Here is a 71300-nt window from a genome sequence, read left to right on the forward strand (position 1 = left end):
AGGAGAGCAGTTTGGACGACATTTCTGAGGGAAACATCTCACAGCGCTCTTTGGTGGACCAAGAAGTGGACCTTGCAGTGAGTGTCCTGGGGAGGAGAGGAGCAGCATCTCCTGTTACGAAGGGGAGCTACTCATTTATTAGCCCTCTACGGAGTGGGAATCGACCTGAGGAGGCGACGCTTAGCATTGATCCAGAGGTAGTCCATGTGCTCAGAGCTCTGGCACTCAGGCCGAAGCGGTGGCCAGGCCACCCCTGCCCTCTGCACCAATGCCTGGCCAAGGTCTCTACGGTTTCCCCGTGTTTCTTCCATAGGGAATTCCACACAACGTTTCTGTTCTTTCTCCTGGTGAACGTCCCTAGGTGCCTAGAGCAAAAAACCATCCCTAGGAGAAGGGCACGAAGCTCATCGCCTGCGAACGCCTGGCTTTTTTTCCAAGCCACCCAGTAGACAATGAACGATGGGGCATAGTTGTGTAAAAGACCCTCATTCCCCAGAACGGGCTCTGTGTCTTTGTCTTTACATAAAACTGTGCCCTTTGGCCAAACGCGCCTGTAATGAGCTTGTAAAACAAACCAGAAATCTCAGCTCTTCCTCAAGTCCACAAGTGAGCCGTTTCATTCCCAAATCTTGCAAATATGTTGGGAGTGTTAGAAGTGGGACTAAAAGACCCCCTGGCAGAGATGGTTACCTGCTGTGACCGTCGCTGCCACAGTCCCCTTCACCAGACATATTAAATCCCTTGCCCAAAGAAAACAGGCACTTGTCACAATTGAAGCCTGACCTACAGAGGCGGCGGGATGTAACCATTTAGGGGACTTCACATTTTCCCCTGAAGCCCTTCTGAGCAGAGGTCCTTCGCACGCTTCCACTAGAGGCCTGCAGGGTCCAAGCTGCCCCAATCTGAACATTCCCGAGGTCCTTTTCCAGAGATGTCTGCCCTCCTGAGATGTCCACCTCGCTGTCCTCCCTGCGCAGCCACATCACCTCATCCCTTGCCTTGCAATCTTCTCTTTGCGGAGGATCCGACAGAGGGGCAGGTGAATCCCTCCCAAAAGACCTTTGTGACGCCACCCCCCAGCCCGTCCCGTCGGTCCCCCCTAGACAGAAGGTGCCAGGCCGAGCCCTCGGCAGCGGGGAGCGGTGCCTCCAGCCGGCCCCCGCCCTCCGAGAGCACGCTGCCATTCTTTCCCAGCTCCGAAGTATGCGTTTTATTATAGATTATTTAATTTGATGAGCAACATTCCCACCGCCCTGAGCACAGGCTAAGTGAAAAAAGGTTTACTTGGCATTGCAAACCAATTTCAGCTAAAAAAAAAAAAAAAAAAAAAAAGCCAACACGCACACGAGCAAAGAAGCTCTCCACATATCGCCTGAGGGCTAAGCAAGCTTCCAAGGACCTGAGTCGTAAGGTTCCCCACCCAAAGCTGCCCTCGGCTCTTTTCTAGCAGGGAGTCAGCAAGAAGGGGTGTCCGCTGTCAGCCAGCATCTGGACAGCCCCCCTGCCCTCCCAGCTCCCCCCGCCCGCTGCTTGCCAGCATCTTGGCTAACGACCGGCGATTGCTGAGCACTGGAGAAATGTCCCACGTAGCTGAAGTTCAATATCTGTCAGGCGACTGAAGGACGGAAAGATTCATTTTTAGGGCGTGAATGATTTCTTAGCCCGCTCGCGGCTTTGTAACTTCCAACGAAAAGGCAGAAAAAAGGCAGGAGCGGCCGCAGGCGCGATTCGGAGGAGCCCACCGATCGCTCAGTCATAAAAGTGTACAATAGAGGGACTTCATTGTCCCTCGTTAAGCGGTTCATAAGTGACCCCGTTTATTTCTGAATAGCCGTGTTTTGATGACTTATAGTATATGCAAAAACAAACTTTCCCGCGGTGTTTTTTTTTTTTTTTTCTCCGTCATGCTTTTCTTTTCAAACAGCCAGATGATTTTAAAAAGAAAAACACCCAGAAATGATAAATCGCGTCGCATAGCTAATGGCTGGAGGGCGCGTTTACCAATTCATAATCATTTATTCTTGGTGATGTATGACCCTTACTCTTAAATCTCAAAAGCTTCTATTTGAAGGTGTAAATAGCTTTTTCCCCCCTTGCAGTAAACCTTACTGCATTAGCAGTGATTGATCTCCTGTACAATTCGTCCCAGAGTGCTATTTTAGAGGGGGAACACTGGCTTTTGGAGATTAACTGGGGAGTCTGTTACATATTAATGAACCTAGGAGATATACTAACGTTTTGGTAATTTAGTTATTTGTGTCTATAGCTTTCGCCGTTATTTTCTCTTAGACCCCCGCGGTTGTTATACATCGAATTAAAAATGGTCCTTCAGTATCATTTTTTCAGTAGCAACTAAACGCCATTTAACGTGAAAAACAAATGTTGACTTGTCTGTTGAAGGAAGTGTGTTTCTTGGCAAGACATCAAAGTGTTTTAAACTGTATTAGAAGGGTTTGTTAGTTTTCTTACCCGGAGCCTACGGTAATGTCAGAAAATAGGCTCCCGGTGGAGGCGGCCGTCGGAGGGGGGAGCGGGCGCTGCGCGGCTCCGCGTAAAGGTGCGCGCTCGGGAGGAGGTTTGAGCCGCAGCACAAACGCACGGGCACCTCTTCGCCGGGATTACAGCCTTGATTAGCGTGCTAATGAATGGGGATGTTTAAGAGCCGCCCGGAAACCCGTCTGTGAGAAGGAGGAGTGAGAAACTCCTAGGTTGGGCTTAGCCCACCGAGAGACCAACTTCACTGAAATGCCATTAACCTACTGCTCCTTAGCAGACAGTGGGGCAGAACGCCTCGGAAATGCTTCCGACGGGGCCGGGGAGGCGGCGGGAGATGGGAGCCCCACCGGGCTCTGCCCGCGCTCCGGAGTGGGGCAGCTGCTGCCAGGCTCCGGTCTGCAGAACCGGGTCGGGAAACGGGGGGGCCGAGAATAGGGGGTCGAGGGGAGCCCGGCGGCGTCAGTAGGAACGATGCGGGTCTGCTCCCCATTGACTCGGGCGTCTTGCGCGCGTTTCTAAATTAGAGTTCATTATCCTCGGAGGTCGCTAATATAGGCAGCCCCGCTAAGGATGAACGCGTGCAGCCGGCTCGCTACAGCTGGCTTCGTCCCGCTCTGCCTGGTGGGCTCGGGAAGAGGGCGGAGGCTGCGGCCGTCCAGCGGGCAGGGACAGGCGGCCGTCTTTCCGCCCTCCGCCGCGCCATGTGTTGCTGCCGACCGAAAGGCTGAAGAGCGGCCGACCACCAGGCTGGGGACAGCAGCGAGCGCATCCCAGAGCCAAATGGCTCCGTCCCCACTGCTGGAGAGAACGAACACGGTTCTCCCCCCTCGTCCCGTCCCGGAGTTAAACGTTTGTTTAGGACAAACTAGAGAAGCAACAGCCTTTGCTAGAACCTTGTTGTCCCCTTCTTCTCCTCGTGAATAACAAAGTGATCATAGGCTACTCGGCCAGTTGGCGAGGAAAGAACTTTTGTTTTCTGGGGCGATTTATGTTCTTTATAAATATGTGGTTTGGAAAATAAAAAGAGACTTGAAAACGTTGTTACAATGAAAAAGGACAAATTAGAAGACATTTTCTGTGATCAAAGGAGGAAGAGAAAGCGAGTAGGGGTATTCAAAAAGCTTGACTTATTCACACAACTCCTTTGGAGCCCAGGGGCAACAAGCGTGTCTTACATTGAAAAGGCGGCTCTATTCAGAGTGCAGGTGCGAAGTGGTGTGGCACATTCTGCCACATTATGTAAAGGTTGTTGGAGATTAGTGTTCAGACTTAATAACTAAAGCGCTTGATTTACATTGGAAAAAAGCCTCCTCATCCGTGAAAGCAAAATAATTTAACGCGTGATCATTTCGAGTGCTGCTGATATCCTAATACTTGCATTGTTCTCGGCCAAGTACTAGAGGAGCGCGGATTGATGCTTTTGGGAACCTATCATTTACAGCCACTGAACTCTGCTCAGAACTGGAGGTCCGGAGGGAAGATAAAAGAGGGGCACAAGATAAAAGTTTCTCATTGGAAAAAAAAGAAAACAATATAAATGGGACAGATCCCCTCCTCCCTGCACGCAGCCCCGTCCCGGTGCCAGGCTGCGCCCAGCTCTGAAGAGCCCAAAATTGGGCTGAGGGCTCAGGCGCTCTCCCGCTCCGCCTTCCCCCGTCGGAGCAGAATTACTTACCTTACTAATTATTCATATTTATGTAAATGTCATTAGTTAATGTAACTTTCTATAAAAAGATAATCAGGCGAGAACGGAGCATAGGTATTACCTTAAGTGCATTGGCTCTGCTCGTTTCATTCATATGTTAATACACGTGATGCAGTAGTGCCAGGCGTGAGGAGGGGGGAGAGGAGGGGTGAGGAGGAAAGCGAGGGAAAGAAATTAAATAATAATAACAAAGACCACAAAGGCTTGAAGTTTGCATTGCGGGATCAAGGAGCACGATGCCTTGTGATGCGCTGAACAAAGGGGGACCGGCGCCGGCCCCGCCGATCCGGCTGCCCGGGCATCCCGGCAACTTCCAGCGGCGCTGGGTTGCTGTGCTCCCCATCAAACCACCTCGGTCCGCCCAAATTCCCCTGCCGGACGGAGACCCTCCGCTTCAGAACGACCCACAAAGAAAGTATCTTTACTCGGGACGCGCACCAATTAAAATTGCAATACCTTTCTGCATCCCTCTTTAGTGTAAGCATTTGGGGGCCATTTCCATAAATTCTCTCCGAGAATAAAGGCTATAATGGGAACAAGGTGAGAAAGCTGTTAACCATTGTTTCAGCAAGAAAAGGTCGTAAGTCAGGCAATTGGTGTCTGACCTGTCAGGATAAGGTATAAAGGCTTTATTCATGCAGTCGCTCACGATTTTCTCAGCTCTCACAAAAGTGTTTTTATGATTCTGTTTTCTTACCTCGTTCCTTAATTAAAAAGCTGAATGATTAGAATAGCACCTGCATAATGTCTGGACGACGCCTGCATACTAATTCGCAAGTCTTTACATCTAGTAATTATAACATAAAATCAGAGATTGAATAAAACAGAAGGATTTTGCCCCTAAAGCCCTGCTAATCCCCTTTTAAAAGAGTCTGCTGAAATAATTCAGAACAGTTTCCGGAAGTTGGATTACCGACTCTTTTTTTGGCTATTTACAATGAAATGATATTTCACACTTAAAGGAGTCTCTGTATTTCTACAACAGGTTTTTAAAGGTGGCCCGCTTTCCAGACAATAACAATCCAGTGACTCCTTCCTTCTTTTCCTACCGATTTTTCCCCGTTCTCCCAGCAAGATCTTCATCTTTATCAGCTATATGCGAGGATTAATCAGTCTTCAGGTAGAGAGAACAAAACCTCCCCCTCGAGCCCTCCCTCTGAGTTCCCTTCCAGGACTTCCAGCCCCACCACCCCCGGCCCTGGAGGAGCAGCAGGGCAGCGGCAGAGCAGCCCGAGTTCAGCTGCACCCCGTTTCCCCGCCGCCCGCAGGAGCTCCCATTGCTACACTGTCACCCCCCATGATATAGGATAATTTAAGCCAGCAGAGGCTAGTCAAAAGTTGGAGAATACTTTTTTTTTTTTTTTTTTTTTTTGTCTTCCAAAACTGCTGGGTAAGGCGGAAGGGATGGGGGAAAGGGGGAGATGTGCGCTTTTGTTTGGCTTCAGGAAGGGCTCTAGCAGGTATCCCGAGGGGCAGCAGAGTGGCGACAGGGACCGCTGGCAGAGCAGTGCCGTCGGGAAACGCTCTCCGTACCCTCACCCAACCCCGTGCAAGCCGGGGTGGCTCCCCACGTCCGCTCATCACCGCCACAGCGACCCTGAGAAGGTTTGGCAGCAGTGAGGAGCCGATCTTCTGGGTGGCATTGACCTGAGAAGGGAACGATTAAATAGCCGATTTTATTGGGCGTCCTGTTTATTTTAGTGAAAATCAAATCAAAAGAAAATAAAATAAAAGGTATTTCATCGTTGCCCAACGTGCTCCCAGCCGCGGCTGAGGAAGGAGCCCGATGCCCGGAGCCGCGGGTCCCAATCCTCTCCCATTCCTCGGACCGCTCAGAACACGATGAGGAACTGTGGAGGGTTTTGTATGCTGTTGCCATCATTAGGAACACCTTGATCTCTCGTGATATATTTTTTTTCTTTTTCTTATGTGAAAGAGTTGTTTTTGCGGTGACTTTTGTCGTCGTCCCCCACCCTCCCCCTCCCCGCCTTCTTCTTCTTCCCCAGAGTAATTGTAAAAAACTCTAAATCATCCACAAGAAAAATGGAGTCATTCTGTCAGTCAGCATTAAAAATCTGAGAGTTTTAACTAAAAGCTTTAATTGCTATTCTGGCCCTTTTATAACCATGGGAACGCCGTGCTCTGTTGGGATCTGTGCGATGTTACACATCCCTTTAGCAGGCACTCCCTTGTTTGTTCACTCTTGCTTACTTTCATTTGTATCCCAGGAATATCCTTGCACCAGGCGACACGGGAAAAGACAAAGGGTATAAATAAACTAACATATGGCCCAGAGGTTTTAGCGGAGCTGGAGCCGCTTAGCAGTCATGTGGGCGATGCTGGGGAGCCGGCTTCTCTCCTTCCCCCGCGTAACCTCCGCGCTCCTCTTCCACCTTATCGCGATAAGGCACGCGCCTGTCGCAGCCGGCCTGGCCGGACCAGCTGGGTTTCCCTTTGGGCTGTAAAAATCGAGACAGCGAAGGGATGGGAAAGGATGAATAAGCGTGTGTGCGTGTCTGTGCCCGTAAGTGTGTGTGCATGGAGACAGCTGGAAAATCCCATTTGGGGTGATGGTCCCAGGGCAGGGGCTCAGCCCCGGGTCACTGCGGGTCCGACCCCTCGGAAAGGAGAGGGGAGGGCAGGGCAGAACGCTGCACGTTCAGACATCGACAACGGGTTCTTGGCAATGTAAACCAGTTCAGGGCTTCTGTCCCAAACTGCTCAGTCCTACTCGGCGTGTCTGACAGCCCCTCCCGCCCCTCCGTTTCTCCCGATATCGTGGAGGAAATGGGCTTTGGTTACTGATTCATATTTCTAATCTTCCTTTCCTGAACATACAATGTGCTTTTGTTAAATGAATGGTCTTTAATTAATGCACTTGCACAATGCAGGGGCTTGCACGGGGATCGATGATAGGAAGCAACAGGGGATGGTTCCCTCCAAAATGGTTTGTCAGCATTGAGAAAGAAAAGGCAATGTCTTTAAAGGGCCACTAATAATGCCCACACGTCTCTCACCATGCTGTCTGAGGGGACATTCCTTCCCTTGTTGACAGTCAAGTGCAATAAGTACATGTCTTCGCTCAATCATTAGAGACCATAGAATTGTATTCTTTAATTAGCATGTACTGTTAGCCCTCCTTGCCTTTTTGTGCCTTTTTTTTTTTTGTCTTCTACACATCGGCAAAAATGTTTTCCTCTCTTTTTCTTTCATTCCTTTCTTCCTGTAATTCTTTACTTTCTTTCATTCTCTCCCTTTCTGTAGTCAAACGCATTCTTAGTGACAATATTCGCGCCACCCAAAGCCAACTTTTTGTCATCTCTGTGTGTTAGTCAACTTCTTTCAAGTTTTCCATTAGGAAAAAAAAAAAAAAAAAGGTAAAGGCAGCGCGCATGCGCACTACACCGGCAGGGGTTGGGGCTGCTGTGCCCAGGGCTGCATTCACCCAAATGGCAAAGCTGGGCTCTGAGCAGCCCTGCCAAGGGGATTCTGAGCGAGCTGGGAGCTGCAAGGCGTCAAAATCAGTCGGTGCAATTCATAGGGCCCGGAAGGGTTATCTTCGTGCTACTTCACCTGATGAATTCATTTCCTCTCTTAGATATATACATATAAATACTCATCAAATGAAATAAGTGGCACTGTGTCAGGGCTCATTTTAGGGGGATATTTCCTCAAACAATGTTATCCCACGCCTTCCTGCCAAGAGAACACACACCATGGGACAGAGGCAGGAGCAGCGGAGCTGGGGGGGCTCTGCCAGGAGCCCCGCGCCCATCCCCGGCGGTCGGGGACCTCACGAGAGCGGAGCTGCCCGCCTGGAACCGCGGAGTGCAGGGCAGACAAGAAAGGGACGGGGCTCGTTGAGGAAAACTCGGGGCACTGGGATCTGCGTTTGCACGCTGCACTTCGGGCAATGTTTATAGAATTCATTGGAATCTCTTTCTCTGAAAAACGAAACAAAACAAAAAAAAAAGCTATCCCCGAAATGAAGCCAAAGAGGTGCTTTGGTTTGGTTTTGTTCTTTTAATGCAAATGCCAACCTAAAACGATTAACATTAGGAGAGGATAAAGACCAACAAAAAAACACGCCTTATATCGTACACCACATTGACAGTACACCGCTTCGAGAAATCTTTTTCAACGAATATAAAACCAACAGAAGGACGAATTACAGCGCTCTGGGAGCGGCTCGGCATCGTCGGTACAAACACATATTTTTAAAAGTGCACATTTGTAAAAATAACCCTAGAATTGATACGTTTATAAATATTTATTGTAAAAAAAAAAATCCAAATATTAAAAATAAATAGTATGTTCAAGCGCACAACAGAAAGTTCCTCCGTTACCAAACATGTGATGAAGGAAAAGACGGAATTTAAGAAGTCAGATACAGTATATCAACGTTGCAAATGTTTTTGCGAGCTACATTTTCAGAGGTGTTTTCTTCTCCGTACAGTTCACGAGGAGTGTGGTAGATTTCCCCATAAATATGATAAGAGCCAGAATCAATAATAACAATAATACTAATAATAATAATACCCCCTCCGCCGCAGTTTGACTCGGTCTTTGATCAGGAAAAGTCCCATTAAAATTTTGGGGTTGCTTAGAACGGCGGAATTGGGCTCAGATCACTCTGTAGCAACTAAAACAGAAGTACACCGATGAGTTACAACTTCGAGGAATCCGCTTTACAAACAGAGCTTTGAACGATCTCCGATGGGAAACTCCTAAATAAATCTTGACCGGGGAATCGGTACGCACGGTGATGTTTATCAAATGAAGATACAAAAGGGATGCGGTTGGGCTATCTTTACACTTACGGACAATAAAACATGGGAGCATATGGAAGCCATCGCTTTGAATGCGTTAACCACTTCGATACATCGCAGTATATACACGCTTAATAGGTATTCGGACTGTTGAAATGATCAAAGACTTTCACTCTGATGTCTTTGCTGTTGCTTTCATTCTAGTGAAAGAACACGTCTGTTGGTCACATACTGGTGGCAACGAGACCCAACGTTTCTGCCTTCTCTCAGGAGCTGCATTCTGCGCAGCACATGTGGAAGAATAATTTATTAGACGGAAAAGTTCAGAGGATAAAATGCCAAAATGGACATCATTTCAACTTTAGAGCAGTAAGGTCATGCAGACATCTACGGACATCTGTAGGCAGACAGTTTCACACAGACGCAGCCACGTAGATCCAGATGTATGTCTATACACAGGATTCGGTAGTTTGGTATTTTCCGCACCCTCTGGGCCCCCAAAGTTATCTTTAAAAGTTTGATTTTATCTCTTTAGAAACGGTTTAAAGCCAACGGGCAGGGTGAGTTTGACAGAGAGGAGAACAAATCGCTGACAAAGAACCTTTTACGTTTCATCAGCGTTGTTAGGACGACGAGCAGGAATTTCTCAGATAATAACTCCCACTTCAAAGATTTCTCAGCTCAATAGAAATTGGACCATCCTTTTTATTCAACCACAAGGGCTGGCACTAAAGACGACTCAACTGTTTGAATTTTTTTTTCACCGTGTTTATTTTTCCCCTATTCACCAGGGTACTTGGATAAAATAAACAACAAGACAATTACTGGAACATGGACTTCTAACTTTCCCGGGCCCATGGCCCAGCGCCCATGGCCCCGGCCGTGCGGGTGTCAAGTTCCCCGCCCCCGGGGGCTGCGGGGGGGTCCCTCGAGCCGAGCCCTGAGCGGAGCCGCGGGTCGCGGTGACATCCCCGGCGCAGCCCCTCCGTGGGGCGGTCGCCAGAGGGGTTCTTCCCCATCCTACCGAGGGGATGGGGGTGAGGGGAGCGCGGGCAGAGCCCGGAGCTGCCCCTTTTGGGGGATGAGGGGAGCGGAGCCCGCTTGGGTCGAGGGTGAAGCCCGGCGGAGCCCAGCCCCGCAGAAGGGCCTTGGGTGGAAGAAGCATGTCCGTAGCGAGGGGCAGATTGAGTGTATTAAGCTAGCATGAAACCAAAGGTCAGTGCAAATGTATCTTAATAGACTGTCTCAAATGGAGTGTGCCTCCTTTGAAGGCCGCTTGCTATTGCTCTCCTCATTACCATAGCGATCCTAACGTGGCATGCTGATGCACCATAAAACTCACACTTTCAACCCCAAAATCAGGCCCTTTGAACAACCCGAGCTTGATTAGACCTTTCTCCTTTTCTTTTCCCCCTTAAAAACCATTTCCTTGCCTTTAGAAACTCGCCCTCAAATCCCAAACGCATTCTCTGATCCCGGCAGAAAGCAGAAACAAAAGTGAGCCGAGGCGGCGGTTCAGGCGGGCCTTTTCTTCCCGACATTCTTATCCATTTTTATTATGATCTGGAACAAGTGCCCCGTTCGCGTGGGTTTTGTTTACCGGAAATTAAATGAAAATGATTTAGTTGGCGTCAAACAAAAATATATACTTGTATACACAAGAAAAAGGGCCCGTTAGACGTAAATATTATGTCCTTAATGAAAAGACTGGACGGGCTCCAGACTTCGCCTTTCACTATTTAAGTATGACTTGCCTATTGCCATAGAAATCCTAACTTACCATGAAGATTCACCGTTGTGAAGAAATACTTCTTTGTGCGAGCTTTCTTTGATGTCTAAGGCATAAGATTCAGGCTTTCAGCTGCGTCTGTCTAGATTACCTTGAGAGCAACGGGGCAGACATCTGTAACAAGCAAATGAAAAATTAAAGGTGATTAGCCTGCACATCCAACACTTCTGGAAATAGAGAAATAAAGAACTAAACAGAGCCGGGGACAGGATGGACACAGCCTTCTGCCCGCAGCAGGCTCCGGTTCTGAAGTGTGACTTTGGGGCTGCGTGACAGAAGGGAGCAGCGCCCAGCGTGGGCTCCGCACCCATTTCCCCAGGCCCAGTGGTGCATTCTCGCCCTGACACAAGGCGAGGAGCGAGGCACACAAACCCCAAAAGTTGCCAGGTTCGCGCTGCTGAAGTGGGGACGTGGTGCCTTGGGAACAGCATCGGGCTGCAGCAGGAGGGGCTGGGTTTGCCACTAACCGTCTATCTGTTTTCCTCTCGCTTTTATCTTGACATCTATAAACACACACGTGTGTATGTGCGCGTGTGTTTGCCGGACACAGCCGCAGCCACCTGGGCGGAGGGGGTGAACGGGGCACAGGGAAAGAGCTCACAGCAGCCCCTCCGCACCCAGCAAGCCGTGGGAAACCCTTCCAGCAGCCCGTGCTATTTATTTGCCTATAGTATCTGCTATTCTTAAACATCATTAAAGTAATTAAAACGGTACCATTCGGCAGTTTCAAGCTACCCCACTGGAGGCTTTTGTGTGCTTGTTTTGTTGTTGTTGTTGTTGTTATTGTTTTTGGTGTTGTTTTTTTTTTTTTTTTTTTTTTCCCTCCTCTTTCCTCCTTTATTTCGCCAAGAGGAGTGAGCCGTGTATGTTTGTGTAGGGTCTAGCTTGAAGCTCTGGGCCATGCCCCAGCCGCGCTGTGCGAGCACCGGCACCGGGAGCGCTCCGCAGGGCACAGCCGTACAGCAGCGGCCCCGGCCCCGTTCTGCCGGGGGGCACTGGGCCCCCACCCGCTGCGTGACGTCATTGGCGGCTCTGCCCTCAGCCCCCACAACCCCAACCAGACAGAGACCGCACCTGGGGGGGGAGAGGGGGATTTGGGGGAGCCAGGGCCGAAGGAACGTGCAGCCCCACACCGCCTGGGCCGCCTGTGTTAGGCACTGGGGGAAATAGATAGCTGTATGTATTGTTACGTACTGCTGCAGGGAACGGTGGGAGATTCTTTACAGAAACGTCCATCGAGAGAGTTAATTAACGAAAGAATTTAATGGATTAATTCTGTACAATTCGGTAACAAATAATTGTTTATATACTTTTTTCTTTTTAAAAAAAAAAAACAGAACAACGCTCTCACAGAAAGTAGAGGACCAGCAGAACACTTCAGCACGAGACACTGTTGACAAGAGAAAACCTGTACAGCTGCGAATCCGTTGTGAAACCACTGTGGGTGGGGAGCGGGAAAGGGAAGGGAAGGAAAAGGGATAAAGGAAAAAGGAAAGGGAAAAGAAAACGGCTGCTGCAACTCTGTGCGCTTATGGCCAGGCGGGAGCAAGGAGATCAGCGGGAGGTGCGCTCGGAGGAAGGAGGCAGCTTGGCCAGGCCGAGCGGGAGCAGCGGGGTCCGGCAGCACGGCTCTGCCTCCCCGGGGCCGAAGCCAAGGCCCGTCCCCTCCTCTCCGGCTGCCCGCGGCCGCGCTCCCGCTCCCGTCGCCCGCCGCGCTCTCTAGCAGCGGGGCCGGGGCTGGGCGGCGGGGCGCGGAGGCGGCGGGGCGGCGGGGGGCGCGGGGCGGCCCTGACACACGTACCATTCGCTCAGGTTGGCGGCGGGCGGCGCGGGCGCGGAGGACTCGGCGTGGGAACACGAGGCGGGGGGGTCCCGGCCGGAGTCCGAGGAGGGGGACACCAAGGAGGGCGTGGAGGACTCGTAGCCGGAGCTGGGAGGAGGGGATTTGCAGTGCACTTTCATGTGTTTTCTCAGGGAGCTGGGGTGGGTGTAGGACTTGTCGCAGCCTCTCACTTTGCAGTTGTAGGGTTTGTCGCTGGTGTGGACGTGCGAGTGCTTCTTCCTGTCGCTGCTGTTGGCGAAGCGTCTGTCGCAGCCCTCGAATTCACATTTGAACGGCTTCTCCCCTGCGGGTGGCAAAGAGAGAGCACAGCCGTTAGCACGGGGGCCTCCGGGCAGCCCCCGCACCCCGACCACGCTTTCATCCTCTTCGGCCCCACAAGGCTCCCCCGGGGCGGCTCCTCTCGGGCCCCGCCAGCCCCGGCCCTTCCCCGCCACGCTCCCCTCATGCCCATCCGGCTCCACAGCGGGAGCGCTCGGCCCGAGGCCGCTCTTCCCGCCCCTGCCCTCGGTGTCAACGTGGGGTTTTGTGCGCCAGACAAAGCCCCCAGATAAGGAAAACTTCGATGCGATGTGCTCGTTCCGGGTAAACAATGCGCGCTGTCCCTGAGGACCCCGGTGTCCTGCAGAAAGAGCGGGCAGTGATTTATTTCTGGGAGCGTTTTTACGTTAAATACATTTCTCACACTCCCGGAGGTGCAAGTGGAAATATTATTCGTCACCTCACCAGATCACATCTCGTGCACTCCTTTCTCGCACTGATTACGATCCCGCGGAAGAACCGCGTCCCCCCTCCCTTCCCCGCTCCCCAGTTGCTGACACAGTAGGGCAAAGCACAAAATCTTTCTAAAAGACATCGATGGTGTGGGCGAAACGAGAGGGATTCAGCAGGAGAAAGAGTAGGCCGGGACACTGCTCTGTCTGGGGCAGCATTCTCTTTTCATTTGAACCTACTCAGTCATGGAAGGAATCGCAATCGGGATTAATTTGTCTGGTAATATGATAAGTGACGTTAAGCAGAATAGAAATATAATTGTGATGCCAAAGTCACGCATAAGTTGGGATGGTGCAGACCGTGCACGGTACACGATATACAGGCAGCTTTCCAGGAAACGTGCCACGGAGAGCTTCGGGCTGAAATGACGACTGCGTTATTGTCACTGACAATGGCACACTGCAAACCCAGCTTGGCAAGGAACGTTCAGGTTCTGCAGCAGCCGGGTGGGAAAAAAAAAAAAAAAAAGAAAAGCCAACTCATCCCCTTAAGCAAAAAAGTATCTGGGCGAGGGAGACACCACGAGATGTGCAGCCGAACCCTAATCGTCAAGTACAAACAAAGCCCCTGTACTCCCATCATGGCGTGTGTGGCGGAAGGGACCCGGCACATTTGTAAAAGCTCCGGGCTTCTGGTTTTTAATTTGTTGGCGGTTTTTATCCCCTCGCGGATCGTCACGATCGAATTTCGGAGGGGCGCAGCCCACCTCGCGCTGGCTGTGAGCACGAGCACATAAAGGAAAGCATTCCAAATATTTCACATGAATGCACTTTATGCAAGGTGGGTGGGAAAAGGCTCACGGCTCCGCGCTTCGAGCGTGTCCTTTCCTCCGGAATACCCACTGACGGTCACCGCTAACATTTGCACAGAGGATTGGTAAACACCTGGCATCGGGGAGAAGGGGGAGAGGTTAAAAATAAGGTCTCGAAGAAATTAATGCGGGTCCGTAACCAAATGCTGTCGGTATACAGCGGTGCATATGCACGCACACATATAATCTAATTACAGCTCCACGTAAGGCAACAATTTGACCTTCAGCATCTACGTTGAGACAACAAATCAAGGATATTAGTGTAGTACAAGCAAGCAGTAAGTTAGGAGGCCCCAGGGAAAGCCATCCTCATAAGCGCTTCGGTTGTGCAACGTGAGTTACAATCAGGTAAAGGCGGCTGCGGCGCGTTCTGCTTCCTCCGGAGTTGCAAGACGTTAAACTTCGCTTAACCCCGTGAGAGAGGCGCCGAGCAGCCCTCGTGCAGTCAGAGAGCAGCGGGGAGAGGGCAGCGCTTCCGCAGCAGCCCGGGTTGCATTCTCGGAACGCCTCGGTAAAGAGGAGCCGGCCGAGATGTATTCCTTTCCTGAGAGAGGGTTTTCTTACGTGGGAACCCCACCCGCAGGGAAGAGGACACAGTGCGGTCCTCCCAGGGCGGCCCGGGTACAGAGGTGCGGCTATGCGGACGCTCAGAGAGTTCTCCGGGCGACGGAAAAGCGCAGGACCCAACCCGCCATGTTACCCCCCCACTTGTAGCTGCGCAAAACCGTCCTCTGCTCGGAAATTGTGGCATAATCCCCCGTCTCCGGGAGTGGATTAAGGTATTTACCAACTTCTCCGGGGGGCGGGGGGCCGGAGGCGGCGGCCTCGGGCTGCGGGCGGGGAACGGGGGCGGCGGGCAGCGCCCCACGGCCCGCAGAGGGCCCCGGGAGGCAGCGCCGGGAGCCGGCCCGGCCCCCCCACCCCCACCCCGGGCTCACGGGAACCTCGGGCCTGGGGAGCAGAGCCCCGGCAGAGAGCCCTCCCCGGCCCCGCAGAGAGCGGCGGTCATTAATATTTGAGGAGGCAATAATTTTCCTGTTGAATCTAGAACTGTCTTCATGAATAATTTGTAGCGAGTTCTATGAGGGTTTCAGAAACATTTCGCTTTTGACAACTTCTGGGTGTTTAATAGAAACGGTGGAACCATAAAGGCCCCGCAGGAGTTTTCACAATACAGCAATTAATCACCGGGAACGTTAAAGTGAAAAGTACAGACGCGCGGAATTATGTTTAATAAACGCACGGCTCCGATCGCGGCTCTGCCCTGAACCTGCCTCGCCGATGTAGGTCACTTTCCCCAAGAACTTAACCATTTTCTGCTTCAGAGACTTCAAACAGTGAGGCCGTTAAAGAGCAGTAAAAGTTTGTTTACTTAAGAAAAACGCCGTCATTAAGGGATGAGCTCCGCCGGGCGAAGGCTGTACCTGTTCCGATCCGGCCGCAAGCTGCGTGACCCGGGGCCGCTCCTTTCTTCTCGCAAAGCGGCCGAGAACGAAGAGAGGAACCCAGCTCCTCTTTGCCCCCCCACCTCCCACCCCCTCCCAGATGAGCTACTCACAGAGCGATGGAAAAATAATTAGGTGACGAGTGATGCTCGCTGTAAAACCTCCGCGCTATGTTTAGGCGATACGATACGAAATTAGGATAGATGTCATGCATATTACAGCACGTCGGGTTGTATCGTAAAAACGCTGCTCCTAGAAGGTCGGGCCGCAGCGAGCGTGGGGGGAAGGGGACTTTTAGGAACTGGAGGGCGAAAAAAATCGTTTGGCTGTAAGCAGATCTTACAATAGGATTATGGAGTTTCCCTCGCAGTGCATAAGGCAGTACAGGAGGGGGTGGGGGTGGAAAACCCGACACTGGAACAGATTAAATGTTCCAAAAAGGGCTTATTTCTTATCGTCCTTAGGAAAAAAAAAAAAAAAAGAAAAAAAGAAAAGAAAAAGAAAAAAGAAAAAAAAAAAGAGAAAAAGGAAAAAAGAGAAAAAAAAAAAAGAGGGGAAAAAAGGGCGAAAAAAATCACAACCCAACTCCACAGACTACAAACACCGGCTGCTAAACTAATTAATACAACTTCACAAGCTGCTACTGAAAGTGTGAAAACTTTCTACGTGTCATTTCATTAATTATAAATGCTTTCCTGGCCGGAAGAGTTCAAAGGCAGTTTTGAGAGATCGTCCAGCGAGTGACTTTATTTCTGTTAGCCAGAACCAACAGACGCTCCCGACACATGTCCCAATTTCGCTTCACAGATCTGCAAATGACATCTCAAGCAGTACAGGCCGAAACAATACAGGGGGTTCTTCTCTTTTTTCCCTCCCGAGATTCAGAACTTGCAGCTCCCCGTATCTGCGAGCGCACAGAGTCCGTGGATGGCAATGCTCATGAAATATGTCAGTGTTATTCAGATCAAACATATGAAACTCCCTCTGCCCAAAACAAAACTGTTGAACGAAAAGGTCGCAGCTGTGTTATTCTCACAACGTTCGACCAGCAGCATCTCAGCGACATCGCTCAAAACTGACTAGACAAGTTGTAAGTCCTATTGTTCACTTTTAATTTGGGAGCTTGCACAATGATTTCATTTTTTTCCCCAACTACATTAAACTGCCAACAGGAAAGGAAAAAAAAAAAAAAAGAAAGAAAGAAAGAAAGAAAAGAAAGAAAAGAAAGAAATCCACGCCCGTGTGAAGCAGCAGCAATAGCTCTACCACTCGGTATGGTCACAGCTCTCCCCGCACAAACCTCACAGCCACAAAACCAGAAAAAAAAAAAAAAAAAAAAAACATGGACGAGAATTCCGAGATTTGTTCTCGCTCACCTTTTTTTCCCCCCATCTTCTCCCCCTCCCTCCAAGCGGTACAGAAGCAAACAAATTCGAGAATTTATTTTCTGGAAGGACTTGGCGTGCATTCAACAACAACGCAAAGGACACATTCAAAAGAAAATAAAGCAAAACAGTACGCTGAATAATACAGAGAGAGTAAAGAGAGCTTTCCATACTGACCTGTGTGAGTTCTTTTGTGTATTTTGAGATTCTCTGATCTGGCAAACACTTTGCCACAGCCTGGGAAAGGGCAGGGGAAAGGTTTTTCACCTGTGTGGACTCGGATGTGATTTACGAGTTTGTATTTGGCCTTGAAAGGTTTCCCTTCTCGCGGGCACTCTTCCCAGAAACATATGTGATTGGACTGCTCGGGTCCTCCAACGTGCTCCACGGTGACATGAGTCACCAGCTCGTGCATCGTGCTGAAAGTTTTCGAGCATAATTTTTTGGGAGTCTGCTCCAACTCAATCCACTTACAGATGAGTTCCTGTTTGATGGGCTGCCGCATGTAGCGGAAGAAGGCCCCCGGGCCGTGGTGCGGAGCCAGGTTCACGTTCAGGTTCATGCCACCGTAGCTATGAAGCGAAGAAGCAGCAAAAGGCTCTGTCCTGGAGGCTGGCACTGGAGTGAAATGTTCAGCTTTGGCGTACATTTCTCCAGGTAACCCCAGCCTTATCTGTCCGTTTAGATGGCCACCTGGAGCTGCACGGGGCGGCTGCTCATGGAGTCCAGCGAACAGCGCGGGATTCCCGGCTTCCGAGGGGCGGTGGTGCCCGCGGTGTCCGGGGCAGCTACCTGTTGTCGAGACAAACAGTCCGTGGTGAGATCGGGCAGCGGGGTGCTGCTCGCTCAGCCCGGGCATGGCCGAGTCCCTGACCGCAGCTGTATGGGACACGGGGCAGGGGACCGTCGCCGGGCCGAACGCTTCTGTGTGACCGGAGAGCGGCTGGGCCGAGCCCGCCGGGCGCGGGCGGTGGGGCTGAGGGGCAGGGCCGAGCTTTAGGGATGCGAGGTGATGCTGAGGAGGAAGATGAGGATGGTGGCGGTGCCCCATGTGTTGGTGCGGCCAGTCGAGGCGGGACCCGGCGGCGGGGGGGTGCGCGGCGAGGCCCGGGCAGCGTGGCACGGACTGCGGGGGGTGGCGGAGATGGGGACGTAGAGATCCCCCCGGGTCAACGAGTCTCAGCGCCGCGTTCCGCCCGCAAAGAGCAGCGGGGTCCATCACTGGGATCCCCGGAGCACCCACACTCTTTAGCTGTTAACGCTAAAAAGCCATCTGACGGCGGAGGGGAGAGGGAGACGGTGGGGGACGGGGGGGAATAAAGAAAAAGCAAAGAAAAAGCGAGGGGGATGAAGGGGGAGGAAAACTTTTTTTTTTCTTTCTCCCCCCAAAAGTTTCCCGTCCCGCTTGCTCCGGTGGCGGGGCGCACGGTGTCAGCGGGTGGGCTGCGCGGGGGTGGCGGGGGCTCGCTTTTGGCGGCGGCTGAGGCCGGGGAGGTCCCCGCACGGCCCGGCCTCCGCGGGCCCCCGCAGACCCGCGCCGCGCGGCCGCGGGACGGGACCGCGCCGCCTCCGGGCTGCCGCGCACGGCCCCGCGGCCAAACAATCTCCCTGTTCTCCCATTGGCCGCCGCCGTCGTGGCGTCACCGCTGACAGGTCCCGCCGCCGAACCGAGGGTTATCGCTCGGCGCGGGCGGGGGGCTGCGGGGAGCCGCGTACTGCGCATGCGCTGCCGCCGGCTGCCCCCGGCCCGCCGCCCTCCCGCAGCCCTGCCGGGGGCCGGGGCCGTGACAGGAGCGTGCCCCCGGTCCCGCCGCCGGGCCAGGCCTCCGGTGCGGGTAAACAAAGCCCCGACGGGCAGGGAGAGCCCCGGTGGGAAAGCCCCGGTCGCTCCCCTCGGCCTCCTCCTTTGTTTGGGGCCCCGGCGCTCACTGGCGGCCGCCTCCACGCGCAGCCCTGCGAGCCTCCCCTTGGGGTTGTGCAGCGTCCTCGTGCTCGGGTTGGTACTGCGGCTCTCGGCCGCGCAAAGGGCTCTCGAAAAAGCTGCGCTCACCGCCTCGGGCGAGTTTTGGTGTTATACGGTTGTTGGTTTTCAGGCAATGGGAGAAATCGTGGTGTTTGGGGCTGAGTCTGAGTTCTTAACCCAGAAGAGGGGGTATCTCCCTTCCTGTCTCTCTCTGACACTTATAAGTAAATCCCCATCCTCGATTTGATGAGAAGCATCGCAACGCATCTGTAAAGCCTCCGTTCTGTGTTTCTCACCTGGAGGAGAGAGCACAACTGAGGGGTGCGAGCTGCCAGCTAAGAATCAGGCTCCGTGCACTGAGGCCTGACAGGTTTAGATAAGCTCAGGGTGTAGAAGGAAGCTCCCACTTCAATGTAAAATGGGGATTGTGAACTTTCCATGGAGCATGGGAGAAGACACGTGAAAGACAGTGCGTGCTTTGAGAACAAGAAACACAACTGTAAGTAGCTGCCTACAGCAGCACCAGATCTGGGGTCCTACCACAGAGGACTCTGCCAATGAACAAGAGAAAGCAGCAATTAGTTCCCTAAGCCTGGCTCCCACAGCTCGGTACCTGTCTCGCTGTCACTTCCCCATGGATGCTCTCTGTCACACCAGATGAAGCTCCCATTACAGGTTTCCACACTTCCACACAAATTTATCAGCTTTACAATAAGTGGCAAAATATGAAAATGTTCTGCACGGTCAAGGCAGCTGCTCAGAACAGAAGCTACTAGCCAACGAGTGGAAACGATAGGATGTAAACATGAGACACCCAGAATCACATAGGACATGTTCCTGGCACAGCCTACCATGCTGCCTGGCTGCAGTTTTGGATCTCGCTCTACTTCCCCCATAGCACAGAAGTGATACTATGGTCACTGGCTGTAGGAACATCCTCATGTACATCTATCTGAGTGGAGATATGATGAAAAGTGGCAAATGACGCTGTCAGCTCTCCATCCTTACAGAACATGTTTACACAGGCATTTTACAGCACACGCCATCCTCATAGTATCTTAACTCCTAACTACTGGCTCTAGGGAATGGCTTTTGCGGTCCTATTCATGAGCATCTCAATAGGAGTGCTCAGGAGACACACGTTAGGAAGTACGAATCTGTTACTTACAAATGCACTGAGAGCGTGAATTCCAAACAAAGCTGCTTTCCCTAACCTCCCGAAAACCTTCCACCTCGACATACTTGTTATCCAGTAATTCTGACACTTCTCGGGCAGGAGAGAATACATCTGGAACAGTTTATCTATTAAAGATGTTCTAACCGGATTTGCCCTGCGTTCACTTCAGTTACTGCAGTGTTTTCTGTTTGGACACCGATGGCTCTCGGCTCGCACCCCGCTCCCAGTCCAGCTTGCAACAGCGAATAAGCCCCTATCCCGCTGTCCCGGGGGGCGGGCGGGGTTCCCGGTGCCGGCAGAGAAGGGCAGCACGACGGGGGGCAGCGGGGCTGAAGCTCGGCGCTGCTCGCGGGATGCTTGGAATCCCGAGCGCCGTTAAGCGGCCCTTTGGCTGCCGCTCGAGGGGTGAGAGAGGTTTCCTGCTCTTGGCAGCTTTGCGAGCTGTGTGTGACCAGATGAGCTCGGCAAACGCTCAACTGTGTCAACATCAGCCTGTGCGTGGCCAAGGTTTTATTATTATTGTTATTGTTTCCTTTCCACCCACCTGGCTACGATATGGGCATCCCCTTCTAGACCCCCCCGGGACTGCTAAGCTGGATGAACCTGAACACTTCCAGGCAGAAGGCAGCAATGCTCAAGCAGCAAAACAGAAACATTCCGTTCAAACTGAGCCAGTCATCAGGGTAGGTCCAGTGCTAGGACAATGAGATCTTTAGGGTAGACCTTAGGATAGAATGAAGTGCAGAGGAACCTCGGTGCTCTCTTGGTGACAGATCCAGGGGCAATCAACGTGTGCTCCTGACAGCTCTGTGCTCGGTACAACTTTCCTAGCAGCTGTCCTCAAGCCTGCCTGCGTTGATGGTCTGTTCCAGAGAGCTGACAGGTTATGGAGTGATACACCCGGGTTTTTTCCTCTAAGATTACTCTGAGGCACCTTTCTCCTTTCCTTGGCCCCAGGGCTACGGCTCTCCCCTGTCCTAGGGCCCCTGTCTAAGGGCGGGTGTCTGCAACACGAAGCCCCCGGCACTGCCCGCACCGCGTCCTGCAGGACCAGCCCAGCACCGCAGAGCCCCGGGGATGGGCCGTCCTGGCTGTGCCGAGCGGTTTACAGAGCTACCATGTTTTTTGCTGTGAATTTCCCCGATGTAGTAAGTCACTTCTCCCTATGGCTACCTTTCTGTGAAGGCGACAGGCAAAGCCCCAGGAAACCGGGACTGCTCGTGTTGTGCTTTTTGAATTGGGGCCAAATACTGCTCCCCCCTAGAGCTGCGCTCGGTGTTAGGAGAGGTCCTGCCCCGGGCTCTGACCTCCGGCCCCTCGGCCGTGCCCTCCCACCCCTGAGCACAGTTCCCTGCTCGATGAGCCGGCCAGAACCCCTCCGATCCGGGCTCTGAGGGTATGCCCTTAAATCCCCACACAGCAGCTTCTAAGAGTTACCTTACAGGCTTCAACTCCTGGACTGGAGGAAAGGATTAATCTGAAAATCCTAATATTTACTCAGAGGAATAATAAATAAATAATTAAAAGAACAAACAAACAACAGCAACAATGAAGAGAAACTGAGAGTTCCGAGCTGCGTTCCCGTGCGATCCCACAGCCATCAGCTTCGTGATGGGCCGGGAGGGCGTGTGGGCAGTGGCTGAGCCGGGAGAAGGCACCGCTGCTCGGGGGGAATGGCTCGGTAGAGCCCGCCGGTACCCTCGACATCTCCTCTCCAAGAGGTGCACCGAGCAGCTCGGGATTGCACTCTCCCTTTGTTCCTATTTCCTCGCCCCATTCCCGCAGACGGGGCTTCTTTATTTCAGGGAATTCAGCCATCAGACGAGCAAGGACTTGTGCCTAGGTTTGTCTCTTACTTTTTGTGACCTAGAGCTACCCTAGGACCAGCAAATCATATGCTTATTTTAAATAGAATATTTCATTCAGCACCTCAAGATTAAGGTATTCCTGTCAGATAAGCTGTCAGTCACTAACTACTTAGACACCACATTGTAGAAGCCTAGTAGCCCTGGTAAAGATGATACATATCATGTAAACCCCATCAACAAGATCAAAGTCTTCTTCTTTAATAGGATCCAATACATGTCAAACCTCATTCCAATCAAATCGTCCGTAAATGAATTCAAGATGAATATGTCATAGAATAATGTGACAGTGCAATCACTGGGGGTCAGGGGTTGTTGTTTCAATGAGAGAGTCGTCAAATATTAATTCTAGAACCTCCAAATGAATAGGCATTCAGCAGGATTAGGCAGCTGCTGGTGGGGCGTTGTGTCGCTGATTTGTGTTTATGCAAGTATGTTAAACACTAAGCTGAAAAAAATATTCTCTCCTTTGAACTGAAAAATAGACATATTTTAACTTACTTGACTTTTCCAGGATGTTTCTGTAAAGTCGTTTTCTTTTCCTCATTACAAGGGGAGTCTTGTGCCTCATTTCCTGACTTGGTTCCTGTTAAGGAAGAGGGGTGGAAAGTTAAGAGCATAACAGTTTGTGTGTGATATGAAATGAGTACGGCTATGTATGGCTTGGGCACCGTGGATGCAAGAAGAAGGAAAGAAAAAACCGCCGAGAGAAACAAACCCCAAGAGTTAACAGCAAGGGGTGGGCGAGAGGAGCTTTCTCTGAGGGGAAACTGTAGGCTGTCTCCCCAGCAAAGCATCACATGTTTTATGGAGTCATGAAGTTTCCATGGCTGATGAAGGGGGAAAAAAATTATGAAAGGGCATCTTTTCAACTTCTCCTTTGATCTGACATTCACCTTCTGGCAGACTGTTGTGAGGCGGGTTTCTATCAACTCGGCTATATTGTTTACAGATCCTTCCTTCCCGAAATTAAATTTCGGGCTCTCCGCGAGCCTCCAACGCAAGTTGTTGTCTCAGCAAGGATTAGCATTGTAACACCCTGGCACTTCTCCCTGCCTATAATTTTCAGCTTGCTCTTTGCACTCTGCGAGGCAGAGCACTGTCACTGCTGCAGGCAGAACTTCGCGCATCTCTTTGAGCGGCAGCAGTAGTACAGATCTGGGCTTTGATGCAATGTCCGAGGCCGAATTCTTACACGTACCTTTGAAATTGTCGAGTGTTTTACAATATAGAAAAACAGAGGAGAATCCTTTTTTTTTTTCTTCTCCCCCCCCTTCGGAAAGAGATCATTATTACTATTTCTGTTGCTATTATTATTATTGAGACTCCAGGGCTGGGGAATAAAAATCTATACTAACACAAATAATTGATGATATTAATTATGAAACTTCATCAGCTTATCACAGGCATACTCCATCACGAATAATTTGATGCCTTCAACCTTTTCACTGCTGTGATGAAAATTACTGAAGAAATAGAAAGGGCCAAAGGAAAACCCTCAGGAATTATTTTACTTGTCAGTTTCCATTCACCCTCACATGTTTATAGAGCCAGTGAAGTAAGCACTGCCCTACTGGCACGAGTTCTGCAGGAGTGGTGCTGTATGGGGTAGGATGGAGGAGCTGGGAGAGCTCAGCTCCCGAGCATTCTCCGAAACTTGTTGAAACTGGACAAAATAAATAAATAAATACAAATTTGCTGCATTTAATATTTCAAATGGTTACCAGATGACAGAAGCAAAGGCAAAACAGTTGTGGAACTGAGTAAATATTGACTAAAACTCCGGGACGACCTCATAGCCTTTCTGATCACAAGGTGCCACTGTCAGAACGGGGAGCGGGATGTCCCATCATCCAGGCAGGGCAACCCTGCCCGTGATCGGCTGAACCATGGGGCTCTGCTGCGGGGTTCCAGACTGCACCGGGGCCCTCGTTGCCGCCAAAGGGCTCGACGTTCCCTCGGGCCAGCAGCCGGTGGAATCCAGCTGCTCTTCCCCAAAGCAGGGGGAGAAATGTGCAGCCGTTCATGCAGCAGTGAGAGGCCGGGAGATGCCTCTGCCTGCAGCCTCCGCAGGAGCTGCGGTGTCCGGGTTTGTTGGCACTGCCTCGGGGTGTGACAGTCCGGCCGGGTACCCTTTTCTGCCCCCGGGAATACAGAGAAGAAGTCAATGCAGAGAGAAAGTTCCTCGAGACCAGGTGGAGAAAGCCCTAGCCCAGCAGCTACTGTAGCCCTAGGCTACAGTCGGCTACACAAATGGAAACGGCGTCACAGACCGAAACCGGCCGGGTTGCCCTGGGCCGTGCCTGGCAGAGCAGCCGCGGGACACCGAGCTCCCTGTGCCCGGGGCTGGCACACGGAGCCAAGCTCGGGTCATAGGTCACCCTCAGCTGCGATGTGGGAGCCTCTCCCCTTTCCCGAGCGGCTCCAGGGATGGGGTCCCGCCCCCCCGAGGGCGCTGCGCGATGCTGGCTGCAGCACCCAGCTTCTTGGCAGCTCCCCCGGTCCTGCCCCGGGGAGTGGGATGTGGATAGGGGTGGAGGGGGCCGGCCGGGCTCCATCCCTCCTGTAGCCGCCTATAAAGAAGGACGCGCTGTGCTGAAGTGCCGGCTCCCCAGGCACGGCCCCATGGCATCAGGCGCGGCGGTGGGCGAGGCGCTGGGCGGGGAGCGCATCCTTGGGACGCCGTACCACGGGTCTCAACACTGTCGGCGCCCCTCGCCCTCTCCTCGATACCCCCGGCCACCTAGGCGACCGCGGGACCGAGCCGGTCCCGCCGTTGCCCTTCTCCAACTAGCTGCCGTCGTCCCGCCCGGAGCTACCCCCGCCCCTATCCGCAGACCCCCGTCCCGCTCCGCCCTGCGGAGTGCCGCCCAGCCCGCCCCTCAGGGTCCGGAAAGTTGACCGGGGCCGGCGGAGAGTGTCGGTGCCCCCCTCGACGGCACCCCGGGGTTTCTCTCTCCGTGCGCCCGCCCCACACGCCGAGGTGCTGCCGGGAGCCGGCCTCACGTGGGTTCGGGGCCGCCGAGGCGCTGCCTCAGGGCCCCGCGGGGCTCCGACCCTTCTTCCCAGGGGTGGCCGAGCCTCCTCCTGCGGAGACCCCCGAAGGCAGGGAGCTGTCACCCAAGTCTTGGGGAAGGCGGTGGGGGCAGCCACCCAAGGCACTCCCTCCTCCCCGGCACTTACCCCTTCGACCTGTTGAAGGTTTCCCCTCATATCTGAACTGGCAAAAATTAAGGGGGGGGTGGAGGGGGGGTGCGTAAGGGGTGTGGGGTGTGACTGGGGGGAAGGGAAAAGAAAGAAAGAAAGAAAAAGAAAACAATGCTCCCCCCTTCCCCCTCTCTCTCTTCTCCCCCCCTCCCCCCCCCCCCCCCCCCCCCGCCGTAAGAACCCACCACCTCTTTGGCGCTTCCATCGAGGCGGTCATCCTTCATTTCTTCTTTTCTTGCTTTCTGGAAGCAGTTAGGGAATGTATGATGAAGCAGAAATGAGCCGTCAGGATGATATTTTAATGGCTTATATGTCACGTTGGTGCATGTGGCTTTGAACTGGAGCAGCTTTCGTTTCCTGCAGAGAGCGTGCCGCAAATCCCACTTGATAACTTCTACAACCCACAACATTTTTTTTTCCTTACATTCACTCTTACAACGTATATTTAGATATGCTTCCTAAAAATACACTCCCGTCCGCCTTCCTGCGAGCTTTGTGCGTACCTGGCACTGTCACTGCTCCCCCTGCACTTGGAGGCATCCTCGCCCCACGTTGCCCAACTTTCAGGCTCTCCTGATGCCATCCCCTGAAGATTCCCCCATTACGCTGACAACTCTGTCCCATCGCTCCGGTTAATTTTAGAACCAAACGCAGAGATTAACGGGACGTCCGCACAGGATCACGTCCCGCAGAGGCACGCAGGGCGGGTGTACCTGTTGCTCTAAGCTACTGCAATTCCTCCGAGCGGATTTTGCAGAATGAACGCGTACGTGTAGATTCAGCCCCTCATTATTCCGAAAAGCTGCAAATCCTCCCAAGCTCCAAGAGGGAAATTACATAATACATCTGCTCTGGAAGGGACCCTCACGCACTGAGCAAAGGCAAAGTGCATCTGCAGATAAACTGCAGCGGAGGGCTCCTTGAAGGCATATCAAAGTTTATTTGTTGCTCGGTCGTTGGTTGCTTTCCTCCTTGGGCTGCATCCATTGCCACCCCTCCTGGCATCGTGCACTTCCCAGCGCTGCTGGCGGTGCCGCTGCCGCCCGCTCCGGTACCTGCGCGGCGGTGGCTGCCCGCGCCCTTCATTAGCACCGGGAGTTGAAAGTTTCTTTGTTTGCCACCACGAATTGGAGGGGCTCAGATTTAGTTGCGAATAAGCCAAGTGAAGGGCTGAACAAAGGCGAAATTGAAGGATTCCGAGTCTTAGCGAGCTTTTTGTGTTTTCGTTACTAGAAAATAATTAGACCTAATGAATATGCAGGCGACCGAGTAAATAAACAATTTGCCGGATTTCTGTGCGCGTACACACACATGTGCACGCACATAAGTGTATATACACACACGTATGCATCTATTGTAAAGTTTCGCGAGGTCTGTTTTTTTTTCAGAGCCGAAGCATCGTTTAAAATATTGTACAAATGTTGCTCGGCTTAATTGATTAAGCCACAAAGGCTTTCTGCTTTAAATATCACACTTCTACCTCTCGACAATCATTTTAATATATAGTCAATGGCTCTTTGTAGCGAGAACAAAAAAGAACTATCCGCAGATTTTCAATAGACTTTGAGCTGGGGAAAGACAGGTTAATCGAGGGTTGCATCTAGAAAACAACCAAGTGTTGTATGTTTGCACTGAATCCAAATGTCTGCATTTTTCTAACTAAATCAAAGGGAGTGTTATTTCTTTTTCTGCTCACTCATCTGAAGGTAAGTAAATTTTCCCTGGCGATCAAAAGCCTGGTCAGCAACAAAGGCACCGCCTGCTTTTTCCACCGTCCTGGTGTGGCAAGTTGAGGAATTTCAATAACTGTGACAAGGGTGACTGATTTGTGAACTAGAAAAGGTTTGGATGTCAGAAAATTTACATTGCTCCTATCGATGGTTTGAAATGAAATAAAAATAAAGATAGATGGGAAGGGAAAAAAAAAAAAAAAAAAAAAAAAAAGGACGCGGGAGTTTCATGCAGCAGAGCGAGGAACGATGTCTGCTTGGGAAATCCACAGTTTTTACCTGAATGAAAGAGACCCCGTAAAAAGAGAGAGAGAAAGGGGGGGGGAGAGAGAAAGGAGAAATGAAAAAAAACAGAAAAGAGGAGAAAGAGCAACAGCAGAAGTAGAAAGTGAAGAGTTCTCACCCACCTGCGTGTTGATGGGGGCAGAAAACAAGATTTATTTCAGAAAAGTGGTGGAGGGCAGAGGCAGCTCCCCCCAGAATCACGCCTGTTGGCTACAAATAAAGCCCAGCGCACCCAGCACCTACTCTCGGAGAGTTCCGGTATTAACCAGGCGGCAAACAGCAACTTCAAAAGCAGCGAGTCACTACAGGGCTCCTCTTTTCAGAGCCTAAAAAGTTGCTCAGTGATCTTAAAAAATCGGGATCACCACGAAACCATCATTACCGTCATTATAGGAGTGCTGGAGCGAGAGGGGCAGAGAGAGAGGGAGACAGGGGGAGAAAGGAACCCAAAGAATAATCAAAGATTTTTTGTTGTTGTTGTTGTTTCCTTAGCACACATAGACACAAAAAGATGCGTTGGAAATATTTTCGTGGAAAAAAAAAAAAAAAAAAAAAGGTTTATTATAAAAAAAAAAAAAAAAAAAGTTGCTACTCCTGGAAGCCCTGTTTGTCCAAAGGGCTGTCAGGGCGCTCACAATACCTGCGATTGATGAGGCGGAGCGGCCAATCAGCGGCGGGCGGCGGCCGTGCGCGCCCCTCGTTGGCGGGGCCGGGGGGAGTTACGCGGGGAAGGGGGAGCCGCCGGCAGCCAATCAGCGCCCACGTCCGCCCGCACGTCGCCCCGCCCCCGGCTCCCATTCATCAAGGGGGGGGCCGGTGTCGTCCTTTCAATTCATTTATCTGCAGGAATGATTGCCGCTATCAGTCTCGCGTTCACCGCCCGGCTGAGGAGGTGAAAGTTTCTCCCCAGGAAGATAAACCGCAAAAGACAATATTGTGCATGATTTGCGCCTTTTTTTGCAAAGCGAAAAAAAAAAAAAAAAAAGGCAAAAAAAAAAAAAAATAGGGGAGAGTGTGGGGAAGCTCGAAGAGGAGAGAGAAAATCTCTCGGCCACTTCGCGACATTCCTATAGCCAAAAAAATCACTGAAGGAAGTTTCTTTTTTGTTTTGTTTTTCTGCTGCCCGCGCCGAGCTCTCGCCGTTATTGTTATTTGCGGGCAGTTTCTTTTTGCGCCCACCCCAACCCCCCTCCCCACTTCAGCCTCCCAGAAAAGTCAAAGCAGAGAGACAGTGAATATTTTTTTGGGGCACCTTTTTTTATTATTATTATTTGCGTCTGCGAAGATCTCTTTCCCCCCTTTCCCACCAGCCTCTGTTGTATTTTTTTTTGTTTTTGTTTTTGTTTTTGTTTTTTTTCCTCCCCCCCTTTTTTTTCTCCCCCCCGCGCTGATGCCGAAGGGGGTGTTTTTGATGTGGTTGCTTTGGTGGTGATCGTCGCCGACTTTCCAGAGAGGGTGTTTTCGCCGCTGCCGCTGCTGCTGCTGCTTCTCTCCGCGTTGTGTGCGTGCGCGCGTGCTTTTTTTTGGGTTGCTGCATCGACGCTGGGAAGATGCTTCTGGATGCTGGACCGCAGTATCCCGCCATAGGAGTCACTACGTTCGGATCGTCTCGCCACCACTCCGCGGCCGATGTCACGGACAGAGAAGTGGGGCTGGGAATCAACCCCTTCGCCGACGGCATGGGCGCCTTCAAACTCAACCCCGGCGGCCACGAGCTGGCCTCGGCCGGGCAGACCGCCTTCACCTCGCAGGCTCCGGGCTACGCGGCGGCGCTGGGGCACCACCACCACCCGCCCCACGTCGGCTCCTACTCCAGCGCCGCGTTCAACTCCACCCGGGACTTTCTGTTCCGCAACCGCGGCTTCGGGGAGGCCGCGGCCGCCAGCGCCCAGCACAGCCTCTTCGCCTCCGCCGCCGGCGGCTTCGGCGGCCCGCACGGACACGGCGATGCCGCGGGACATATACTTTTCCCCGGGCTGCACGAGCAAGCGGCTGGCCACGCTTCGCCCAACGTGGTGAACGGGCAGATGCGCCTGGGCTTCTCCGGAGACATGTACGGCCGAGCCGAGCAGTATGGCCAGGTCACCAGCCCCCGCTCCGAGCACTACGCCTCGAGCCAGCTGCACGGCTACGGCCACATGAACATGAACATGGCAGCGCACCACGGGGCGGGGGCCTTCTTCCGCTACATGCGGCAGCCCATCAAGCAGGAACTCATCTGTAAGTGGATTGAGCCCGAGCAGTTGGCGAACCCCAAAAAGTCCTGCAACAAAACTTTCAGCACGATGCACGAGCTGGTGACTCATGTCACCGTGGAGCACGTTGGAGGACCCGAGCAGTCCAATCACATATGTTTCTGGGAAGAGTGCCCGCGAGAAGGGAAACCTTTCAAGGCCAAATACAAACTCGTAAATCACATCCGAGTCCACACAGGTGAAAAACCTTTCCCCTGCCCTTTCCCAGGCTGTGGCAAAGTGTTTGCCAGATCAGAGAATCTCAAAATACACAAAAGAACTCACACAGGTACGGTAACCTTCTCTGTAGCCTTTTTGTCCGCGCGTGGACTCGCGAGGCCGGGTCGGGCCGGGCCGCTTCGGGGCCGTTCGCTGCTCCCGGGGCCGCGGAGCTGCAGGGCGGTGCTGGCTCGAGCTCGGGCACGGCGGCGGCCGCGACAAAAAGCGAGCTGTGCCCGGGAGGCGGAGGGGGAGAGAGGCGCGGTTTGCTGTCGGAATGGTGAGGGCAGGGGGGGAAAATAACCGCAGCGACCTGGTCTTGGTAAATTTATAGGTTTTAATTAATAGTTCTTCGGCAGTTTTGAGTGTGGCGCGATGAGAAACGGTGCTAAATATTGCAGGCGGCTCATCCGTCTCCCCTGTTCGATTGAGGGGCTGGTAAATATTTAATTCCGTGGAGCGATTGGAAATCAAGCGAGCCGAGCGCTTTCGCGTGTTATTGTTGTGCGGAGGAGGGCGGGCGCCGGGGACCTGAGAACTTTTCCCCGCCGCGGGAGGCGGCCGCGCTGCTCTGGGCCGGGAGCGCTCCCCCCCGCACCGCTCCGCGCCGAGCTGCTCCGAGGAGGGTTCGTGGGGTTGCGGCCGCCGTGCGTGTCTCGGTCCGGCCGGGCCGAGCTCGGTACTGCGGAAAAATACGGGGGAGGGGGCCGAGGGTAAAATATCACGACAGCGAGGCGTGAAAACGGCAAGCAGACTCTGAGATCGGGTGGAAATAGCGGCACGCCGGCTCTGCCTCTCGCTTCCGAGCGCCGCGAAAAGGGAGCGGGAGCAGAGCCTAGGGCTGGGCTGCAGCTGGAATTCGCCCCTGCGAACAGAGAGAGGGGAAAAAAGAAAAGTTCTTGGGTGCTCTACTCCTCCCTCCATTTGGAAATGGGCGCCGAGAGCGGGTCGGAGGTGCGGATAGGACAGAAAAGAGCAGGAAGGTCTGGGGCTTTGAGCCCCGCTGAACTTAGAAAGTTGCGAGTGTTTGCGGTGGAGCCCCGTGCTCCCGTCCGGCGCTGCGGTGGGGGCGAGCAGAGATCCGGCGGCCCTGCCTAATCCGATCCGTTTTTTCCCCCTCCTTCCCTCTGCAATAGGTGAAAAACCATTTAAGTGTGAATTCGAGGGCTGTGACAGGCGCTTTGCAAACAGCAGCGACCGCAAAAAGCACATGCATGTGCACACTTCCGACAAGCCCTATCTCTGCAAAATGTGTGACAAGTCCTACACGCACCCCAGCTCCCTCAGAAAGCACATGAAGGTAAATGGAGGGCGCCCGCTGTGCGGGGCGCTGCGGCTCCGCCTCGGGCCTGGCCGGGGGAAGGGGCTGAGGGGACGGCCGCGGGCAGCACCCGCCGGGCCGTAGGGAGCGGTGCCCGCGGGCGGAGCGAGGAGAGAGGCGCGGGGCCGCCGAGGAGAGCCGAGCCCCGGCCCGGAGCCCGCTCGGGGCCGCCCCTGCCCCGCCGCGCCGGGCAGCGCCGTTTGAGCGGCTGGGGAGGGAAGGGGGGAGACCCGGCGCGCAGGGCCTGGACCCGAGGAATGCCCCGAGGGGGGCACCGGGCCGCAGCTCGGCGCCGGTTGTCGATGTTGGGCGCGTCCCCGCGGAACGCCGCCGCCACTGGGGCCTGGGGCCGCCGCCGCGCTCTATTTCTGCCCGGGTTCTCTCTTGCAGGTCCATGAATCGTCCTCGCAGGGGTCCCAGCCTTCTCCCGCCGCCAGCTCAGGCTACGAGTCCTCCACCCCTCCAACCATCGTGTCTCCATCCACAGAAAACCAGACCGCCAGCTCCTTATCCCCTTCCTCCTCCGCAGTCCACCACACGTCCAGCCACAGCACGCTTACATCAAATTTTAACGAATGGTACGTTTAAAACGCTAAAACAAAACAGCGAAAAAACACAAACCGAAACAAAACAAAAAAGCCCCAAGCGAGCGAATCCAGACCCTATTTAAAAGACTCCAAAAATAATGAACACTCTGAAATCAGAATAAAAAAAAAAGAGCAAACAAAAACAAAATGCTGCCAGTAGACCCAGGACTGAGTAAAATGAAGACTCTTTTTTTTTGTTTGTTTGTTTTTCTTCCTTTTTTTTTTTTCCCTCTTTTATTTCTCTTTCTTTTTTTTCCCTGTTTATTCTTCCTTTTTTTTTTAATTAATTATTATTAATTTTTTTTTTTTTTCCTTTTTACTTTTTGGACTGTTCAGCTCTGCTCTGTTCCAAGGCTTGGTAGGCGAAGGGTTTAGTAGGATGCATAAGAAGACAAGGTTACCAGGGCAAATGCCAACCGTGTAGGGCTGTACTGGAAACCACTGATTAGAGCTCTCCAACTGCATGTCTGCTCGGGCAGCGGCCTTCCCCCACTCCCTCTTGTAAATACAGAATTATTAGCTTCAAAAAAGTTGAAAAAAAAAAAAAAAGAGAGAGAGAGAGAGAGAGAGAGAAAACACAAAAAACATGAACGTACTGTTTCATTTTGTACATAGTTATACCGCAGTCGAAGCCGGGGAGCCGTGGAGTTGTGGTTGCATCTATGTGGGGGGAGGGGCGGGCGGGGGGGAGCGGAGAGGGGGGTGGCGGTGGGGGGGCCGAGGGGAGAGGTAGAAATCCAACTATTTGTACTGAATGGCAAGAATGTTCTAGTAAATGTGTACCAAAATGTGAATTACTTTGTATTATTACAGTCTAAACGTCGATCTAACAGAATATTATTGGTATTAATGTGCTTTTTTGTATAAAGTGCAACATTTCGTCCCAAAGTCCAGTCTAAGTAGTGCAGTAAAATGTTGTTACACGTCCTGTCAAGAAATTCGTATAGTGAAAGCCTGGATCTGCGTGTCAAACTGTTACATTTGTTTATGTAAAGTGATATTAAAAAAAAAAAAAAAAAAAAAAAAAAAAAAGAGATAAACTATATCTGTCCGTTGCTTTTGGCAAATACAAGAACATAATGTATATAAATCCTAATTTCCATATTTATCCGCATGTAAAGGTCCGGTTATACATGTTACAAGATATTCAATATTTATGGCTAGAAGAATTGGTATGTAAAATTTAGTTTACAGAACTGTTTGGTAACATTTCGTACCTTATTAAAGATTCTTAAATCCCACGGATGGTGGTAGGAATCCTTATTCGCTCAGTCAACCTGCTGCAACTCCGACTAGCTTTAGGATATTAGGATAAAAACTGTCCCAGTTTTTCACTGCTTTCCATTATGTCATCACTAAAGCAGCGAAGGTGATATAAATGTGATAAATGAAAGGATCCCTGCTGGCATTACTATAGTGTGTAATTAGTATTTATATCAAAATTTATGAAACAAATTTTCGGCCGCAGTATAATTTAAATGACCTTTGCAGACATAGAATAACAACCATAAAAATAACAGAAATAGATTGCATATGCTACATAAATATTAATGTGGGGAATTGTTACACGAGAAGTGCTTCACTCCACTCCAGCACTGCCCATGAATCTGCATGGACCGGGTCCCTAAATTAAATTAATTCGGATAACATATATTAGGAGATTTAAAACAGAGGAGATTTCAGTTGCTATTTTAATTTAGAGCATTTATGACCATAACTAATTCTCAGGCAGTGGATTCATGACTTTCCTTGGGCCTTTCACTCCTAGAGATGCAGCACTGTGTCACGAAGGCTGTTGTTGTTGTTGTTGTTGTTGGGTGTATTTTTGGTTTTTGATTCTTTTTTGGTTCTTTTTCTTTTTTTTTTCCTCCTTTTTTCCTTTTTTCCCCCCTTTTCTTCTTTTTTTTTTCCCCCTGATATTCCTTAAGACGTGATGTTAATTTAAATCAATTACTTCTTATGCTATGTTATTATTATTACTATAAATTTGCCAGTGTTAATAGCTTTCTAAAAAATAAATCTAGAGGGTAAGAATTATTTTATGTAATTTGATTATCTTTCTATCTCTTTTATTTATTTCTCATTTACTTAAGAAATTCGTTCCATTGGCTGGCGTTGATACAGTAAATTTGTAAATGAGAAGACAATATAAAAAATCTAAATTACTTGTGCTTAATGACTGTAGCAGAACGCCTTTTCTCTAAATCAGATTGTCTTTCTTGCAGTTTAGTTTGATAGATTTGCAAGCTGTACTGCTTCCACTAACTTAGCTACGGTTGTTGGAACTGTTGGGCTTTGTTCCTGGTTGTAGCTTGCATGATCGCCCCATTAAGCAGACAACATATCAACAGACAACACAAATCATGAGCTTGGCTAAAGCTGCGAGCGCTTGTGATATGTCATAGAGTGAATTGCACGGACTGACCTTCCAGTAGACCAGGATGACACTTTAACAGCTTCTTTAAAGAAATATTATGTGTACGGCGACTCAATGGGGATATGAACCGCGGGGGGGGGTGGGGGCTGGTGGGTTGGGGGTGGGGGGGGCGGCGGAGCTCCGCTCTCGGCTCCGTGCAGCCGCTTCCAGGGCTCCTGATTGTACTGGGGCAAACCAACGCGAGCGCATTTCTTTGTCCCTAACATTTCCACAGCTTCCCGAGCGGTTTGTCAGCTCCCCTCTCCCCTCAACCCTTTCCTATTTAGCACAAAACTTCTCGGCGCGGGGTTTTGGAGCAGCGCTCTAGCAGCTCGACGCGAACTTTCCCTTCCCTCAGCGTTTATTCTAAGGCGGAGCGCCGCGCCATGCTGAGAGCGCCACCTTGCAGGGCCCGGCGGCACCGGAGCTGCTCGGCCCCGCTGGGACCCCGGCACGGAGCGCTGCTGCCCGGGAGAGCGCACTGCGCGGGGCACGGCCGCACGGAGATGGGGTTTAATGCGCCCAGAGAGCGGCTCGCTGTTCGCCGTCCCTGATGAGACTCGAATAGAGAGTCCCGAGCTCGGCTAATGGAGATAGTGGTGGGAATAGGGAACAGGGACGGCCCTGTCCCACCGAGAGACGTGCTGCGAGGGAAGCGCGGTGCAAGAGAGGTGTTTTAAAGATGTGTGTGGCCAGTTGGTCTGAACTTGTGTGCAGTCTGCAGTGGTAGCTGAGCGCTGAGCTGTGCCTGTGTGTGTCTCGGCGCTTGGGACCGAGCGCTCGGCCAACTTTTGGGCTGAGGGTTGTGTGAGCACCCTGCAGCACGAGGAGGTGTTTGGTTGTCTGGCTGCTGCTGTAGTTGTTTTCTGTCTGGGGGCACGGTGCGGTCCAATAGGTGTTCTGCGTTGAGGCGATTAATGCTCTGAACTCCAGCCCACGGCACGGCGGTGCTGCCCGCTCGGCCGTGAGGAGGGGAGCAGAGCCCCGAGGAGCCCGGCAGAGTGGGGGCATCGCGCAGGCGGAGAGGCTGCGGGGCGGCTTTCCCTGCGCTGGTTCCCTCGCTGAAGCCAACTTTTCCCCAGCGATGCGCCCTGTGCAGGAGTCCTCCCGAAGGTTTGCGGGGAGAAAAACGAATCTCGGCTCTCCAGCCTCGACGGGGGCCGTTATTTTGCTCTCGTCCTTAATGTCTGACTGCTCGGGAGCTTTCGTCTGCTGGCCGCTCGCTCCTGAGCTCGTCGTGCCGGCAGCCAGAGGCTGGGCCCCGCAGTGCGTAAGCTGAGAGCGCCCAGGGAGTGCCTGGAGGGGCTGCATGAGGTGTGTGAGGTGCGGGGGTGCCGTCCATCCACTCCAGAGCAGTGCGCACGCAGCACCCCCGGCAGTACTGGTGCTGTTGGGAAGCAGAAAGTTAAATACAAAACAATAATCGGGCTCTTCCATTTGCCCCCGAAGAGTCGCCTTTCAGGTCTCTTTAATGGATTGTGAATGATCGCTTGAATTTTTTTAAAAAGGCGAGGCCGGCATTCAAAAGACAAAGTTAGTTTCCTTAAAGCGGACCCTGCTTAAAATGGGGACACAAGCTGCACGCTGGCCTCCACTGTTTGTCTCCCCCTTTTTTTAGCCGTAAAGAAGTGGCAGTGCTCGTAGGGCTGCACGAAGAGTCGAGAGTTACAATCACTGCCTTTCTGGCTACGCTACTCTACGGCCTCGACTTGTCAGCTTTTCCGCGTCCGGAGCTTTTGCTCCTTTGCGAGAGGTTCCGGTGCTCCGCCGCGGGCCGGTGCCGGCTGCGCGCTTGCAGAGCGGGAGCGCCTGCGGACCGAGTTCGGCGCGGAGCCGGCGGTGTGGCGGCGGGGACACGGCAGCAGCGGGAGGGGCACAGAGCGCCCGGGAGCAGAAGGCTGCCGGGACGGGGCAGGGCGTTCCGAGTGACCCGATGCCGGAGGAGGCGGTGTGCGTGTTACCGCTGAAGCTCAGAGGGCAAGGAATTTGCGAGCGATATCCCCACGGGCCACGGGGTACCGTTTATTGGACACGGTTCCAAAACGCTCAGACCCACACGCGCACACTCGCAGCCCCGCGGCCGGGCGCCGCGCACCGCGGGACGCGCACACGTGCGCACCGCGCACCTCGAAACACAGCAACGAGCCCTGCGGTGCGGCGTTTCGGCGGAGAAACCTTTGCTTTCTTCTCCAAAAGCAGCGGCCCGGCTCAGTGCGGGGCTGTGCTGCCGGCGAGAGGCCGGTAGAGCTGGGAGGCCCGGCTGGGCCAGCTGCAGCCCCGCAGCCTCATTCCCGCAGCGCGGAGGTGAGGGCTCTGTTTTGGGGTAACCCAAGGGGCACGCGTGAGCTACGCACATGCTCACCAGAATCACCGTTCGTGTTACCGGTTTTATTAAATATACGTATACGTATCTATACCCTCACCGCTATCTATCTGAATTTATATGTAAAGAAACGGCAGTGTTTCCAGAAGGACACACATCGGTGTGCTTCACGAGGAGGTGCAGTGCTGGAGGTTCACGTAACCTCAATTATTTCGTGCGGACGTCTGTGTAGAACGGATCGCGTTTGTAACAAAAGGGACATATTCTTCAAATTCATTTGGAGAGATTAATACCCGGGGTCCTTGGTTGGGGCTGAGCGCAGGATGGATTTCTCTGACTTGCTGAGCACGCTGAAGTGGATTCCATTCCACCGCAACCAAGCTGCGATTTCAGGTTCACTGTGTATTAAACGTAGCCAAGGTTTTTATTTTATATCAAAATATTTTTTTTTCTCTGCACAACTCCACGGGTCAGCTTTGGTTCATCTTCGATAACAAGAAACACGATCCTGCGAGGCGAAGGGGCTATTTTTATCATGCAGCTGGAAGCTGTCATCAATTCGTAACATTTATTTCGGCTTTAGAGCGATAGTATAAAATAGCATGAAGTTTCCAGATGACGCCCGTACTGCAGACAGGATTTTTCAAGTATAATAAATCAAATTAATTACCTTTTAGATATATAGGATCATACTATCTCTCTATGAAAGTGCTGTTAAGAACTGCTCCGTGTGTGCCTGTGGGGCTGGGGATGTGTTTACACCTCGGACCCAGTGCGGCGCTGGCCGGACCGCGGCACATGGAGCGCTGAGCACCGACCCACGGCCACACTCCGCCGCCCGCTGCCCGAGGGAGTGGGCTGCTCTCAACCCGACCCGAAAGTTGTGCATTGGCACGGGCTGAGACTTTCAGATCCTTTCCCATCTTTCTCACTTCCAAAATCACACGAAGAACGGAGCAGAAGGAAAGGGGAAAAAAAAAAAAAAAAAGGAAAGAAGCCGATGCATCAGGCAGCCCCCCTGCGCACCGCCGGACATGTGCTCGCTGTTTGATGTCGCCTCTGTCGGATGGCGGCCGGGGGCAGCGGGAGGTGTGGGGCAGCCCGCTCGGGGACGGTCCCTGGGAGAGGCGGCGGTGCGCGGGGGCGGTGTATGCGCGCTCCCGCCGCGCACTCCGGCGGCGCATGCGCGCCCGCGCAGGGCCCGTCTCCACGTGCTGCTGAATATTTATGGCTCCGTCGCCCCCCAGCTGCCCGCGGAAGGGAACCGCGGCCGCGCAGAGCAGCGCCGCACGTGCTGTCCGCTCCGCACAGCCGCGCCCCGGTCCGACCCGGCTGGAGCAGCTCCCCCTGTCCCTCCCCTCCCGTCCCGTCCCGTCCCGTCCCGTTCCGTCCCATCCGTATCTTCCGTCCGTTCTGCCCCTACGCTCAGCACCGCGCCCCGGCACGTCGGGACCCCCGCAATTAGCGGCACTCCCTAATCTTTCAGCCAGGGTGTCAGCCAGTTGCACCCACCGGAACAGTCCGGGCCCGTGGGAAAGGCGGAAAGGCTATCGTGGACTTTCTTCTGCACCTCTCTCCTTAGCAAAATCCTATGGCCCATCACATTTTATTGCTGAGATACGGACATCACAGGACGGACCGGAGTAACACACGCACGCATTTATTCTGTTTGCAGGCATAGAGGGTTTTTTACACAAATAATTCCCAGCACTCATTGTTCGGCGGCGCAAAGTGGCCACAAAGCCTTTGTAGGGAGGCAGGTCGGCACCGCCCGGTACCAGAGCCGCGCTCCCGAGCATCGCTAACGCGGCGGTCCATTCCCCGCGCCCGTCAGAGCGCAAGGGGCAGCGCGGCCCCATTTGATTTGTTTGCTCCCATTCAGAGTTAAGACACGACAATAGTTTTGACAGCACCTTGAGCCTCTCCCGCCCGGTCGGGGATCGCCTTAGCCTACGCCGAGAGGCGGTGATGAAGCCGGTGTCCATCATGTCGCCTGTTCTCTTCAAAAAGGGCATATCCTGACCTCGCTTCCCCACGTGGAAGGTTATCTCCAACCTTTACACAGATGTGTCTGAATGCACAGAAACACGCATTTTTCCCCTTCCGACCCGCCTTTATTATCTTTCCGGTTTTCTACTTTCTCCCCTTTGGCAAAAAGGAAGTTCCCCAGGTGTCTGCAAGTGCATGTGAAGGGACAGTAGCCCAGCAGCACTCCCGAGCCACCCCGGGAACCCCCTGCATCACTTCATTCCTCAAAAAACTTGATCTCCTCCAAGTGCGAGGCTGAACGTTTCCATTTATTGTTCACGGCTGCGTCGCTCCCTTCCTTCTATCCCGTCCTTTTTCCCGAAGTCCCAGTTTGGGATTGCCAGGGCTCCCCGAGATGCCCCGGGGCTCAGGCAGGAGCAGAGCTGGGCATCGGGACGGTAACGTTTGGTGTCAGGCAGCGACACTGCTTCTCATCCAACTGGACGAGGATGGGCTCAATTATTATTATTGTTATTCTTGTTATCATTCTTGTTATTGTTGTTATTGCTATTATTATTGTTATTATGGCAATTGCTGCTGTTATTTACCATTACAGCTTGTTATAATTTATTATGATGATATTCTATTTGAAATCATCCATTTGCAACTTGCAAAGCACCACTACATTCACCTTAAACCTGCTTTCTGTCCCAGCCAATGGTGACAGGGGCCGGTTAGCCTGTCCCCCCGGAGCATTAACCCTTGTCGCGAGCTGTAGCGAGCGAGGAGCTGAGCTTTGGCCCCGAGGAGCTGTGTGCATGGATCTGGCACAGCTTTCCTCCTTTCACTCCTGGACCTTTGTTTTGGTGGCGAGCGGGGAGAGCAGGGAGCGCTGTGCTCGTATTTCCCTCCGGCTTTTACACACACACACACACACACACACACACACACACACACACACACACAAAAATCCCCTTTCCAACTTTCTGCCTTTTGCGCTTCCCTCCCAGTTTTTCACTTCTCAGACCTACTGGCAGCATTTGCCGAGATCTAGATCCCAGCCGTGGTAAGTGATGCTTTTCTCCATTGCAAAACTCGCTCAGCTCTCGGCTCGCTGTCCCAGGGACGGGTGTAGAAGTTGTGTTTGTTTGGAGCAGAATTGCCCAACCCCACTGGTTTCACGTCAAGCAGCAAAGACTAAAACTATTGTAGTGTCTTAACTCTGAATGGGAGCAAACAGACCAAATAATCATTGCTGGCTCAGACAGTAGCATGGAACTAATGTCATTCTTTCTAAGTTTGCAAAGCAACTTTTTTTGTTGTTTTGTTTTTGGGAGAGGGAGCCTGTGTTTTGGGTCTGTTCTTGATATTTACATTACACACCAGACCATAACAAACTATACAAAGAATGCAGCTGCCATATGTGCTTTGTGAACGTGCAATTATGACTGGGGGTTCGTGCATTCAACGTAAGTGTTGCAGACACGCCGCTGCCACTCTGCGAGGTCCGCGCAGTACCTGAAACTCACTCCATATTGGGGGGAAGGGGTGGAGAAACGTGGCGTTTTTAGACCCTCTGTATATAAATATATAAATCAACTACAGTAAATGCCTCCAGGACATTTATTTTTAATGTACAGTTTGCAGCTCTGACTGGATCAAATTCACGATTATTCAGATGAGGCTGAATTTGAATAAGTTGCTGCTTTCTCTCCCCTGCCCTCCCCCATCACCCTCCCCCCCCACTCCTCTTTTTTTTTTTTTTTTTAAATTAAGAAAATGAAGAGGACCTCTGAGTCCGGCTGACCTTTGGCTGGCATAATTTAGCAAGTGAGAAGCAGATCAATTTAGGCACTCCGCTTCTCTGGCACTGCGCTCTGCTCCCACGCGCGGAGCGGTACGGGGTACCCCAAGCTCCGCAGCCGTGGAGGGATCTGTGCCGGCGGAGGGACTCGGGATCCGCCAAGTTCAGGGCGCGTCCCCGCCGCCGGGAGCTGCCCCCGGCGCACGAGGCCCGAGAGCCGCGCAGGGACCGCGGGCGAGTACGGGTGGCGGGGCCGGGCCCGGCAGGGAGGGCTCCGAGCTGCCGCCGTTCCGCGGGCCCTGCGCGGCCGACAGGGGCTGACCCGCGGGATTCGGCGCGGTTCCACGGATCCTCGGCTCCCGCCCTGCGTGCTAGGATCGTCGGAGTTGATCTGGTGGAGCCTGGCAGGGCGTTGCTCACATGACTAGGCACGGGCAAACTCTGGAAAGAGATTGATCACCAGAAGTTGCTGTTAAAAAAAAAAAAAAAAAAAAAAAAAAAAAAAAAAAAAAAATCCCCCCAAACAAAAAAACCAACAAAAATTAAGAAAGAAAGAAAAAAGAAAAAAAAATAATTAAAAAAAAAAAAAGAAACCGCGTTTCGGGTTTTAACCGATCATTTGTTGAGCATCTGCGGACGCTGCTAGCTGCTGTTGTAGAGACAGCGGAGCGTTCTTCAAGTGCAGCCCAAAGTCCTTTTTTTCCCCCGCTGGAAGAATTGAGAGCCATTCCCTCCCTGCAGCGGAGGAAAGGGGCAGGGGCACTGCGGAGGGGCCGTCCCGAGCTCCTCAGGCACAACTTCCATCTGAAACGGGACCGAGTTCCAGCCGGCTGCAATTTCCCCCTCTCTAATGAGTCGCCTCTGCTAATAAATGATGCCCCTGCTCAAGTTCCTCGGCGCTCTGCAGCTGAGTCCGAGCGAATTTGATCCTTTATTTGAAGATGTGTTTTAATAAAGCTGCTGTAGCGCTGACATTTTATTAGGAGGTGATCGTTTCTAAATTAATACTTAATCTATGATAAATGTGCATGTTACCAAACTAGATTCACCTCCATGCACTCCTTTCTTCATTCACACACGTTTTATAGCTAAGAACCCTACTCGACATTTCCCTGAATCATCAGACCATTAATTTGTAGGGGAGCTGGCTGCTTCACCCAGATGGATATGATTCTGAATAAACTCAAAAGAAAGGAAAAAACATATGTTTTTCTGTCATTTTCTGCTCCCCCTCTGCAGTCCCCTCGCTTCTTTTTTTCTCCTCTGTGTTGAGCACTGCCTTCAGATATTTCATTATCTAAAAGGCAGAGCAGAGGGCAATACTTGGGGAATAGTGCCTTTTAATTTTGAAACTTTCTAAACTTAGAGCAGTTCAACATGTCCTCAAATCTGCACCTTCCAGGAGCAATGGAGGGATGTGTCAGACTCCACTTCTTTCCCTTCTATTAAAAAAATACAAACCGAATGCTGTGAGTTTCGGAATTCTCCCTCAGACCCTTTTTTTTTTTTTTTTTTTTTTTTTTTTTGTGCACCTTTTACAGTCAGAATGTAAAACAGTCACTGCGGAAATTGACAACAACCTCATGCAGATCCCACTGCGTATCCCTTCCTCCATTTTATTTCATGTAGGTTTTGCAGCAGAGAAATGGAAGATCTGCCCAGCCAGGATACCTTAGCAGGTTGCAGGCCAAGCGAGCTCAGGCAGCTCAAACATTAGCAATAAGCTGGGATGAGATGGAATATTTCTGGAAGAACATTTTTCTGTTAAAAAGTATTATTTTCCATTTAGAATTTCACCTTTCTTTGATGCTTGAATAGTGAACATTTACACCAAAGTCAGCAGGAAACACTGCATGGAGGGTGGTTATGGTGGAACTTCAGGTTTTAAAGTGTAGAACACGAGAAAATACCCTAACAGAGCAGGCGTAGTTTTGGCTCACTATCTAAAAAACTGCCATCTAGAAAATATTCATCTGGTGGGCAATGCGAGTGCTGAGCAGAAACGTATGTTCACCAATTCTGTGATACAGATTAGGAAACACTGCAGATATCACGACTGATAAATGAGTAATTGGTAAATTCAGCATCACAGCATTTACAGTATCTTTTTCAAATTCATAAATGTACATGTTTAATTATTCTAGTTTGGATTTCCTTGCCGTGACCTTTTGCTTTGCTGAAAGCTGCCCAGCCCTCAGACTTGTGCTTACTTGTGCTTACTGGCACACTTGGTTTAGGAGCTGTGTTTATGATACAGACGGTTACATTGCAAATGTGAGTGTCTCTCTTTAACCCATCCTAATCTCTCCCACAGGTGAGTGAAGCATGTCATCTGCTTATGGCAATGTTAGAGTCAGTCAGGAGTTTTTAACCGAATAGATGCAATTCTTTATTTTTACTTACCATCAATGCTCGTAGAAAGCCTGTAACTGAGGTGAACGTGATCACTTAGAATCGTCTGCTTGGTTTGTTTAAAAGGGTTGGGATATTTTAAAAAAGTAAACAAAAAATATTTTTATGTGCTGGATTAGTTTTCTTCTGTGGTTTTTATGGGAGTTACTCAGTCTGCACGCCTGCCCAAAATTTAATGCGGTTCGTGTGTCCACAAACATTTTTTACCATATAGCAAATTGTTGAATGCTGCTGTAAGCAGCAGTGGAAAGAGGCTGCCAGGAGGTGTAACTACATTAACCGGTGCCACACAGGAGATCTGAAATAAGGGACTGAACCAAAACACACTGAAATCAATGGGAGACTCCTGTTGAGCTGGAACAGGCTTTGGGCTCAGAATAAATGACGGTACAGGTACAGCTCTGTTCATCTCCTTCCAGTTTTTGCTTGGGCTTACTGCACATTATTTACAGGTAACATTCTTGGGCTAGATTAAAATTATTGATTCATCTCCGGGGTAAAAAGATCTGTGTTTGGATGCAAGTACCCACAGTAAGGCTGGACTGGCACTGCAGAGCTGGTGGAAATTACACACGGGGTTCACCTTATAAGAGCAATGAGAGCCTTTGGGATATTTCTAAAATTCCCATTCTTTTACAGAAGGGTGTAATTCTGTATGAATGCAGTAACTGCCTGAAAGAACTGCTCTGGTCCTTTTCAGTAAATCTGTTCTTTCAGCCACATGGCCACAAGTTGAAATTTGACCAGATTACCAAATCTGTCTGCTTGTTTGCCAAGGAGTAACAGCAGCAAGGGACCCCTTCTCACTCCCCAGTGTTGTTCTACAAATATCACTTAATAATTAATTCCCTGCTAATATTGGAACTTGACTGTGAAAATGCTGTTTTCTGCTGGGAGAATTCAAATGCAGTAAACACTGCTATGGCAAATGGATTGTTTCTATTGGGATATGCTATAAATGGGTTTTGTTCTGTTCCCACTGGAGCCATAAGTTTAGGATCAGATCCTGCTTAATATCATATTTCTCCTTCTCATGATATTTATTGACTGTAGCAAAAAGCTCAGCTATTCAAAAACTCCACCCCTTTTAAATATATGGACTTGCTTATCTAGAAAAGCTATCGATGGAATTTTACATTTTCCTCCCCCAGCTGCAAAGCTCTTACAGACTCCTTTACAGACTTAGCCTCGTGTTTAGACACTCTCTTCCTTTAAGTTCTATTGTATACAGAAGAACAACACATTTAATTAAAAAATTCTAACAACACAAAGTTGTGCAGTATTGTCAGAAGTCACAGAGGAAGGGCCAAATTCTTCTTTTCTTAATCTGGCAAAATTCCCACTGACATCAACACTATGTTCTTGACGGAGCTCGAGCACGTACTTTAAGGCCACACCAATTACAGGGAAACTGTCTTACTGTCAGTGTGGTGTTTGTATGCAGGCTGACAGCTACAAGCAGAAAGCTGTCTGCCCTTAGTTTGTTCTGGTCATAAATTAGGAAATATTAGTATGAAATCCTAAATGTTTCAGAAAGCTGTAAACAACTCACTTTTGATATGAAAGCAATGCAAAAACCGCCTGACTGTCCTCTTGCAAGAAAGACACTGAGTTAAACCATAAGCAAAGTTCTGCAGACTTTAAACTTTTCCCCAGCCAAAGTTGTTACTAGTTAAAATATTATTTTTACCTGTAGAAGTATGATGAAAGGGTTTTATGATCCAGATCTGTTTATATTCTGTAGGTCTAGTAAAGAAACAAAATTTCCCCTCTGTCATGCCCAAATAAACAATGAGCCTATTTCAAGTTCCGCTCAATAAGTGTGCTAAATGCATAAAGTATTTTGAGTAAATGCCATGCAGCTGTTTGGTAGCTTGCAATTACTGTGGTATTGTGTCTGCCTGCGTTGTGTGAACGTACATAAATCCAGCTATTTCTGACACATCATGTTGGATTTCATATAAGTCTATAGGTTTTGTTCCAAGTAGATGAAAATAATGAAACATTGTAAATATTAGATAGTCTTGCTCCAGTGTGTGGTGCTGTAAATCTCTGGAGATTTGCAAAGAGACAGTGACAACATGAATGCAATTACACATGATACTATTTTATGGGCTAATTCTATAAAGCAGAATCTCAGCTCTGCTCTGACAATAATATTTCATGGCGACTTTCTGGATGTCCCATGGAACCTTTAAATGCATTAATTATTTGCTCATCCCAAAATAAAATTTATAAGTGTATGGAACTAAACAATGGGCCCAACATGCTTCAAGAGGAATTTCGCTGGAGAGGAGGCTCAGGACAGAGCCATTTATTTTAGAGCTCTGATTAAAAGGCTGAAATGCAGCTCTATCTGACAGGAGGCTCTGCTCTGGCTGCATGCTGTACATATCCATACTCTGCAAAGCCTCTTCACTTCCCCCCAGGCTGAATGGAGTCTTGGCTGGGGAAGAAGCAATATTTCTTCTCTGAACCTTGGCTCAACAGGTGACTTTGAAATAACCTATGAGTTCTCCCACATTTGTAGGGCAGAGATAGCGGTCGGTTTGGTTCTAGGAACAGACATGCAGGTATTTTGTCATGACATGCTAATTTAATAAATTGAAACCTGGAAAAACACTCAAAGTCTTAGAGGATTCAAAGGCATCTCAGAAAAAAAATATCCAGCTTTGGGATTGTTATAGCAGCTGTAATAATCTATTATGTAAATCATCTGGGAATCGAAACATAATATTTTGTAAGATAGTTTTTTGTAGAATAATAAATATGCTATCATTTAGGCTTAATGTTTTTCCAGAAGTGTTATTGTTAACTGATGAAAGTGAAACCTTAGAGTACTCCTTATTTTGACTGAAGATGATTTAGTATTTATTTATAGCAGAGCCAATGATAACACCCATATATCTGTTGAGGAGGACATATGTTTCTCAAAATTGGGTGTCGGAACTAGTGTTGATCCACACCGCCTTATATTTATCCTCTGGGTGGCACCTAGGTATTCTCACCAGTTTGAATCAGAGATTCCAGGAGACAAAATATGTGCAAACAAAACAAACCAAAATCAGAAGTCTTTGGTCAGATCATTATTGTTTACTTTGATTTATATCCCCACGCAATACCAAAGGCCCTTCTGCAACAGCAGTTACTCTTCATTGCCTGAGTGCAGTCAACTGGCTTCTATAGGAATGTGAATCAGGCCCTCTCCATTTGTTTCTTCTCTCATAGAAGAGGCACTGATGCAATGTGTCAGTCCATCAGCCTGTTGACTAATGCACAGAATGATTTCAGTAATGACTAGGATGTGTACTGCACATTACCACATTTTGCAAATTAGCAAGTAATCAAAAAGCACCATAAAAAAACAAGGATACTGCATAATGAAATATACTTTATTCATTTATTTTTACAACCATATATTAGTTTTAATTATTTCTGTTAATAACTCATTGGCTGCTAGCACATGGAATTACAGATATATTTTTTTTAATAAGTTTCAATAAGCGAAGCTCCTGTTGTCGCAATGGGAGGTGCAAGTCTTCATGAGGAGATGAGCGAGTGCTCCTTCTTTGAGTGGCTGATCTGATTTCAGAGATAATCCCTGCAAAAGTCCTGGAGCCCTCAGGGCCAGCCGTGGGCTGGTGGGGGCCGGGAGGGGTTCCATCTCCTTGGGAAGGTCACAGCAGTCGGGTGGCTGCTGACCTCTGTTGGCTCCTTCCTCTGCTCCTCAGACAGTGATGGGAAAATCTTGTCTGAGTTAGGCTGAAGCTGGGCTCTGCTTGGCTGCTCTCAGCTGCTCACTGAAGAAAACTTCCTCCCCTTCTTCCTCCTTCCCCAGTTCATGGAGAAAACCCAGTCAGACAAGTGCACTAAGGGCAGGGGAGGAAATAACGCCAAACCGTATCTTTTGCTCATTTTGTTCCTGGTGAAATGTCCAGTGACAAATCAGGGAGTGAGAATATCCTACCTGGGAGTGCTCCATGTGGAGCAGGCAGTAGGTCTCCCAAGAACTGGCAGTCAGCAGCCAGCTTCCATTCCACCTGTCCATCCTGAGCTCAGCTTGGTGGAGAGCATCCCTCAGGCTACCCACCTCTTACAATAGAATCACAGAATGGCTTGGTTTGGAAGGGGCCTTAAAGCCCACCCAGTTTGAACCCCTGCCATGGGCAAGTTTGCCAACCACTTGATCAGGCTGCTCAGGGCCCCATCTGATGTGGCCTTTTGGAAGTGCCCAGGTAAATATTGCAGATATATATATGAGATGTCTGTGCAATGTGTACATTTTGGTTCTTCTCATGGTACGTTTGCTTTTCTTTCCCATATGTGCATTTGTAATTTGGGACTTCCATAAGCTTTCAGTCATTGAAACCATTTCTCTTTTCCCCTTGTATTTTAAGTTTGATCCATGAATGGCCTGTCAAGAGTTTTATATTATTGCGAGCTGGATTTTGGATGGTAACAGCAGCAGGCCACTAACCATAATTGTGTTGCTGTTGCCACTGTAACAAATTTGTGTTATTTAGTTATTTTGTATCTTGGGAAGTGAATAAAGAGAAATGTAGTACTGATGAATATTTATTATACTGCTGTGGGATCTTAAATTGAAGCATGTTTGCATCAATTCTGTAGAACTGTTCTTAAAATTTAGCAGAGTGGATTATATCTGAAACTGGGGGACAGCAGTTACAAAGCCTTCTGGAAATCATATTTATGACTGAGGAAGATATTTATTTATAGCACTATGTCAATAATAATATTAGAGATCGTCTCCTTGTAAAGATCAGAGCAGGAGGCAGATGCTTGGTCAGACCCTATCTGAGAGTTTTACAGGATGCTAAGCACCTTGTGAGGTGCTCAGATTTCCCATTTTTGACATCATTCAACCAACTGCAGATCTATATCCTGAATATCTATATTTCTTGGTGATCATATTTTCAGACAAAGGAGAATTTTAGCCTCCTCATACTCTCAGTGGCCTGTGCCTATGTCACACAGGGAGCAAGTGAAGGCTGCATCCCTTCCTGCTTAAGGGGTTGGTGGGATATCATTAACTATTTTGAAACATGATGTTAATGTGTATAAAATATGTTAGCGTTTTTAATTGCTGGCAGGTTATTGATTTTTATTTCATATTTACTTTTGCAGATCGAATTGATTACAGGTAATTGGAAACTAATAGAGTCAATCATGTTTCCCTCCTTCACATCAAGATTGTCTTTTTGAAGCAATAGTAACTTAGGAAGCACATTTTTTTTCTTTGTTTGTTTGAATCACATTGGTGATACAGTGTGCATTGGAAACTGGAGGTAATGAATAATATTTGAAACAATTATCCTTTTCTTAGAGGTATAGTAGACAAGAGTTATCACATATGTTTGAAAGGACCTTCATTTTTTATTTTCAGCTCAGTGAGAAGAGAAGCTATCTAACATCCAGCCACTAACTGCTGATGGCTGAGTAGACAACAGAAAGGGAACTCTCATTACCTGCTAAATCCCACCGTCTGTCAGTGCAGTTGGTAACAAACTGGCTTAGCTGGTGGGGCTTAACCCTTTGTCATCAGCACACTTCTGTTATTTTGAGATTCACTAAAGATGAATCATTTTGGGGGTTTAAATAGGGGCAGAATAGAGCCCAGATCATCTCGTGACTGCTGCAAACAAACTGACTTTTATCCATTCAAACCCAGCTTATAGTTGTGCTCTTCTCCTTGGCCACTGAGTACATGTGAAATACAACTCTTTCTAAAGAAGAAAACCTCAGACGATTATATGGGAGCATCCCTCAAGGTCATAAAGTGAGTGTGCCAAAGACAAAAGGACTTTAATTTGACCATAATTTATGTGAGGGCTTTCAACAAGACAGTGGAATTGCATATTTTTTAGATTTTTTTGCCTTGTAATTCAATTTCTCAGGGAATGCTGCCATCAATATTTTATTTTGAGCACTGGGGTGCAAATGGCATTACCCATGTTCCTCTTTACTCCTGACAGTGTACTTGACACCAGACACTTGTTCCAGTGGCATATTTGTCCCCTGGCAGATACAGACACAGTTTTTCTACCTTTCTTTTTCATTTTTAAGTATATATTTTTACTTTTTTTTACAGTGTCCCTCACTTGTGAAAAGCCTCAATGTTTAAAAAGGCTGGAAAAATAACAAGAAGGGGGACTTAAGAAAAATTTCCAAGTGAAATTAGAAACAGAGTCTCTTTAACATGGAAATTTGATTTCTCTACAATTTGAGGACTCATTTCTGCAACTGTCACATATGTAAAATTTTCAGTGAAGTCACAGAGGCTTTTGAATACAAAGAAACAGCACAATCAAGCTCTGAATATATATATATTCCATATGCTTTTCTCTCTCTCCCACTGACGTACATGTTTTAGTAATTTCATCCAGATAAAACTGCCATCAATTTAATTTTTACAATCCTTAAACCATTTAAAAAGATACAATTAATACTATCCATTTCTGAGAAGAAAGCTCATCTTTGCAAAAGCATGTAATTAGCATCTCCATCTTTTATTTCAAACTGAAATGTGAAGTATTGCATTGTCAGGACATCCTTGACTGATACCCTGCGTGCATTGTTTGTTTGGAATGGCCCAAAATCACACGACTTTACTGAATTACAACCAGATAAATACATCTAAGCCTGAGGGCAGGAAGTCCTGGCAGCTGAGACATGGGGAGCATGCAGTTTGTCCATCCTAGATTCTTCTTTTCCCTTTTACTAATAAATCTATTAGAATGCTTTGTTTGTACTCTCCGCATGATAAATAAAGTCTCTGTCTATGGTGCCATATTAGTGCGTAGTACTGATGCCTGTAACCCCCACCTATTCTTGTGGAGAGAGGAGACCTCTGTGAACCAAACCTTGTCAGGTCAGGTTTTGTTTGGGTTTGCGCCTGTTCTGAAGCAGGGAAAATATCTCATATCAGAAGTATTATGGGACTGATGAATCACACCTCTGCTTCATTAAGGTCATCTGCAACAGTTATTGGAGATGTCAGACCACCCACCACAATTTTGATTTTCTAGGGAGCCTACTTTTATCTTCTAAATAAGCATTTAAAATCTCCCTTGTACAAATCATTTGAGAGGAGGCTGTAAAAAGTGATGGTGGCACTTCCTGCATCTTCATAAAACTCTCTGTTCTGTTGATCCTTTTGGTAACCAATTTTTCTTGCATGACAGAGCATGTGCTGTGGCAGACATTTTTATGAGGTAGCCTAGGACAGGGCTAATCACATCACCCCATCTCAGGTTTTGACCTTATCACTGTTGTGCACTGAGCCTAAAAATTGGGCACCAGCAACCATATCGCAGGAAAATAAATGGGAAATGACAATTTAGTTAAAAAGAATAGTGGATATTATTTTATTGAAACATAACTAATGTGACTTTTATTTATTGTTCTTGTATGACTGTAATTAAATAGCTGCCATGTCAAGAGATTAAAAAATAGAAAAAAAGAAAAAAAGGAAAAAAAAGGAAAAAAAAAAAGAGCAATTTCACTAGCCAGGACGCAATTCATGGTTCTGCAGCTGTTTTACATTCAGGCCTTTTAATGAAGCCAGCAGAAACTCTACCTGGAATGCCATGAGAAAATTATATTCTTATATGAAACATCATTTATAACATCTGTAATAAAGCAGGCTAAATCATACCTCTGCCATTTAAAATCATAAATAGTATGCTAGCTTTTAATGGTGGCATTTGTCCTTTTGAATTTCTTGATGACAGGTTGCTCTGAGAAAAGTCTACGTAGACTTCTTCTGTATAGTGGCTGATTAAGAAAAAGTCCTTATAAAATATTTAATACATATATACTTACATGTAGTATATAGATGTGAGCCTGGTCATTGATTGCCTGCATCAGAAACAGAAGAATTTGTTGATACAACCATTACTGTTTTCCAAAGGATCAATGAATAATATAAGCTATTCTTGTTTGATTACATGCACACATGTATATGTATATTTGCATGGACCCACAGAAACAGAATTATTTGAATTGGAAGGAACCTTAAAGTATCATCTACTCCAGCTCCCCTGCAATGGACAGGGACACCTGCATATGTTATGTGTTATTTGTTAGGTGTTTTATGTATTATGTATATGTACATATATGTTCACACTAGCGGTTTGGTGACCTAATCTTTAATAATCTGTTTTAAAGAATATAACTCTTCACTGCTTTCCTAAAGCTCTGATTTACAGCTGAAGCCAGTGTTCAAAATAAGAGACAAACCCTGATAGTACTAATAAAGATTTTAGTACAATGTAGAAGTAGTTCCTGAATATTCAGAAACAACACCATGCATCCCTGCGAAATGGAAAATAACAGTGACTTGCAAAATGCCAGGCTGCAGAGAGGGATGTGGTTTGGAGGGCAAATTGGCCACAGCTTCCACTGTAAAACCATTTAAACCAAACCTAACACCAGGCAGCCAAATCTGATCCATATGTGCACAACCTGCAGTGCTCTGGGAACGCTGCGTGCTGCGGCTGGTGCTCGGGCAGCTGTTCCCAGAGCACTACGGCGAGATGGCGAGGGCTGCAGGAAGAAACCTGCCTTCAGCAGAAGCGTTGTGCTGTTGTGTGTTTCCTGGGTTAGCTCTTACACTGCTGAAACTCTCGCAGCCCTTCTACCTATTGCATCTCGCTACACCTCTGGCAGAGCCCTCTCCAACCGGGCATCCCCATGCTGATGAGCCCCATCCCTGGGTAGGTTGCTCCCAGGGTGGCCCATGTCTTCTGCCAGCCCTGGTACACCGTGCAGCTGGGGATCATGAGGGCAGCTCAGGGTAAAAGCTGAGGCAGCTTATGGTCAGGAGAAATGAGCAGACAGGCTTCTCCCAGCACCTGCCAATCAATCACATCGAGCACACGGACCAGTGGCCAGCCCTGCAAACACTCAGCCGTCATTTACACTAACACAGTTATCTTTCCCTGATGTTCTTGGAGAGAAGCAGGTCCCAGATGTTACCTGCTTAATAATTATCCTGTTTCCCAAGGACAAAGCTCCCTGCAGCTCCTGCACTGAGGGCTGCTGACTGCTCCTTGGAGCTCTGCTTCACCATGGGCTGCTGACGGGTCTCATTGAAATGGCTGCACCTCAGGTCCCCACCTCCAGGAAGGACAGTCGTATTAAGGGATGATTTGTTTTTTTGTGCCAGTGTTCAGTGTTTTTTTATTAGGTAAAATAAAATGGGTATTAAGTTTTTTTGTTGCCTTTCCTTTCTGTTTTGTTCTGTTTTTGTCTGAGTTTGTAGCCCATGGTATGTGAAGATTTCAGATGTTCAGGACAGTCTGTCTGTTCCAGGCACGGGGCAGGAGATCACTCACTGGGGTGATTTGTTGCAGTGATATGAGGGTGCAAATAACAACATGGGGCAATGCTAGCATTTCCTCTTAGCTTCCACTTCATTCTGTCCAATGTAACGAAAGGTTATGACCTCTAGAGCCTAATTCTCATCTCACACTGTTGATCTGGATATTAAACACATTGTGATTGACCTCTCTTGATTTATAACAGAGTAAGTAGACTCAGATTCATTCTCAGTTGGACAAGCTTATCCACAGCTTCCAGATGTTGGCTATGTAATGGGTCCCTATGTGTAAAGAAGGAGAGGTGTTTCTTGGAGCCCATATTCAATTTCCAGGCTTCAATCCCTCTTTGCTTTAACTTTGCCCACATGCTGGTATGTTGTGGTGATAATTGGACATTTTGTTTTTTGAATCATTTGTAGAATCTGCAGCCAACTCACTGAAATATGGATGAAGAAGGTGCTGGAAAAAGAGGGTGAATACATTCAAGTGTTGTAAATAATTGGTCTCAAATAAAAATATATGGAGAAAACAAGAAAACTGCTATTAAGTACACCTTTGCTTTCTGCAGTAGAACACAAGACAGATTTACAACGTTAATTATTTCCACCAGCTTTGAGTCTGAAATATGAACATGTCAGGTATTTAAATACTAATTTACTTTTAAAAAATCTCTACTTTATTAAAATATCATTATGCATATTGGAAAGTTAAAAGTCAAAGCTATATAGCTGCTGAGGTAAAATTCACATTTATTGTCCACTGAATGTGATGGAAATTGAATTTGTCAGGGAGCTGATTGATATCTAGAAGTGTTTTGTTTTCAGTGACTGGCACTGCCGAGTTACAACCATCTATCATCTAACAGGTAATTAGTCAGATTTCTCATCATGAGCCTTCAATCCTGCTGTTTTATTATTGAAATACCACAAACCAGTAGGCATCTGAATGCAGATAAAGTTCTCTGTCATGGTCTTAAGGACAAAGACAACATTTTGCGACTCAGCTGAAGTAAGTTTGAATAAAAGTCATTGAAATGTGAGGCAAAATGTTAATATATATAGGAAAAAAAAAACTCATCTGGAAAACAACAGCAATGTGGAATATTTTTCTGAAAATGTTTAACACTAAAGTCTTTATTCTCACAATCTACATGTAAGAAAATATCTCCCTGCTGCTGAGGCAGAAGGACACTGATTGATATTAGAATGGTGGAAGTTAGGGTGAACCGTCTAGAACTGGTACCTCCCTGTGCCTCTTGCAAGTGGCAAACACCAACTCTGCTCCTTGCAGGGATTGTTTGGTAGTGTCCAGAGAAACCAGCTCTGCTCCTGTGTACACCTGAGGCAGCTCCCATTTGTCTTTGAAGAAAGCAAGGCACAACTCATGGCACTCGGCTCCATCTGAAAGAATGTGAAGTGTCACAGCTGGCCCTGGGAGGCTGTGGTTAAACAACAACAGCTTTCTTGGGAGGTTGTTGTAAACTCATAGTATATAGCTGAACGCACATCTTTAGATTGTTTTAATAAACAGGCCAAAATAAAATATTTGATAACACAATTGTCACCTACACAACAGTGATAAAGCTGCATTTATTCCCCCACACTTTCCCTTTTTGAAGAGATTTCTGTAGATGATATAACAACAGTTAAACAAATATTACTAGATCTGGATATGAAAAGTAAATATAAAATGTTATTGGAGCTTTCAGGAAAATAAGCAGGATGAACTGATTACACTACTAAATGTGCTAGACTCCTGAATCTGACTTTGTACTCAGTGGCTACGAGGAAATTGAAAATGTGCTGTTGTTCACCCTTGAAGTATTGCTTTTGTAGCAGAATTAAGTTGCGTGAACTCATAGTAGTAAAATATTATTTAATACTCTGTTTGGGGACTAATTGATCTAATCCAGCTGCACAGCTCATAGCACTGGAATGTCAGCAGCTTTGGTGGTTTCAGAAAGACAAACCTTTTTTTTTTTTTTTTAAAGTTAACTCTAATGTAAAAGCAAATATCTTTATTGGTGGATGTTTGGGTTCACAATATCCCAGTCCTCTCTACTATCAAGACACAACTGTCACTGGTTCTTAATGAGTCATAAATGTTGTTCTTCTCTAGAGAACTTCTGCTGTTGAAAATGTGAGTTTTTACACACATCCAAAGTTCTGAGATAGAAATGATAGTTCACCATAACTGGTAAAGTGCTCTGAGTTTACACAGCACACCAAAGAATAATTGCTAAGAAAGTTAGCTAACCATTTTAAAAATTATTTTGATCCAAAATGTCAAAACACTTCTAGAATGAATATAATGTCCATTGGGTATTGTGCTTTTAATGATTCAAAGAATTTGACAGTAGTAGGATTTAAATCACAGTGTACATTATCAGATGACATATATGTGGATATTGTATTACAGCATTTAATTTGCAGTTGTTCCTTAAGATTATCTTGTATTGCAGAGCCAAGTAATTCTGAACTGTGAGTTTGTTGCATATGCTTGAGCTGACATTGTCACATGTGAGCAAGAGGCTGAGACACAACTGAGAATGAAAGAGAAGAGTGCATATTAAAGAGACAGCTGAACTGTAAAGGAAGGTAGCTCTTGTTCCACACACTAAGTTTGGAATGGATGAGGATCAAAACTTGGGAGTTCTGAATAGCTCCAAACTTTTTGGAAGAGTGAAATGGAATTTACACTTTGTGGCTGAGACCCATCTTTCAAGTAAATGCTCCCTGTGGAGAGGATCAAATAACCCCCTTGATGGAAAATGCAAATATAAACCCAACCATGAGCCACAGCTTTTCTTTACTCTCCTTCAGTGTAAGAGGCATGTTTTATGTGAAATTTGGATAGCTTGCATGCTTGGGCAAACTTATCCCAGCAAGCTGTTTGTAAACAAATTCCTTTCTTCTTGTGCAGTCACTCTGCAGTCCAGCTCTTACAGTCTCTCTGTGACAAGGACAAATTTCTGTCCTGAGAGGAGTCATCGAAGAGAAAGTGTAGATAAAGATCAGGAGTCATACATGAAATTGGGATAATTGACAAAAATCCCCTGGCTGGATGTAGTGTGACTGTCAAGGCAGGACACAAGTTATTAGCAATAGTAAATACTCCAGAAATCTCACTTCATGGAAACTAACCAATATAAACACTGAAGTCAGCCAATGCTACACACTAATTAGATACAACTGTGTTTTCAAAATGATTTAGTGGGTCAGAGAACCATTCTGTGACACTGCTCTCCAAGATAGCTGGGCAGAGGCAGTCAGCTCTCCCCCAGGTCCCCAGGCTTTGCAGAACACTGGTGAGCGACCAGTGGGCAGCTTTGGGAAACAAGGAGAGAGAAAGCCTCTTCTCCAGCAAAGCGGAACTTGGATGTTCACATCTGGCTTCAAAGATGGCTTTTCTGGTTTTGCCCAGGGTCCCCCTCCTCGTACAGGTCCCATGCGTCTCACGGTCCATCCAAGCATTTGTTCTGGAGAGCCTGGCTGACCCAAGAACGTAGCTGGGGCACTGATCAGGCTGCCAGGTCATGGAGTAACAGCAAAAGCTAGGATTTTTTGGGGTTATTACAGAATAACAGGGTTTTTGCAAGGAAATGTCTAAGCACTAAGTCATGGGCTATGTCAGGAATGCAGAATTCTTGTCTACAAATGTGAGCCACACTTACAGTCAATGTGGTGGGCTGCAGTCTCAAAGGATGAGACATTTTGCTAAAGCCTTCATATCTGGATCAAATTTCAAGCGGCATGGACCAGTTGCTGATGTGATTGCTGATTCTGGCATTGTATGTTATAATTTTAAATAATTGATACTGCTTCTGGCTGTGCCTGTTTCCTCCGTGAGCAGTTAGTAGTTTAACATTTAAGACATCCAGTGTGTCAGCATTGTGAATTGTGATTTACTTTTCTATCTCCCACCAAGCAAGAACCTAGCTGAAGGCAGGAGATCAGACCTGGCACCTAGAGAAATGTCAGGATGTGGTATTCTTAAACAATCACCTCTGGATAGCTGTTACATGACCACAACATGGTCTCTCCTAAATGATTATTAGCTATCATTTATGTCAAGAGCAGTTTCCACCACTATTGTCTTTTTGGTCTCTAAATAGAGTAATCCAGGCACTAGCACTGTTCATTTTTCATGCAGTGTAATTTTCTGCCAAGCACTTGACACCCACTATATGTGTTGGTCCCATATCTCAAAGGACTGTGGTGACTCACTGGTGAGTTGCCACTGGTAAAACATGGGCCATGGCATAATGAAAAATAAGGATTTATCTTGACTTTGTGCCCACTCTTTGTTGCCTGATGCCAGGATCTGCCACCACAGTGGCTTTACTGCAAACCCTCATATAGCCAGAATCCAACAGAAAAGTCCTGTAACAGCCAATATACCCGCAAATTCTCTTAATTTGGGGGTTTTGTGGCTCAGCTATGTAGATGATTAACGTATGCACAGAGTTATTCAAACAAAAATCTGGAATAAAAAGCAATGGTCAAATGTTTGGTAGTAAGTTACAGGCTTGATGGAACCAATGTGACAACAGTGGAGAGTCACACAACAGGAGCCTTCTTGTCTCCATGTAATTTCGATGAAGGCGAGATCAATTTTGAGAAGACTAAGCACCAAATACTTAGAATAAATGATTGGAACAGATTATTTTCCTTTTGGCATTAGTCAGTTAACTAAACTTCTGAAATCTAAAGGCTCAAGCCAATTCAACCATCAGCAGTCACTGTGTGCTGGTGAGTACATATTATACACTGTTCCCTGACCTAGTAGTTGCAACTTTGCTGTTTAGAGTAACAGGGTGCAGGTTGCATGAGAAGATCAGGCTGATAGCAGTGAGTGTTGGAGCAGAGCTCCTAGGGCTTTGTTGGGTAAATGCCCTATGCATTCATTCTGCATCCATTAGGTTGCCAACAAGACAGCGTCACCTGCTGACTTAGCATGTGCTCCACTTATGCAGAGAAAGAGCAGGAGTTGCCCCATTGTTCGTGAGAAGCCAATTCTCTCTCTTGTGCTAGAAGTGGGTGCTAGGAGCCCTGCTTCCTGGGATCCCCTCTCCAGCATCTCACCTCCAGGCACCCAAAAGAAATCCTGTAAAAGTGGCAAGGCTGCAAGGTGCTAAATACCTGAAGCTTAACTAATACTCTCAGGGATAATGATAACTGACACATTAGCAGTAGAAAATTCTGTAAAGTTCAGTGGGTGTAAAATGGATAATACACTAACATTTTGCTATGTTTATTAAATACTTAACAACGTAATTTTTTAGCGGAATATCCTAGCATTGCTATCTTTTTGCATGTGCACAGTTACCATTTTAAACAACTACAAAACAGTGACATGTGGTACTGAAGATTTCCTAAGCATCCCAAAGCAATATACGTGTGAGATATATGACATCCTTCCATAAATCCTAAATTTACACAGTATGCTAATGCTTGATTCCATAATTTCTTTTAAAAATGATTATACCCTGCTGCTAAGAGCAAAGGCATACTAAAATCAGTTTTCTATGCTTTTCCAACAATGAAATGCAAGCCAGCACACCACATAACCAATACTTACCATATGTTAGAAGATAATCCAGTAGGCTTCAGACACTGACATGATTTGCTTAAATAAAAATCCCTTTTTTTAAGGCACTAACAACAGCCTACCATTTTTATTATTCCTTTAGTGACCTACTGTAGAAATACTAATATAAAAAATAAATATTTTTATTGTAAATCAGTCTGGACTATTTTCATTGCCTTTAATGTGCGATGGCTCTGGATAAGTTGATAGGCTGGAGGAAAAAGAGCTGCAATTAAATCAACGGGTTATTCAAAGAATTCTCAAAAACAGAAAATATTCACCAGATCAAAAGAAGCCTAAAGAGCAGCTTCAAGATTTCTGTAGTGTACTGTCGATGAGATGAAACAGTTCAATTTGGTATTAAAATAATTAAATGTTGTCTAGAAGAACAGCTATAAAATATTTCTGTAGAGAACTGATGTCTCTTAAGTATAGCTCATTGCTTTCCTATTCTGTACTAAATGAGACTTAATATTAAGCACATGCTTAAGTGTTTGCAAATTTGGGGTCTATGGAAAGAAAATGTGAAACGCAATTTTTTATAGTGAAAGGAATGAATGCATCTGACAGGTTAAGATTAAGGCTCTATGCACTAATGTGGCATCTTTCATTGTTACAGAATGATAAGAAAATAGAAAAATTGCATGTAGAAAGAGGAAGGTAGCAAATACATGAATTTCCTTCTTTTCAGATTCACTAGGGAGAACATACTTGATCTCAAGTACTGCTTATAGGCGGAAAATAAAATTCTTTAAAGCTGAGGTACTTTCAATTTTTCCCAAATCATTAGGACATCAGGGTTGAACTCTTGGCCCTACTGAAGTCAGTGATAGATGAATGAGTGGAAAATACAGATCTAAAAGGAATTTATGTCTATTATCGCTAGTCCATTTCTCTCACATCATACTTTTAAATACTGTTATCATTTCAAGTCATGTCATTACATGATCCTTAGTAAAACATATTTGCACCTGTGAGGCAGTGCTTTTTATTTTCTTCTAATGCAAAAATTATGTAATAAATCTCAGCACGTTGGATTTATTAACAGCCCAATTTCTTCAGCTAGATGTGTCTGAATTTCTGGTGCCCAATTTCGCTGACCAGACTATTCCAGCTGGGCTGGTGGCTAGTTTTATTGAGTAATGGACTGAGCAAAACCAGTAGTTATGGGGATACAAAGAGTGTGTCCAGTGAGAGCGTTTGGCATTGTATATAAATATTTGTAATAGGAGGATTTGGCATAATTCCAGCATATGCAAAAAATAAAAAAATAAAAAAAAAGACTCCTCTTTTACTCCCAAAATATGCAAAGGGTTTATAGCCGAGAACAGAGAAATGTGGGAACTCCACATCTTGACACATTGATCTGCCCCCAGATTGCCCTCCACTGCCTACGTGTTTTGGAACACCCTCTGCAAATTCTAACATTTGGATTAAGTATTTGTTAGCTCTTTTTATAATTAATAACATAGTGGGTTATTTTGCTCATTATGTAGTTAGCTGTTTATTGGGCTAGATCCTCAGCTGGTGTTAATCAGCATTACTATTGATCGTGATGAAACTACCCAAACTATATTGGCCATAGTTATATGTACTTGACTTTATGACTTTATGTCATTTTATAATAATATTGGAAATTACAAATAGAAACCTATATTTAAATATTTATAGCCATATATTTAAATATAGAGTTTTGATTAGTACAATAAATTTTGCTCAGAAATTAATTTTGGACTAGTTTTTGTAAAAACAAGATGTGATTCATTCTTTCAGCTGCTGGGGTCATTTTGTGCAAAAGTATTTAAAACTACTGAGAGGATTCTATTGTGGCATAATCCCATTGAGATTAATAGCTACATCATACGATGTAGTAACTAGCCAGCCAATGTATTTTTTTGGACATTTGCAAAATATCACAGGTTATCTTAACCTTCCATTCAGTCAAAGTTCACATATAAATTTTGTTGTAACAGACTTTATTAAAATACATCAACTGTATTCTTTCCAAGAGTATTGAAAATTAAATTGTGTTAATTATTTATAACTTAAATTTATAAACATACACCCTGGGAAAAATAGCCAACAGAGGGCCCAGAAAAGATATGAACATCTAACTGTAGGATTATTGCATTTGAGAAAATATAGCAGTACAAAGATCTCAGCAAAACTTAGGACATGAAAGATTTGGTGGAACTTGTAGTATATCCAAACACGCACTTGCCATTGCGGTCAGTCCCAAATCCCAAGTCCCAGTTTAAGTGTGGGCTGTGCACACCTTTCAAATACATGAATGAACCCACATATAGTGGTGTCCTAGAATTCAGGGCAGACTTTTAAGATCATTTAGATTCCTAACTCCTTACAAAACTGGAACACCAAAATAACTTCAAAAATTGACTATCTGTGCTCCTTAATGAGTGAGGAACTGCTGTATAAACCTCCAGTTTTTAATGTAAAGATGTACGTCCTGGTCAAACTTCAAAAATGTTAGGAAATTCTGGATTTTTATAGTCATTTCCAGTAATTGTGATGTTGTTTTTCCTTTGTGACTCTTTTTGGTAGTTATTGTGCAAGGATGTATGGTCTTACACCATAAAGACTGCAATAAAATAATGAATTTAATTTCACAGACTACTTAAACCAATGTGTGAATTTCTGTGACAGGCACTGTGAGAATGGAATATCCCTGAGGAGAATCTCATTCAGTAATATGAGGGATTCCCCAGCAAAAATCAACTACATCACAAAACATTTCTTCCAGCTTCTCAGCTCTCCTTCTATTTTTCATCCTCTGAGAGAGGGAAGAGCCTCAAGATGGTGAAGGCCATCTATAAACTGCACAAAATGTGTAACCATGGGACATCTGAGGTAGCAATCTTATACGTTGCTATGACGGTGTGCTTTCCAAACGGTGATGGATTTACAGCTTAATGAACTGTATAAATGTTTAAATAAAATGAAAGCGTGTCCACTAGAGATACCTGTATCGTGCTATCACAGATGAGACTGATTAGTCACAAAGACTGAGAGGCATATTACTAGCAAACATGTATCCCTGTGCTTTAATCACACAAGGATTTACTCTTCCAGCTGCTTTTAATGAGTTGCATGGCTACAGCTGACTTCTGAAGATCTTGGTGTGGAACCAATAATTATACTAGCCACTAGAGCTGATAAGTTAGAAGTGATGGTTTTCCCTACTTGTAAGCAAGCTGCAGTATTCTAACATAGAAATTATAAAATTGGTTTTAACTATGGTATAGGAAAATGATCAAGAATTTTTAAATATACCAATAAAATAAACTCAGTTTTTAAGAGGTTTGTATAATCTTTCCATACAGTGTATAGAAAATGTTTCTTATCCCATGTACTCCTTGTTTTTCAGTCTACAACATGATATTTATACTTTCTTTAGAAACAGATGATCACCAAATTACTTAGGAATAGCTATAAAGCATTATGAATAATGCAGATTCCTCCTGGTACTGCCAGGCATTTCATTACGTGGTCAACTCCTAGGCAGGTGGATCCTGGAGAATTTCACTGTGTCTCTCCACATGCAAAAAATTGCAACTTTTGAGGCTTATTATACACATGGGAACAGACTGTGGTTTTACCCAGGGACATCTCACGGCGCTCTACATGGTGCTTTAGTATCAATATGGACACACATTGCTACCACCTGTGTCACTTGAGGCTTTTTTTCTGCTTCTTGATTTCTCATTATGCTACAGAAACTTTGAAATCCACTCACCCATGAGATTTTTTGTAATTAGTCTGAATACCATATTCAGGTACACTCATTTTAATCTCTGCGTTGAAAGCTGTGTCTGCTGTGGCTCCTGCAGAACAGTGGAATCACCCACAAGGAGAAATTCCTTCTGCAAAAGGCAGAAAATTCTTGAGAACCAGCTCAAGCTTTTGTCTATATGTACAGCGTTAGAGAAGCTCTATAAACAGAACTTCCCAAGGTAGATTCACTTTATACCTGCAAAAATGTTCTTCTGCCAATGTAGTTTATACTAGTTCCCAAAGTGGAAAGCTATTCTGACTAAAGGATATTTTTTGACAGTAGGAATATTTGCCCTTATGATTCAACCAAAATTAAAAGTCTTGTCTGACAGAAGTACAGCTTCTAAAATGACAACACTCTTGTGAGCTGCTATTGGAACTGGGAAGCATTTCACAACTTTCCTCCCCAAGGCACACTTTCTGTGTAGTCTTTGTTGCCATTAGCACTTAAGACTACTTATCTGCTTATTTAAAATCAGAGGAAAGTAAAAGTCCTCAACTCCAGCTCCTGCCCTCTGACATCTCTTTCCCTGTGGTGGAGAAGGGACATGGAGCAGAGGAGGCAGCTGACACAAATCATGTTCCTGTCTGAACCACTCAAAGCTCCTTGAATGTTATGAGAAGGATTTTGGCAAGATTTATATAGAGCAGTAGGACCTAAAATAGTGCCTGTGATATCCACAATATTAACTTTTCTCTTTGAGGTATCCATGGTCAACCTGATACAGATGTCTTCACCTTTTAAACAGACAGCCATTTAATTTCTTCAACTTGCATTTTTTTCATGCATCTTGGAAACAAAATCTGACCCCTCCTGATACCAGAGTATCAGAAATGGTTTAGGAGCAGTCTGGTTTAACCAGTCTTCACACAACAACAAACTTTCATAATGGAGCAAAGACCTCTCCTCTCCTCTCCTCTCCTCTCCTCTCCTCTCCTCTCCTCTCCTCTCCTCTCCTCTCCTCTCCTCTCCTCTCCTCTCCTTCACTACAAATTCTGTTCCATCTTCTCTCTAAATTTTGACACAACTTTCCCACCATATATGTTGTTAGGGCCCTGGTTAGAGTTATATTTCATACTACTGTCACATAAGAAGCTGAACTGCTAAGTATGGCAACCACACTTCAGTTGGCATGCTTTGAACATGTGATTGCCATCATTTCACATAAAGCCAGGCAATCAGCAGGAGTTCTAATCATTACTAGATAGTTTATTTTCACACTATTTTTCATATAGTGCATTATTTTGGAATTCATATTGCTGAATGAGTTAGCAAAGATTAAATTAGACAACTTAATGATAATCAAGACACTGTGCTGACTGTAGAAGAAGTAATTTGATTCTTTGAGAATTTGGCGAGGGGGAGGGAAAAAGATCTAAAATTTTAAAGTAACTCTGAGACTGGGAGAGGCTGAAGTGTTGGAATTAAACAGGAAGAACTGGCAACTTAGAGACATAACTAGCTGAAAATGGATTAATTAATTGAAAGAATGAGGGGAAAGTTTGAAAATTAAAATTGAAATTGGCTTATTTTTTTAAATTAAAAAGCAGAGGTAAAATAAAATAGGTTTAGTTCTACACGAGAGCATAAGCAGCCTAGGTTGATCATAAGTGCAGGTAGAGAGTAAAAATAAAGTTAGTAAAAATCAGCAACAAGATCAATAGAACTAATAGAATGAGATAAAGCCCTAGTAGAGGAATTACAAGACCCCATTTTAATGTTAGTGCTTTAAAGGAAGCTCTAGCTGCCTGTCAGAGCCCTACTGGAATCAATGGGTTACTGTATGGGTGTGGATATCAACCAGTTCTGTGCAGTTTGCAGGCTTTTGGCTAAGATGTGAAGCTATCATCACCTTAACCACTGTGCTTGTATGTTATATCACATTTCCCCATCTGGATTCTGGTTTTTTTTTTTCTTTTTTTTTTTTTTTTTTTCTTCTGTCTCTTATGCTAGCAGCCTCCTTGGAGCAGAGACCATGTCTTCTGAATATTCAATACAGCACAATGAAACCTTGATCCTAAGCACAACTTAGAAGTGTAATAATTATTTTAATGATATCAGATGAAAAATATGCAAAAGGAAAGAAGAACTCAATTGCAAATAATGTTGGACTGTCCCAGTACAGTTTGGGGGTCATTTTATTCATTCTACTGGATATCTGCCCACATTTGTGAAGGCTTATTATAAATCCAAATATTTCAGAAATGGTACTGGAGCATCTGAAAATACATACAAAGATTTTAATGCACGTTACTTGCTCTGTACAGAACAACGGATTTCCACTTCTTCAAAAAGTTTTAATCAATCTACCATGGGACAGAGGCGATGCTGTGTGAATCGGGTCCCTCCTCGCAAAGAACTGACTGTGGTTATGACCAGTGTAAAATCTTTGTGTGCAGTCCATAGTCTACACCCTTGGAACAGGTTCTCAGGAATACTAAGAACTTGGGATATGTTTCAGAAAACCAGAACTGGCTTGTAGTCATGTCACTATTCCCAATCTCTAACAGGAATTATTTTCAGCATCCTGAAGATGTGTGGTGACCAAGCTAAGATCCATTTAAAGAATTTGGGATCAGGCATTTTTAAAAATCCTTCATAAACACTAGTGACTTCTGAAAACATCATGAATTTTGACAAAATATGACATAATTCTGAATCATTATATGGATCTCTGCAGAAACTTCTTTTCTTGCTGTGTAAACAATAGCAATATTTACATCACCATTCACCCTTGGACAATGGCACTGTTTTTTGACATTGAACATCACCTATTGATATACATGACAGAATAAAAGCCCTGTAGGAAGTGAATGGAAGATATTCAGTTAAAACCACAAGGAATAAGAGAGAAGCATCCCTCCTAAATATGGAACAACGTGCTTACAGGGGTTCTATAATTATATTAATTCCTCATTTATGACTACATCTTTTTCACTTTGATGCCAACAACAAAAGATTGATTGAATTAATAGGCATGAAGTGAATGTTATCTCAACACTATCGGTGCCACTTTTATGATTTTACTGAGTCTGTAAATTTAAATGCTGCTATAAGAAAAGTAGTGTCTAAGAAACAGGCAGTGGGAAGTCCTTTCTGAATTGTGCAGCAGCAGTGTGCTTGGGTCAGCAGAGAAACCTGATGCTGAGCTGTATCTAAGAGGCACAATTGTGACTTTTCCACCCAACCCCTTACTTTTTTGTCATACAGCTGTACTAATACTGCCATCTCTCTTCAGATTGCTACATCTGGAGAAAGGCACAGGATAGCTCTGCTTTGATTTAAAACATAAATATCAGTTTTTAAGGTACATCACATGGGCACAATACATAGTGACTCAACAATGTATAAATTATGAGATCATGATATTTCTGTCATTCAAGACATGGTACACAGGTAATCCTAGAAAGCTGAAGATTGACAAAAAACATATGGGTAACTCTTAAAACTGTTTGTTATTAACAGGAGAAACATGGTAAGCCACTGGGGAGACCTGACTGAATTTACACTTTTTGCAGAATTGTTGAAGACACATATCCAGACACATTGAGGCAAAACCTTACATGCATAGTTGTCTAAAATTGACACATTGACTAAAATTTTCAAATGTTTAAGATTAAAATTTGGTCTCAAAGTGGCATTGGGTTTCCTAATTATGCATGGCTATGTACCCAATACTCATAATTCTTTACTGAAGTCAGAGCATCCAGTTGGTCACAGGCTGTAAAGAATCAAACAATTTTATTTGGAAGCCTAAGTTTGGATTTGGGCATATATGATAGGGTTTATTTTACTTCTAAGTTATTTTATTTGAGAAGTTAAGTATTCTAATTTATATTGTAACAAAATTTGGCTTTTATGTTTAAAAAGTTTAATCCTATTTGGAGAGGTCACTATAGAGATTGATTCCAGAGGAAGTTAACATCAAAGCTCTGGCCAACCAGGGGTCTTCTGACAGGGAGCTGTAATTTTGTTTTAGTTAGACTCACACATGAAATTATCCAAGTTACTATCAATAAGAAATTCTGTACTTCAATTAACTGTTCTTCTTGGTGACAGACTCTGATTTGTCTAATATAATACCAGGAGGAAAAACTTAATGAGTCTACCTACAGCTTTACATGTTGACTTCTGCAAGGGATTTTCATGATAAAGGAGTAAGAGCTGTGGCCCACACAGGACAAATTATAGTACATCACATATGGAAATCTGAAGTAACTCTGTGTTTTGCTGGACTTGGTTCAAATTCACTGTGGTCCACATATGAATAGCAGAACTTGATAATAGCTGAACTGTGACAGGAAACACAATTGGTTCTGTGAGTGCTAATAGGAATGAAGCAATAGGACAGGCCAATGCATCCATGTCATCAGCTCTGTGGTCCCGAATGAAAGTCCCCAGCCACCCTCTGTCTGCATGGCTACCAGACTGATGTGATCATTTCTGAGGGATCTTTGCATATGGGGAATGCTGGTTAATGATTTTTTTTTTTTTTTTTTTAATATTGAAGAGCAATACATTATTGAGATCAGTTTTGTAGAAAGGAGTATGATCACTTATAGACTGAGTGACAACATGAAGAAAAACATCAAGGTTCAATTCTGCACGAACTGTGGAAGGTCTGTTTGCCAGGAGCCTATCTGCCTTCATCAACTGTCATGTTAGATTGTCAGAAGGAGAATTTCTGTCCTCATTTTTCACTCTTTACATCCATAAGCCATCATGCTAATCCAATGTACTATTGCAGGTGTTGTGTAGCAGAAAAGGCAAGTCACTGCAGAGTGGGCTTAAAAGCAGCACGAATTAATTCTGTATTATGAATGATCCCTGTGGACATCTGGGTGTTTGTGTTTCTGGAATCAAGGCTACAAATCTTTTTATCTTGATGCATAGCGATTTGAATGGGGGAAAGCAGGCTTGATCATGGCTCCAGTAATGTCCTCAGAAGGAGATATGCTCCATGTGTTGCACAAGACAGTGTGGCAAAAGGTTTGTCCAAATGGTGGAGAAGCTCTACTTTCCCTGAGCATATCATCACCCTTTGTCTTCTGAGGTGACACAGCAAGACTGACTGTTAGGATTCAGAGTAATGTGAGCATTTCCCTGCATGTGTGAGAGAGCTGATGGAAATGTTGTATTTCTGAAATAGCAGAATTCATGATAAGGAACTGAAATCTTCCATTCCTTACAAAATCACATTAAGCCCCATACCATTTTACATTGAAGACTGCTGAAATTTCATAACAAAGATTTTTGCATCTAATTGTCTAAATCTCCACATCAGGACACATCTTTTTCCCTATTATGCAAACATTCAGGTAGATTTATAATAGGTGCATTATAAAAAGTGGAGATAGATAGTAAAGATTATATTGATGTGCATAAGATAGAAGACAACAACACATGGAGAAAAAAGATATACGACTGGCTGGGAGCATTGCAAGCTAACACTTTGCTAACTTCCCACATGTGTATATCACATAAACAGCTGAAAATATTTAATGGTGAAGGCTCACACATCTACAGTGTGTTTGGTTTTGGGGGAAGCTTATGCAGCTGTTATGGATTTAAGTATTATTTTCTTTTCCTGTTGGTGATACTGAAGCACAAAAAAGTACCTATACCTGAGAGGTTATATACTAAAGACAGAATGCAATGAGGCACAAAAATGGAAGTTAAGATGAGGAAAACCACTGCATTCTCTGAGAATGTAGATTTGGATTACAACTTACTCTCTCTGGGACTTTACTTAATGACTTACTTGGAGTGGTTACCAAAAGTGGGCTACCTAGATGAATAATTGAACTTACAACAACAGTTAGGAAGAGACACAAAATATCTTTTGTGTACCAAAATTTTCAAATGTGTTATCTCTGTTTCCTTATTGTTTTTATTTTTATTTTTTTCAAATAAGAATGGTTAAAAAATAATTTTTGGTACTTATGATGCTTCCAGTGTCCTCAGAGCTTTCTTACTATAGTCTTTCTATTTTCCATACAATCAGAATCTAATTTATTTATATAAAAGCATCTTCCATAAAAAGTAGTGCAAAATGCTTTAGAGAGCGATAAAGAAAAGAAGTGTTCTTAGATTGCCACAGTGACTCTCAAAGAGGCAAAAATGAAAAACAATTTCTGAGGATAGAGTAGCATGAACATAAGAAAATCAGAAATAAAGATGAAATAGCAAAACAACTGTTCTCTAAACCTCAATCTCAGGGTGAGAGAAGTGAAAGAGACAGGAAAAGAAGGGAAAGGAAATGAGTTGTGTAACTGAAAAAAAAAACCAACCAAAAAACACAAAGGGAAAGTGAACTGGAAAGTTTTCGGATGAGATTTAAGAACAAAAATGTTTCTGAGGCAGATAAGGCAGAAGTGTGAAAAATGGAAAGAACATCCATGTGGAGCAGGAATTACAAAAGAAAGAAGAGTGGCTTAATTTATAGTCAGCCAGCCAAGGATCTGGAAAACCTGGGTGCAGCTGTCTGCGTGCTCTTGGTCTCTGTGGACATTTTTCACCTGTAAAATGAAAAGCAGAAGGTGAGATGATAAGGCGTAGAAGTCTGAATGCAAGAGGTTTCTGAGAGAAAAGGCTTGAAGGAGCTGTGGAGCAGTTGAACAGAGGTCAATGAAAGTTGGTGTAGCCACAGTCCCTTTGATGCTCTCTGTGAGATTCAAATGATGCGGTGTTATTTTAATTGGCAAATTATTTAGTAGCAAAACACAAGCAATATGAAGTGGCTGTGACCACGCCAGCAGAGCGAATACAGGGGGGTGGAAAAGCAGAACTGAGTTTTTTAAAGTACATATTGTAATAGTGAAGATAAAATTAACAACGAGAGGCCCTCAAGGGAGAATGGGAAACAATGCATTTTAATGAAGATGAAAACTTTCTTCAAGATAGAAACAGGGGAGCTGGACAGATAACTTTTGTTCTAACTGGAGGAAAAGTGTACCACAAACACCAAGCCAAGTGTAGCTTGAACAATGTCAGCTCTTACTATCTTTCTCCACAATGCAATTTTCCACAGAGAAAGAAATTCTATCTGTAGAGAAGCTTTGCAAAGAAGGTGCCCCACTGCTGTTGGCTGAAGACAAAATGATGATGCTGGGGAGGAGTGCACCTGGGATAGGCAGAATTTTTGTTCCTCCTGTCAGGAGGAGCAAATGATGAATAGCAACTGGGGAACACTGATGGACAGCTCTGCGTTGTCCTTCCTCCCTCTCTCCTGTGCTCTGTTGTGCCCCAGCTGCTGGTGCTTGCAGCAGACCTTGCCAGCTGCCTGGGGTGTAAGGCTGTGTTATAACTTTGTAATATATGAAATTGTGATGTTATTTGTACCACATATATAGCAAGGAAATGGCATTCTGCTGCAAGACCTTGAAATGATAAATGATCGGTATGCGATACCAAAAGCCGTTGTTAGTGCAAAAGAACTAAAGAGGAGTGAAGGCCTTGTGATATGAACATCAGCATGCATTCTTTGAAGAGCAATGTCTGCAATACCACTGCTCAAGCTATACCTGTGCTGTATCCACTCATTACAACAGATTTTAGCCTCAGCTGTCACCCAAATGCTACCTTGTAATATAAAATCTGCTGCACTCAGATAATTCCAACATCATTCATGTGTGTTGCATCTTTTCTGGATCTTTCAAACTTGTGTTGCCTGAGATAGCCCCACATTTGCTACTCTAACCTTCCTGATATTTTACAACCATCTTATTCCTCTTGAACCTTCTCTCTCTTCTGCTTTACATTTTGTTTTATCTAAAACCCTGAGGTGGATCGAGTTTAATGAAGCTCATGAAATTTGGGAGTGAGAAAGCAATGGGGCAGTTATCTCTGTGCTACCACTTCATCTATACTTTTTGATTGAATCCATACAGTGACATTTGAATGAAAGCCTAAATAAGTTCTTGTTCATAACTGCATGGAACCAGTGTGGAACAAAGGAACTATGTTCTACTCTTTATATGTCAGAAGAACGAACTTGTTGGTGCTTGGTCAATTCCTCGTCCTTCACTAGAACTTGAGATCCTCTTTTTGCTGAAAGAGCATGCAATGTTGCAGTGCAGGGCTGTTTTATATTTCCTGACCTTTGGCACTTTTTTTTTTTTCCTCAGAGATTTAAAGGAGTTAATATGGGAACCAGTTTTTGTCCTGCTTTGGCTTTTAAATAGCAGTGTCTCTGTATTTCTCATTTAGTAAGCCTCAATTATTTGTTTGTAAAAAATCATTTGGTAACAGGATTAATTCATCCTTCATGTAACTACAGTGCAAGACAATAATGTTACACAAGAGATGAATTTGCCAAATATATAACTCTTGTAGGGACAAAAGGAATTCTTCCTAGGGCTGTGTGAAAGGTTTATGATACATTCCTGATACAGTATATTGCTACAAATTTGAACATTAGAACACATTTGCTTTTCTTCAGAATTACTTAGTGTGAAACAAGGCCCAAGTGTTAGACCACTGAGCCTAGGTTTAAGAAAAAATGATTTAATTATGCCTGCTTTGATCATGTGTAAAGCTTTACTTGCTCCTAGGAAGTGTTTCTTGACAGTTGTATTGTAATACAATGTTGGGTAAATCCATGCAGATGCAAAAGGAATGTTCAGTAGGTTCCTGTGAGGTGGTGTTGTTTGATTCTATATGGTTCTCAGGGGCTCAGCAAGCAGTGGCATCTCCTTCTGCTCTGATATGATGGTCTTTAGTATAATGCCTGACTGTTTCCCCTTAATATGTTAAACAACGCCAATCACATCCGTAGCATGTTCTTCTTTCTCCTCTTCTTCAGGAGAGGGACATGTAAGGAGGTGTCTTACACTGTTTTTTTTTAGGTTCTTTTTAACTTTGTGAACCCACATGTACCTATGGTATTATGTGCAGTGCAGTGCCTCTTTAAACTCAAGTCCTTACTTCAGCCAACAGCAAGTGTGAATGTGTAAGTTGGGTTTGCGTGTCAGGCACTAGGAAGAGCACTAACCTATGACTCAGGACCCAGGATTCCTAATCCTGCTGCATGGACCAAGGTAAATCACTTGACCCAGTTTCCCAGAAATAGATAAGCACCTAAGATCTTCTTTACATGCTGACGTCCAGGACAGATTTATCGGGAGTGCTGAATGCAACTTACAAGCAACTACGTGATGAAGTTGCAGATGAGTGACTGGGCAGGTTTCTGCTGTATCTTTGCTTCATCTGTGTCCACCATTTCATCTCCATTCAATAGATATCAAAAGATAATGCTGCAAAGGGCACCAGCAATTGTGCTGTGCATATGAAAAAATACAGGGGACTGCTAAGGAGAAGGAAAATCAAATATAGGAATGCAGCCACAGGAGAGCATTTATGGCTGAGTCCAAGAAGGCGCCAGGGCAAATAATGAAGGTAACCACACGTCATCTGTTAGCCTCCACACTCAGATGGGTGTGTGTGTGCAGCTCCCTGCCCCGAGGGACAAGTGTGGGTGGCCACTTGCAGCGGGAACAATAAAAGACATCAGCATAAGGAGGAGATAGGCAGCTTTCTGTCAAAAGTCATCACATCCATGGGTCTTTGAAGAACTACCTGTAAGCCTTAGTATCACCCCGCTTCTTTCTGTCTCATAGAGGAAAGGCAGTATGTGTGTATGGGGAGGTGTCCCTGCAAAGTGGTGAAAGTATTCAGAATTCCTTGATGGGCAGGAGAAGGCTGGCACTTTGCAAGATTGAGTCCAGGCTAAAAAAAAGCCATGCATTTAATGAGTAGGTCTGGAGGGGGTACAGATGACTGACTCTTTCGGCACTAGATTTCATACATGGTTGTAGGGTATCCTCGAATCCATGAATCTGAGATGTTACTGACATCTGCATGTGTAGAATCACGATGCTGCAGGCCCAAAGTATGTATTTAGACTGCATCTACAAACCTAGCACAAAAACATTAAATCAGCAAAATGAAAAAAAAACACAAACAAAAATGAGACATAAAAACGAGTTGGCTACTCTAAAACACAGATACAGTAATTATTTCAGTCTTTTGCTTAGGGGTGTACCAACTGTTTA

General features: G+C 46.6%; 2 protein-coding genes across 3 annotated transcripts; one reads left to right on the plus strand and one right to left on the minus strand.

Annotated features, from left to right (window-relative positions):
* Positions 1 to 8267: 8267 nt before the first annotated feature.
* ZIC4 (Zic family member 4) lies at positions 8268 to 25807 on the minus strand. 2 transcript variants are annotated; one of them, XM_052686561.1, is made up of 5 exons: positions 25412 to 25807; positions 22521 to 22605; positions 17192 to 17806; positions 12561 to 12885; positions 8268 to 10873 (listed from the first exon to the last, which is right to left on the minus strand). In XM_052686561.1, coding segments are annotated over exons 1-5 (1251 nt in total). In that variant the 5' UTR covers positions 25637 to 25807; the 3' UTR covers positions 8268 to 10872. The 2 variants fall into 2 exon arrangements, with proteins under 2 accessions (XP_052542521.1, XP_052542520.1); XM_052686560.1 differs by lacking the exons at positions 22521 to 22605; positions 25412 to 25807 and having other exon boundaries at positions 17192 to 18233.
* Positions 25808 to 28093: 2286 nt separating this feature from the next.
* Positions 28094 to 32161, plus strand: ZIC1 (Zic family member 1). Its single transcript, XM_052686617.1, has 3 exons — positions 28094 to 29764; positions 30831 to 30994; positions 31406 to 32161. Exons 1-3 carry the CDS (start codon positions 28792 to 28794, stop codon positions 31601 to 31603), a joined length of 1335 nt encoding a protein of 444 aa, XP_052542577.1. The 5' UTR covers positions 28094 to 28791; the 3' UTR covers positions 31604 to 32161.
* Positions 32162 to 71300: the final 39139 nt, after the last annotated feature.

Source organism: Tympanuchus pallidicinctus, unplaced genomic scaffold (assembly GCF_026119805.1).
Source record: "Tympanuchus pallidicinctus isolate F22 unplaced genomic scaffold, pur_lepc_1.0 scaffold22, whole genome shotgun sequence".
NCBI lineage: Eukaryota > Metazoa > Chordata > Aves > Galliformes > Phasianidae > Tympanuchus > Tympanuchus pallidicinctus.

Bases quoted from the DNA above. Each gene is read 5' to 3' on its own strand.
- ZIC1 (XM_052686617.1), top strand. From the start codon at position 28,792: ATGCTTCTGGATGCTGGACCGCAGTATCCCGCCATAGGAGTCACTACG. The intron at 29,765-30,830 runs GTACGGTAACCT...CCTCTGCAATAG, and splicing joins ACACAAAAGAACTCACACAG to GTGAAAAACCATTTAAGTGT. The intron at 30,995-31,405 runs GTAAATGGAGGG...TCTCTCTTGCAG, and splicing joins CCCTCAGAAAGCACATGAAG to GTCCATGAATCGTCCTCGCA.
- ZIC4 (XM_052686560.1), bottom strand. From the start codon at position 18,233: ATGGACCCCGCTGCTCTTTGCGGGCGGAACGCGGCGCTGAGACTCGTT. The intron at 12,886-17,191 runs GTCAGTATGGAA...TGCCACCCGCAG, and splicing joins ACACAAAAGAACTCACACAG to GGGAGAAGCCGTTCAAATGT.